The sequence below is a fragment of the Sorex araneus genome, chromosome 1 (assembly GCF_027595985.1).
Source record: "Sorex araneus isolate mSorAra2 chromosome 1, mSorAra2.pri, whole genome shotgun sequence".
Taxonomy (NCBI): Eukaryota; Metazoa; Chordata; class Mammalia; order Eulipotyphla; family Soricidae; genus Sorex; species Sorex araneus.
Genome location: NC_073302.1, coordinates 4,687,422 through 4,744,630, shown reverse-complemented (window position 1 = coordinate 4,744,630; position 57,209 = coordinate 4,687,422). Strand labels below are relative to the sequence as shown.

The following is a 57,209-nucleotide window of genomic DNA, read 5'->3' as shown; positions in this document are numbered from 1 at the left end:
CAAAGCTGAAAGATGTGTCTTGCATGCGGCTGACCCCGGTTCCATTCCCAGGGCCATGGGACCCCTGGACACTACCCGGGGTCACCCCTGAGCAGAGCCAGGAATACACCTTGAGTGACACCCAGGGTCTCCCACACACACAAGGAAAGAGTAATTTGTGGAACATAATATCAGGCTGAGTTTCTTCAACTTTATTTTGTTTGGGGGGCCCACCCATCAGTGCTCTGGGTTACTCCCGGCACTGTGCTCAGGGATCACTACTGGTGGGGTTCAGGCGACCGTACAGGGGACTGAACCCAGGTTGGCCACATGCAAGGCAGGCACCCTGCCCGCTGGGCTGTCACTCCAGCCCCAAGGGAACACTGTCACCCAACGGGCCTTAAGGCCTGAGATCCCACATTTCTGGCAAACTCCAAGTCCTGGGCTGACAATGGGGACCCAGATGTCAGGATCAGCCACAAGAGCCCGATCCTGGGGGAGTGAAACGAAACCCAGCACACATAGAAGGAGGAAGAGCTAAAGCAACTGTCCCAAAGGGGTGGGGAGCCCTGGGCGGGAGGAGGGGCCGAGCCTCCAGGGCCTGCTGCCCGCCCTGGGTCCGCGCTGTCTCACTGCTGTCCTGAGGAGAGCCCAGGGTGGGCCCGTCCTGCCAGGAGGCTCCGTCTCGGCTTGCCCCGGCTTCCAGTGGCCAGGACCGGGCCGGCCGGGCAGCTGCTCGGAACATGTACACGGTGCCAGGAATCAAATCTGAAGGCGTCATGCCTCCAAAGCAGCCCATGTGGGACCGAGAGCTCTCCCGGACCTGGACTCACGCTCTGGGCCTCGCGGTGCCTCTTCCCATCGGACCAGGCCTCAGGCCGCTTGTTCTTGCTCTCGTCCACGTGAGAATCCAGGGCCAGGGCATGGCCGGGAGGGCCAGGGCACGGGCATCACAGGCGGGACCTCGGGGTCTCAGGCCAGAACGACATGGTTCCCTGTGCACTGCCAGGAGTGGCCCCCAAACCCGGACCAAAGAAGAACTACGCACCTGACAGGCTCCAGTCTGCGGACTACTGCTCACCAGCCGCCCCCCGGGACCCCCACACCGTCGCCCACGCTGCACGGATGCACAGATCCCCCTCCCCTTTTCCCGAGCCCCATGGCAAGTACGGAGGTTTCTTCAATGCAGAGGTGGATGACTAGTGCGGGGACCCCGGTGTCTCTTTCTCTGTGTGACGGGGATAGCAGTGTTGACGGAGACCCTGGATCCCAAGCTACAAGTTGTTCCACTACCAGGATGCCCTGGCGCACAGCCCAAGCAGCTCTCCCAGGAGGCTTCGGTGTTTGCTGTTCCTGTGGCCTGGGAGGGGGGGTCACCCCTCCCCCGCCCGGAGCCTTGCAGCTGCCCTCTCCTCCTCCCCATTCAGCTCTCCTGCTGAAGTCATCTCTCTCCAGACCCTCTGTCCTCCTCCTAGGCTTCAGAGCACTTTGAATTTTTTTTTTTTATTTATTTGGTTTTGGGGCCGCGCCTGATGATGCCCAGGGCTTACTCCCGGCTCTGCACTCAGGAGTTACTCCTGGCGGTGCTCAGGGATCCAGATGGGATGTGGGGGGCTGATCCCTGGGTACCACAGGCAAGGCCAGCACCCTCCCTGCTGCTCTGTCTCTCCAGTGCCTTCAAGGCACCTTTTAGCCCCTCTTAGCTTTCCCTCCTCAGTTCCTGTTTATCTCTTACTTCCTGCTGAGAATAAACCACTTTGCTTTCACTGGCTCATCAATTTGGTTTTATTTCTTTATTATGTATTTTTTTGGGGGTGGTTTGAGCCACACCTGGCAGTGGCCAGGAATTCCTCTTGGCTCTACACTCAGGAGTCACTCTTGGCAGTGTGCTTAGGGGACCATATGGGATGCTGGGGATTTAATCTAGGTCGGCTGCGTGCAAGGCAAGCGCCTTAGTCACTGTACTAACTCCCCAGCCCCCGTATTTTGTTTCTTGGGCTACACCAGATGGGGTGCCCAGGACTTACTCCTGGCGGAGCTTGGGGGGCCACATAGGGTGCCAGGGATGGAACTCTGGTCAGCCGGGGCGCAAGGCAAGCGCCTTAGCCTCTGTACTCACTCCAGCAAGGGAGTGAGACCTGCCCACGGCTGGCTCACTGTGGGTGGTACAGGCAGTGAGTCTCGCTCCTGGCAGCTGTGGATGCACCTTTCTCCTTCTGGAAGCGGGGACACGGAGGCCCAGCCACAGGAAGGGGCATTTAGAAGCGACGCCTTGTGAATCTAGAGTAGGAGGCACGAGGCCCAGGGGAGCTCCAGGTCAGGAGACTGTGACCTTGACTGAGCGCGTGTCGTGGCGTTCCCAGCCTCAGTTTCCCCATCCGTAAGATGGAGCGCTGCAGCCCTGGCCGCGATCGATCGAAGGGGGCCTGGAAGCAGGGCGAGATTCGTCCGTCCGTCTCCAGGAACCGACTCCTGTCGGCGCACGCACCATCCCTGCTCCCCCGCCCCCTCCCGCGCCCCGAAAGCCGCAGCAGGAGAAAACTACCGTGCCCAGGGTGCCCGGGCGCGCGTGCGCACGGCGGCGGCTCCGCGGCGCGGCGGGCGCCCTCTGGCGGCGGCGGGGCGCGGCGCGCGCGGCGCGGCGAGGGGCGGGAGGCGGCGGCAGTCGGAGCGCGCGGCTGCGGCGGCGGAGCCCGAGCCCCGAGCCCGAGCGGCGGCCGCATCGCAGCCCGCGGGGCCCGCCGCAGCCATGGGCAACCGGGGCATGGAGGACCTCATCCCGCTGGTCAACCGGCTGCAGGACGCCTTCTCGGCCATCGGGCAGAACGCGGACCTCGACCTGCCGCAGATCGCCGTGGTGGGCGGCCAGAGCGCCGGCAAGAGCTCGGTGCTGGAGAATTTCGTGGGCAGGTAGGAGCGGCGCGCCCGGGGGCGCGGACCCCCCACCCCCAGCCCGGCGACCCCCGCGCCTCCGCCCCCGGCCCCGACGGCGCTGCGGCGGCCCCGCAGCCCCCCGCGCGGCGCCCGCCGACGGCGCGCCCCCCGCCTCCAGCCCGCGGCCGGCGACCCTGCCCCCGCCCCGGGAGCCCCGCGGGGGTTGCAGTGCCCCCGCCCCCACCCGCGTCCCGCCGCCGGCCACTGCATCACGCCCCCTCCTCCGCCCCATCCTTGCGGGGCGACGGCGCCTCGCCCTGGCAGGGGGGCTCGCCCCCTCCCTCGACACGGGCCCGAGGGGTCCCCGGGAGCGGGCGGCACCCGGTGCGCCCCCACCCCCCCCACGCCCGATGCTAGGTCTCAGGGAGGACGCGCCTCTTCCCGGGGGCCGGAGGGCGGCGGGCCCCGGGGCCCCTGCGCGCGGACCTGGGCGCAGCCCCGTCTCGCACACCTCTGCAGCGCGGCCCCATCCGTGCGCAGCGGCGCGGGGGGAGGCGCTGCGGGCGGCGGGGGGGGGGGCGCCCGCCCGAGCGCTTCCCGGCGCTGGCCCCGGCGGGGGGCCCGGGGGACTGTCAATGTCGCGCTCCCCTTGGCCCGGAGGGGCCGCGGGAAGGTGAAGGGCCCCGGGCAGGGCCGGGAAGCCGCGACGCTGCGGGTCCGGGCGCGCGGAGCCATTTGCAGGACCTAATCCCCTGCCCGCTGATCCCCCCGGGCTCGGGGGGCCGGGGGCAGGGCGGGGCGGGGGGCGCGCGCGCGAGGGACCCGGGCCCGGGCGTGCTGCCGTGGGGGTCTGCACCCCCAGGGCTCCCCAGCGTAGAGGTGGGCAGCGAGATGGCTCCGTGGGCGCCGGGGAGAGGCTGGCTCTCCCGGGCTGGGGGCGGGAGGGGGCTGGGCGGGCTGCCAGAGGAGGCTGAGCACTGCCACTGCCCCCACCCCGGACTCCCTCCCCCGCGCCTTCCTCAGGAACCCGAGTTTTCCTTCAGTGACCTTCACGGTTCAGGGAACGCAGTTCCGGGCACCCCCGCCCCCCACCCTAGGGACATGGTTCTGGGGGAGACACTCCCGCACCCCCTGGCCAGCCCTCTCTGATCCTCCTGTCCCCCATCTCTGCCAGGGACAGTTGACCTCAGCGCTGGTTCCTGCCTCCCGGTTGACCCCTGGGGGCCCAGTGCCAGCCCCGGAGGGAGGAGTCTCCCCCCCCCCAGCCATGTTTCTGTGGGGGTGGCTCAGCCCATCTGGTCAGCAGAGGGGAAGGCGGCTGTCTTTGGGGGACCGGCTCACACCAGCACCCCCTCCTGCTCACGTGACCCCTGTGGCTCCAGAGACACCCCAGCAAGGGGCGAGCAGATGGGCCTTTCCACTGGTCCCTTCGTTCCGGCAAGGGCGGGGGGGGGGCAGTGTGGGAGACAGATGGGGGGGCACTTCCTGGGGTGCCAAGCAGAGGGGGCCAGGCTGAGTGCACGGGTGGGGGAGCAGAAAGAGGAGCCCCCAGTTCTTCCCACCTGCCCCACACCCGGGGCCCATCCTGCGGCCGAGGACTTGGAGTCCCGGGTCAGATGCTCCATCCAAGGTCACGGCACCCAGAGGAGGTGTCTGTGCCCTCCTGAGCGCCTGTTCCCCATCTCCACCCTGCGCCACCTCCCGGAGTCTGGGCACTGCGGCCAGCCATAGGGTGGGGCTGTTGTGAGGAGGGGGCTCCGTTCCCCCCCCCCCCCCCCCCCCCCCGGCTGTGGCCCGGTACAGGGACAGCTGCCACCTGCCTTCCCAGGAGCAGGCGGGGCTGGAGAAGTCACTCTGTAAACATGAGAACAGGAAGTGCCGCCACCATCAGGCTGGGTGTGGGGGCCGTGAGTGCGGGGCTGGCCTCCGCCATCCCACCTCCTTGGAGAGCACTGTCCGGGCTCTCGGGGGCCGCCCAGCCGCCACCAGCTCCTGCTGCGGCCGGTGGAACCGTGCCGTGCCCTGAGGACTCTGACCGGCGGCCTCGGTACCCGCTGACCTTCAGCTGGGCCCTGAGCAAGGGGGCACGGGGGCCCCCCTTGGCAGAGCCAGGGAGGAGGGGCGGATGGAGCTAGGAAGTCAGGAGGCTAGAGCTGGGGCACAGGTGGGAAACTGAGGCCCGGCCCCCTCCTCCCCAGCCAGCCCTGCCTGCCGTCTCCTGGGCCCCGACCTGTCTGCCTGGGGCTGGGTCCCCAGGCCCGTGAGCATAGTAACAGCCTCTGCCCCTCGGGGCCTCCCCGGAGGCAGCCCCTGGGGAGAGGAAGCGGAAAATGCATCCACACCCTGGCTGGGCTCCCGGGGCCCTGGGGAGCCCCAATATCAGCTCCACGGTGGAGGCGGCCCAGGAGGACCTGGTGAGGCGGTTCTGGGTGTCTGTCCAGTCTTCGTCCTTCGTCACCCGCCCCGGAGAGCTGAGCTCCGCCCTCAGGAGTCTCCAAGTGGGCAGGACCAAGGCGTGGCACCCTGGCTGGGACGTCGGGGTACCAAGCATGCCTCCTCCTACCCGGGTACAGAGAGGGAGGGGGGCTCTTTCTGTGCACCCAGAGCTCAGAGGGTTGTGGTGAGATGGCATCGGAGAAGGGAGGGTTGAGAAACCACGTGACTGGCGGGCAAAGGCCTTCAAGGTCCAGAGAGCATATGCCAAGGCCCTGGGGCAGTAAAGACTCCACGTTTGGAGACCAGAAAGGAGTTGCCATCGTCAGAAAGGTTGGGGGGCTGTCTGAGAGCCTCCAGCCAGGGGAGGGGTACAGCACGTTTTCAGTATCATCAGAAGGTGTTTTCTATGATGGGGGCCACACCTGGCAATATCCAGTCTCTGCTTCCGGGCCGAAGAGATAGTGAGACAGGTAGAGCAGGTAGGCAGGTAGAGCCACTGACCAGGAGTGACCCCTGAGCACAGAGCTGGGAGTACACCCTGAGCACGGCTGGATGAGGTACAAAACACAAAACAAACAGGGGTTACTCCCAGCAGGATGCTCCGGGCCTGCCCCTCCTGCAGGCAGCCCACCTGCCCCGTCTCCAGCTGCGCCCCCAGCCCTTGTCTGGAGCTACGAAGGGGGGCCGGGTCCTGAGCTGATTCCAGCACGTGGGGCACTGAGGGAGGGCGGCAGGGGTGCAGCTGGGGGAGGCGGGAGCGGGGATGGGCCTGAGCTTTAGCCATGGGGAGGAGGAACGAGTGAGGGTCGGGTGTGTTGCCTTTATGGTTTGGGGGCCACACCCGGCAGCACTCAGGGCTGACTCCTGGCTCTCTGCTCAGGGATCACTCCTGACGGGGCTCTGGGGACCCGAGGGGATGTTGAGGATCGAACCCGGGTTGGCTGTGAGCAAGGCAGATGCCAGTGGGTGGGGCGGAGCTGTGAGCAGGAAGGTCAGGGAGGAGAAACGGGGAAGTGGCCCAGGTAGGGACCCGGCGGAAGACCCGGAGGGCAGATTGGACCCCGCGGCGGAAGGGTCGAGGGAAGGGCCGGCCTGGGCACCCCAGGTTCTGCCGCAGGTTCTTGGGGCCTCGGGCTACATGCCACCCTGCCCCACCCCCCTTGCTGAGCACCCCAGCTGCTGCTCGCTGGTGTGCCCCGATGCCCAGGCCCTCGGACAGATGGGCAGGACCCCACCCCGGCTCCTCTTGGTTCCTGGGGAGCCAGTGGGGATGAGGCCGAGGGACCTGAAAACGGGCTCTAGAACCTGTCCCGGGTTGGTGCACCCTTGGGTGCGTGGAGACGCTTCCCCGCACCCCTGCATCCTCGGCACTTCCTGTTCTGCTCCGTAAAACCAGCTGGATTCAAAAGCTGGTTTTTGAATCCCGCTGGTTTGAAAACTAGCTCTCCCCGGGCTGGAGAGCTAGTCCAGGGGGTGCGGCCCTTCTTTTTTTTTTTTGCTTTTTGGGTCACACCTGGCGATGCACAGGGGTTACTCCTGGCTCTGCACTCAGGAATTACCCCTGGCCGTGCTCAGGGGACCATATGGGATGCTGTGATTTGAACCCGGGTCGGCTGCGTGCAAGGCAAACGCCCTACCCGCTGTGCTATCTCTCCAGCCTCGGGGTGCAGCCCTTCTGACCCGGGTTCGATCCCTGGTGTCAGGTATAGCCCTGGAGCCCTGCCAGGGTGACCTCTGAGCGCAGGGCCAGGAGTCAGCCGTGAGCACGGCCGGGTGTGACCCAAAAACCCAAATAAATAAATAATAAGTGAATTTTATGTTGGTTTGGTTTTGATCCGAAACCAAATCCTGGCTGTGCTCAGGGCTGACTCCTGGCTCTGTGCTCAGGGATCACTCCCGGTGGGCTCCGATAACCATAGGGGGCCCAGGATCAAACCCAGGTCAGTTGTGTGCAAGGCAAATGCCCTCCCTGCTGGACTATCTCTCTGGTCCCTAAATATGTGTATATATATATATATATATACATATACATATATATATATATATGTATTGCTTTTTGGGTCACACCCGGTGATGCACAGGGGTTACTCCTGGCTCTGCACTCAGGAATCACCCCTGGTGGTGCTCAGGGGATCATATGGGATGCTGGGAATTGAACCCGGGTCGGCCGTGTGCAAGGCAAACGCCCTCCCCGCTGTGCTATTGCTCCAGCCCCAAAATATGTATATTTTTAAAGCTTCATATCATGACCACACTTTTATTATTATTTTTTTGAGAGGCATAAAATGAGCGCGGATGCGCGGCAGGCTGTGTTTCCATCTGTGAAGTGGGGCTAAGTGTGTCCCCTTTCTCAGGGGTGCTGGTGACCCTGCTTGGGGGCAGAGGACGGGCCCGTGCAGTGCTGGCTGAGGGCGGGGCCTGAAAACAGAGGGGTCTTCCCCATGCCCGGTGTTGGGGGGTCCTGCCTCCTCCCCCCGAGAGTCTCCCAGGGCCGACAGCCCCTCGCCACAGCCAAGCTCTGAGTCCCCTCTGCACCCCTCGGGGCCCTGCTCCCAGATCTGGAGGGGTCCGGGAGTCCCGAGGGAGACCGGTGCTGGCCGGGTCCGGGGACGGCCGAGGGCACCACAGCCACTGGCGCCCCGGGTGCTGGTCCCAGCCCTGCTGGGGGGGCTTCCCCCTCCCCCGCCCAGGACTCACAGAAGTCGCCCCCAAAAGCTCTTTTGTCGACCGGAAGCACCCCCCAGCAGGTGGCATTTGGGGGAGACGAGAGGCCGGGCCCCCCAGCAAAGGCCGCGGGCGGAAGAGGCTGGGACCCCGCGAGGGTGAGTGGCCGAGAAGCCAGGCGGGTCCCAGGGGCCCCGTGGCACCCCCCGAACCGCCCCCGGCACACAGCGCCTGTGCCCCCCACCACCTCCTGCCCGTGCCCAGCTGTGTCTGCTCCAGCACCCAGCCCCGCCCACCGGGTGGCCCCGCAGGGCTGGGAATGAAAGGTGACCCCGGTGGATTTCACCCGATCCAGGCTCTGGCGCCAGGCAGGGCGGGGGTCAGAGGGTCGGAATCGGAATCTAGGGGACAGGGCAGGACAGGGGTGCGGGGCAGGACCCGCGTGCTCAGCCCACCTGTGAACAGAGCCCCCCCTCAACCCCTATCTGCAAGTGCAGAAAGGACCCCCTCAACCCCACCCTCCCAGCGGCCAGGGAGCAAGGTTGGAGAGGGGCTTCCACACGCCCCCCTGCCCCCCCACCATCCTGTGCATCCCGGCCCGGGTCAGCGCCAACCACTGTCTTCCCGGAACCAGTCGGAGAAAGCAGCTTCTTTCCTCCTAGGATCCTGGGTCCTGAAAGGCCTCAGAGAGGGCAGGGAGCCTGCCTGGAGCTGCACAGTATGCTCAGCAGGGGGACGAAGGCAGCAGTGCTCTCTGCGGTCTCCCCGGGGCCCCCCAGCCCCTTCACCCACTCGAGTTCCCGACTGCCCCCTGCTCTTCCCTCGCCGTCCTGCTCCGGGGACCGGAAACAGCCCCGGCCGCAGGGGGTAAAAGGGGCTCCTGGCCTTGGCAGGTGCCAGAGGGACCCTGTTCTGCGTGTATTTGGTGGGGGGCGTGCACAGCTGCCGCCTCTGCTTGGGGAACCCTCCGGCGGTGCTGGGGGTCCCTGTGTGTGCAGGGGTGAGGCAGGCGCGTCCACGCTCATCCCCCCTCTGCCTCAGTCCTCAGGCCCTGGGGTCTGCACACGCTCTGCCGCCGCCCCCCTGCCCCATAGCCCGCCCCCCTTCCTTCTTGTCTGTTTGCTTTGGGGGCCTGGCCTGGCTGAGCTCAGGGGTCACTCCTGGGACCCCCCCGGGGGCTGTGTGCAAGGCCAACTCCCTACCCGCAGCCCTGTCGCCGGGCCCCGTCCCGAGAACCACCTTACCCCGCTGCTTCCCAGGGGCCTCGGTGCCGGGAAAAACTGGGCCGTGTGCACGCATGCCCCGCTCCCTGGGGGGCCCTCCAGGCACCGCTCTCCCCCCTCACCGCACGTCCTCCAAGTTCTCCAAGTCTCCCTCAGCTGACACCCCCTCCGGGAGGCCCTCTCTGACCACCCTGCCCACCCCCTTGAGCTGACCCAGCACAGGTGGGTGGGACTGTCAGGCTACAGAGGGGCCAGGCCAGGCTTATTCCTGGGTCAGTGGGGGCAGCTGGCCTCGGCCTGGACAGGGAGGTCACCACGGGTGTGAGCACTTGCCCCTCGGACCGTCCCAACCAGACTCTCTGGCACACACAGGGCGCCTGGCACCCGAGAGCACATGGGCACCCCGGCTGCCACCAGTGGGCCAGCAGGCCTCCAGGGAACGGCTGGCCTGAGCGTCCTTTACAGATGGGGAAACTGAGGTTTGGGGCTGGGGAATAATTTAGGGGCGGTGATGAGGTTCCTTTCAAGCTGCTGGAGATCAGAAATAAGGGGCTGGGGCCGGAGAGGCGGCACTAGGGCCAAGGCGCTGCCTCTGTGAGGCCCACCTGGCTTTGACCCCGGCACCACACAGGGGCCCCAGGGCCGCCAGGAGAGATCCCTGAGCACCAAGGCAGGAGGAAGCCCTGAGCACTGGCGAGTGTGAGCCAGAGACAGGGAAGGAAAGGAGGGAGGGAAGGAGGGAGGGAGGGAGGGAAGGAGAAAAGGAGGGAAAGAGAGAAGGAAGGAGGGAGGCAGAGAAGGAGGGAGGAAAGGAAGGAGGAAGGGGGCAGAGAAGGAAGGAGGGAGGGAAGGAAGGAGGGAGGGAGGGAAGGAGGGAAGGAAGGAGGGAGGCAGAGAAGGAGGGAGGAAAGGAAGGAGGAAGGGGGGCAGAGAGGGAAGGAGGGAGGGAAGGAGGGCGGAGGGAGGGCGGGGGCAGAGGCAGGAGGGCAGCCTGGCCTTGCGTGGGGGGGCTCCCGGTCCATCCAGCCCCCGGCCCCTCTCCGAGAGGCTCCCACAACAGGGTTTTTGAGACAGGAAGAAATCAGAGTCCTATGTTCTGCTCTGAGCGGTTTGGGGTGGCCCTGTGTGCAGTGAGTGGCCGCTGAGACCAGGAGCACCAGGCGGGAGTCCACGTGGCGGGTCTCTGAGCTCATCAGCCTCCTCCTTCCCCCTCCCTCCTCCTCCCTTAGTCCTCCCTCCCTCCCTCCCCCTTCCACCTTCTTTCCCTCCTCCCTCCCTCCTCCCTTCCTCCTCCCTCCCTTCCCTCCTCCTCCCTCCCCTTCCTCCTCCCTCCCTTCCCTCCTCCTCCCTCCCCTTCTTCCTCCCTCCCTTCCTGCTTTCTCCCCTCCTTCCTCCCTCCCTTCTTTCCTGCTCTCCTTTTCTTCCTTCCTGCCTTCCTCCTTCACACCCTTTTCTCCTCCCTCCTTCCTTCCCTCCCTTCCTCAAGCCTCTCTCCCGCTTCCTTCCTCTCCCTTCCTTCCAACCCCCTTTTCCCTCCTTCCTACATCCTGACTCCCTTCCTCCTCCCTCCCCTCTCCTGCCCTCCCCTTCCCCCCCACTTCCTTCCCCCTCCCTCCCTCTGTTGTGATTTTTGGGGGGTTTGAGAAGGGGCTTCACCTGGCAGTACTGCTGGCAGCCCAGGGTGTACTGCTCAGGGATCACTCCTGGCAGGGGCCCAAGCCCGGGTGGGCGGCGTGCATACCCCCTCCCCCCCCCCCCCCGTCCCGTCGCTTGGGGGCCCCAGATGCAGCTTTCTTAGCTGGCTTCACTGAGGTCTAATTTACATGCTGAAAAATTACCCATTTTTAGTGCCTGATTCAAGGATTTTTAGTGTATTTACAGAATTGTGCAACCACCATCACATCTAATTTTAGAGTTCTCCGTCACAACCCCCCTGCCAAACCTCGTGACCATGCAGATTTCAAAGCCCCCGGCACAGGCCCTGGCCATGCCGGGCAGCCGAGACGGTGACCACAGTGCAGTGTTGACGGTGCTGGCCCCCAGCGATGGGGCACGGTGGTTTTTCTTTTTTAATATTTTGTGCTTTTTTTTTTTTTGGTGATTTTGGGTCCACCCAGCAGTGCTCAGGGCTTCCTCCTGGCTCTGCACTCAGAATCTCTCCTGGTGGGGCTCGGGGGCCCTACGGGATGCCAGGGATCAAACCTGGCTTGGCTGCGTGGCTAGGCACGTGCCTACCCACTGTACTACCTTTCCGGCCCCTCATGTATTTTCTGATTTTTTTTTTTCTTTCCAGGAAAAAAAGGAAGAATGCGTGATTTGTTGGTTGTTTGGTTTGTGGGCCGTGTCCGGCGTTGCTCAGGGGTTACTCCTGGCTCTGTGCTCAGGCCAGGTCAGCCATACAGCCACAAAGGCCTCAGCCCCCGCACTGTCTCCAGCCCGAACGTGTGATTTTTCTTTTTATTTTTTTGTTTATTTCTTTGGGGGTTTGGGCCTCCCCTGCAGTGCTCAGGAGCTACCTCTGGCTTTGTGCTCAAGGATCACGCCTTGCAGTGCTCAGGGGACCATAATCAGTGCTGGGACTTGATCCTGGCTGTATCAGCCACAGCCCTGCCAGGGAAGCCCTTCATCTCTGCACTCCCCGGCCCCAAGTACGCGATTTTCCCGAGAAGGAGCACCCAGGAGAGGATGGGAAGGAGGAGTGGGCCCGGGGCTTGGGAGGGGGAGAGGGGCGGGAGCAGGGGCCACGCCCAGAGCTGCTGGACACCGGCTTGCACCGCCGCTGCCGCCTGCCCATTTGGTGTGCCTCAGTTTCCCCGCCTGCACAGTGAGGGGGACGTTGGGAAGTGAGTCCTGGTTTACGTGGGGTGCGTCCCAAGACGGAAGCCCCGCCGGTTCCCAGAAACACCAGGGCAGGGCACAGCCAGCGTGGCCCCGGAGTGTCCCAGCCCCAGCTGGACGTTCACGGGCGGGGTGCCCGGGCCACGCCCCGTCCTCCCGGCCCGGGAACAGAGGGGGTCTTGTTGCTGGCAGGAGCCTCACCTCCTCCCGCTGTATTTCTTGGCCTGACCCCTCTCGTGCCACACCCTGCTCCTGGCTCAGAGGCCCTCTGCCCACTGACCCTGGCGTCCTGGCAGGGCCCGCCCAGCTCCCCCGCCCGCGCCTCCGGCCAGCCCCCAGGAGACAGGCCTCGCCAGACCCTCCCGCTGCATCACTTGATGACCCCGCTCCCAGAGTCCAGCCCCTGTTCCGAACTTGCTTACCAAGTCCCCGGGATCAGCCACGGAGCTGCCTTTCCCCCGTGCAGGCCGCCCCAACCCATTTTCCTGATGTGGAAACCGAGGTGCCGCAAGGTGGGGTCCTTGGCCCACTGTCCTGCACACCCACATGACTCTGACCGTCGCAGCTGGTCCTGCGTCTCTGACCTCACTGCGGGGCGCGGTGAACTTTACTTTTTGTGTTTTGTGTGTGTTTTTTTGGAGGGGCAGGGGGCAGGTCACACCCAGTGATGCTCAGGGGACACTCCTGGCTCTGCGCAGGAATTACTCTGGGCAGTGTTTGCGGACCCTGTGGGGCGCTGGGGATGGAACCCGGGTTGGGCGCGTGGCCAGGCCAAGGCCCACCTCACTGTGTCACTGCAGCTTCACAAGGATGGTGGCCACTGGGGACCCGCACCCAGCTGCCCCTTCCTGGCCTCGTGCCCCCTTGCCCTCAGCTCCTCTCTCTCCGAGGGGGGACCGTGCCGAGGGGGTCGCCTGAGAGGTCTTGCCCTGTGCTCGGGCTTGGAGATGCCTCTGCAGCTGTTAAATGAGGGGCGTCTCCTGGTGGTCGAGGTGGGCCCGGCCGGTCTTGGCGGGCCTCTGTTCCGTTGTCTCAGCTCACACGGGGCTGGACGCGGGGTGCGGGGGTTCCAGAACATTCCCCGGTGGGGAGAGCCCGGGGCGCCTGGGCAGGCTGTGGACACGGGCAGGGGAAGTGTTGCGACTCACACTCCGAGGCTTGCCCTGCGCCAGGCCCCGGGAGCAGGTGGGCACCAGGACTCCAGAGCCCGGAAGTAGGACCCCCGGGCACTCCGCCATCTATGCCGGCAGGGGTGGGGGCGCAGCCTGGGGATGCTGCCTCCCCCCACACAATGCTGTGCCTCCCTCCGCCCCCGTCACTGCCCTGCTGTCCGCTGTCCTGTCCCCGCTCCCGGCAGACACCGTGCAACCACAGGGGTCACTGCTTTGGTCCTGGTCACTTTGTCCTTGTTGGGGTTCACAGTCCCGAGAGCCGAGTCCGTGCCATGGGGGCCTAGCTGGGACGTGGGCGTCACGTCCAGGAGGGGCTTCTTGGTGGCGACTGTGTACCGGGCAGGGCTGGGTTCCTCCTGGCTAAGGATGCAGAGAGCCCCCCACCCCACCCACGCAGCCCCGTGTCCCCCTACACGTGGTGTGTGTCCCACGTAGAGCTGCCCATTTACAGCTGAGCCGGAGGCCCAAGGACCCCAGACTGGGCCACTGTGGCAGGATTCGAACCCAGGGCCTTGGGAGAGCACTGGCGGGGAGCACTGGCGCCTCACTGCTAAGCCAGGGATCCTGAGATGTGAAGGGGGGCCCGTGCGATGCAGACGCACCCGCCAGGGTTCTAACGCTTCATGATCACGACGCAGCCTTGGCGCAGGCTGCCCTGCCAGGGAATGCCCACGCGGCTCGTGTCCCGGAGCCCTGGCCGTGGCAGACACGGGGCCTCCCCACCGGGCACTGCCCCCAAATGCAGCGCAGGCCCCGGCGAGGGTGGCCTGGGGTGGCGCCCCATCCTCTGAGCCCCGTCCTGGGGCCACTGGGTTTTGGAGCTTCGGGGGTGGAGGGGGCTGTGATCAGGGCCCAGTCGGCGGAGCCCCCGCCCCCTCGAGCGCCCCTTCCAGCCGGGTGCATGGAAGAGGCCTCAGGGAAGTGCTCGGAGAGGGTCCGTGCCTCTGCGTGGGGGGGCTCTCTGCGGGGAGCCCCGGTCCCTCCTGCTGTTTCCACGGCAACGCGCAGTTGCCATGGTATTGCCGGGTGAGGAGCTGGGTGGGAAGCAGGTGGACCCCAGGTGCCCACGCCCACCCCAGTTTCTGGGAGAGCAGATGGCCCCATCTCCCCAGCCTTGGGGGATCCCCACAATGAGGAGGTCACCCCCGAAGGAGCCGCCGCCGGTGAGCCAAGGATGGGAGAGAGGGAGGCGCCCCTCTGCCCCCCGTTAGCACCTCCCACGCGAGCTGCCTCTCACGCTGCATTGCATTATCTGTTTACTCTCCGGCTCCGCGGGGTGGGGGACCCGCTGAGTCATCACCTCCATCCCCTGGGCCCGGCGCTGGGCCTGGCACACAGCAGCTGCTCCCCAACGTCTTCCAGACTCTGCTGCCGTGTTGCATAAAGCGCCGAGTCTGGGGGCAGGGAGCCGACCCGGGTTCGAGTCCCAGCACCCCTTGGGGTCCCTGGAGCCCCACCAGGAATGATTTCTGACTGCAGAGCCAGGAGTAAGCCCCGAGCACTGTCAGGTGTGGCCCCGTGGGTCCCAGCTGGGCCTGACGCCAGGGCCCACAGACACGCGGTGTGGAAGACCTGGGGCGAGGCAGCTGGCCTCTGAGCCCCCGCGGCTGCGAGCACTGTTTGGAGGATTTGAGCACACAGCCGCGGTGTCTGGAGGACCCAGCTCGTGCCAAGCCTGCTGCTGGCTCGTGGGGCACAGTGACGGGCAGGGATGCCAGGCTGCTGTGCAGACACGCAGTCCTGCAAAAATGAAATGTGCTGGCTTGGCACCCAGAAGGCAAGAAAACCTGCCTCCCTCTTCCTTCCCCAGGACGGTGGCTGGCTGCGCCCCCTAGAGGCAGGGCTGGGTAAGGACAGCCGCCGGGTGGGGCTTCCCCCAGGTTGCAGGAACCACTGGACCTGGGTCAGGCCATGGTCCTGGGGCCCACAGCGCAGCGCAGGAGGTTCCGTGAGCGAGTCCGGCTCCCGGCAGGGGCAGCAGGCCCACGCTCGGGCGGGCGGCAGCCTGGAGGCGGCTGAGATATCCTGTCTGTGCTTCTCCACGGAGGAGGGATCCGTGTGGACCTCCAGCCGCCCTCACATCTCACGCCAGCTGCCCCCGCAGCCTGGGCCCTCAGCAGCCCTCCCCCCACTTCCTGCCGGCCTGGGTGGGGCGCAGGGCTCGGAGATGAGAAGAGCTGACGGGGCAGAGAGAATTGGCACCCACCCGCGAGTTAGCAGAGGGCTGGAGGCAGCTCGGAGGGCGGGAGTATGTGCTAAGCAGGAGGCCCGGGTTCGATCCTGAGTACCAGATGGTCTCCTGAGCACCACTGGGAGAGACCCCTGAGCACCGAGCCAGGAGTAGCCCCTGAGAATCACCAGGGCGGCCCCAAAATAAAGCTACACACACACACACACACACACACACACACACACACAAAGAGAGCCAGAGGACCACTGAGATGACAGTGGCGTGAGCTGACATCTACATTATAAGCACCTGGTTTGGGGGCCAGGAGTGATTTTGGGAATCCCTCCGTGAGGTGCTTTAAAGACGGGATCTGCAGGGTGCTGAAGAGCAGAGTCCATCAGTTCTGGGCCCAGGCTAGAAGCTGACTAGGTACCCAGAGCCTCAGTCTTTCCATCCGTCAAATGGGAATAGCCCAGCCCCCACTTCCTAGGGCTCTTGCGTGGTTCCTAGATTGCCCCCAGGAGGAGCCTGGAACGCCGGGGCACTTAGAAAGCCTGAGTTCTTTTCCTTGCCCTTCTGCCACCGCCACTCACCCCAGTTCCCGCATCTGCAGACTCAGATGTGGCCCCAGGAAGGGGAAGTGAAATTCGTCTTTCCCCACCGCGGAAGGGAAGGACGTGCGGCTTGCTGGCTCTCTGGGATCTGCTCTTGGACGCTGGACCTTGTGCTTCAGTCTTTCCGGGCCTGAGTGGCAGTGGTGGGGACGGGGCAGGGCCTTCCTGTTGGCTCAGAACCAGCCCAGGTGTCATGGCACAGCGGTCTGGGCACTGCTGGCTGTTCGCTCGGAGACCCAGGGGACACGGGGCCCCCTCACCTTGTCAGGCTGCCACCTGCCAGAGAATCTGAAGCCCTTGGACTAAGATGTGTCGGGATGTTGGGGGGAGCTTCGAGGCCGCCCAGAGCAGGTCAGGGCCCCGGGACAGAGGGACAGAGAGAGCATCTTCAGACCTTGAACCTCCCGTCCCCTGTGTCTCTCTCAGGGACTTCCTGCCCCGTGGATCTGGCATCGTCACCCGACGGCCCCTGGTCTTGCAGCTGGTTAATTCTACCACAGGTACGTGCTGTCCCCCCTGTGGCCCGGCCTGGCAGCTGCCCCCTACCCCTAGGAAAGGGCCATATCCCCTACACTGGCTTGCCCTAACACCTGGCTCTCAGTTCCCCGCCTGGAGAGTGGGATTAAACTGCATCCCGGCTGAGTCAAAGAGAGTGTACAGGGGTTAAGGTGTTTGCCTTGCACATGGCCGACCAGGGTTTGATTCCCAGCATATGGTCCTCCGAGTACTGCCAGGAGTAATTACTGAGCGCAGAACCAGGAATAAAGGAATACCCCCTAAGCAATACTAGAGTGGCCCCAAACCAAATATATATATATATATATATATATAAAATTAGTAACTGCATCGTGGAAAAGCACATGCATTGCATGCAGGAGATGCAGATTTGATCACCAGCACCACATGGTCCCCCCACTAGGAGCAACCCCAAAGCACTGAGCTAGTAGCAGCTCCCGAGCATTACTGAGTGTGGTCCCCAAACCCCCCAAAAGCAAAGAAATAAGAAGAAATTGTGGGTGGGAGGGAGAACTCAACAGGAAGGTTGTAAAATGTAAACTGGAGGTGCTGGAAGGATGGTTCAGATGTCAGGAGCCCCAGGCGCCCAGCATGCATGGTCTCCCACGCAGCGCGGAATTGGTCATAACCCCCCTCCAAAACAGAAGTAAACCAAGAAAGCTTAACAGAAAACTTTAAGAAAGCTTAAAGCCTTGTTCTGGGGAGGGCCCCTCGTGGGGTGTGTGTGTGTGGGGGGGGCTTCTGGGCTTTCGTGGGGTGTGTGTATGTGTGGCTGGGGGCTTCCCAGTGAGACCACTTTCCTGCATTTTGGGGAGCAGAATATGCTGAATTCCTGCACTGCAAGGGGAAGAAATTTACCGACTTTGAGGAGGTGCGCCTGGAAATCGAGGCTGAAACCGACCGGGTCACCGGCACCAACAAGGGCATCTCTCCGGTACCCATCAACCTTCGCGTCTACTCACCCCATGGTAAGGCCCGGTCCCGCCCGCTCTGTGAGGGGCCCCCTGCCTTGGCCCCACCCCCCTCTGGTACCTCCTCCCGGGCTCCACCCTCGCAGCCTGGCCGCATCCAATCCTAAGCCTCGCCTGTGCGACTCCGCCCACCTCCAGCCCCGCCCTGGGGCTCCGCCTCCTGTAGACTCCGCTCTGCTGCCTACCTGCGGCTGCGCACAAGCCCCACCCTGAGAGCCTGTTTACCTCTGGCCACGCCTCTGATGGGCCACTGGAGCCCCGCGGCTCACGCTGTGCCCTCCTGCAGACCCTGTCTAAGCATCCCCTTGACCTTAGAACGCCTCCCATGTTCTCTTCGTCCTGCCCAGTGCTGAACTTGACCTTGGTGGACCTGCCTGGAATGACCAAGGTCCCAGTGGGAGACCAACCTCCGGACATCGAGTTTCAGATCCGGGACATGCTGATGCAGTTCGTCACCAAGGAGAACTGCCTCATCCTGGCCGTGTCCCCGGCCAACTCCGACCTGGCCAACTCTGATGCCCTCAAGATCGCCAAAGAGGTGGACCCCCAGGGTGGGTATCCAGGGGACCGACACACAAGGCTCTGGAGGTATATTCTCAGCATAGGGGATCCTCCCAAGGGTCGAAGTGAATATTGGGGCATTTGATTTACGCCTTAATTATTAGCATTTTACTTAACTCTTTAAAGGTCATTTTGCATGACCTCTAAGGGGAATAGGGGGCTGGAGAGAGAAAGTACAGTGGGTAGGGCTCTTACCTTGCATGCGGGCGACCCGAATTCAATCCCGGCATCTCCTGGTTTCCCGAGCACCGCCAGGAGTAATCCCTGAGCAGAGCCAAAGCACAGCTGGATGTGGACCCAAAATTAAAAAAAAAAACAAAAACAAAAAAACGGGATGGGGGACAGATAGGAGGGTGGGAGTGCATGGGGTCGCCTGTGAAGGCTGATGCCGAGGTAAATAGCTCTACCCTGCTGCCCGCCAGGCCAGCGCACCATTGGGGTCATCACCAAGCTGGACCTGATGGACGAGGGCACCGACGCCCGCGACGTGCTGGAGAACAAGCTGCTCCCTCTGCGCAGAGGTACATAGACCCCGACCCCGCCCGGCCCCGCCCCTTCCAGCTGCTGGGCCTGACCCTGACCCCATCCGCAGGCTACATCGGGGTGGTGAACCGGAGTCAGAAGGACATCGACGGCAAGAAGGACATCACGGCGGCCTTGGCGGCCGAGCGCAAGTTCTTCCTCTCACACCCGTCCTACCGCCACCTGGCGGACCGCATGGGCACCCCCTACCTGCAGAAGGTGCTCAATCAGGTAGGGGCTCCCTGGAGCAGGAGGCCTGGGCAAGGCAGCAGGACAGAATCCTTGCCGGGCATTTGGTGCGGGTGAGCAGCAAGGTCAGCGTTCCCCTGGTGCCACCAGCAAGCAGCGCCTGGGCCCAGGCCTAGAGCTTTGCTCACCTGCTTGTGTCCTGGTCCTGGAGGGTCGGCAGGGGATGAAGGACGGGGGTGGTTCTGACACGGGCTTGGGCAGGACTGGGGAGGCCTGAACCGAAAACCTTATTTCCTTTCGAACCAAGGTCAGGCTGATGGGAGGTGGGGGATTGCAGGGACTTCCCCAAACATTCCTTAATTAAAATGGACAGAACTGAGGTGCACCCATGCACATGTGTGTGCGTGTGCATGCATGTGTGTGGAGTTGGACAGAGCCGGCGAGGAGAGCAGTGTGGGGCAAGGGTAGGCCTGGGGCCCTCGCGTCCAACCCGTTGTCATTCACCCCTGAGCCTCCCTCCAGCTCAGAGTCTCAGTTCCTGCATTAAGGACAGTGGTGACAAGATGGTCTGTGAGGCCAGAGCAATAGTACAGCAGGGAGGGCATTTGTCTTGCATGTGCTGGACCCGGTTTAATCCCTGGCATCCCATATGGTCCCCCGTGTACTGCCAGGAGTAATTCCTGAGTGCAGAGCCAGGAACAAATAACCCCTGAGCATCCCTGAGAGAGACTCAAAAATTAGGAGCTTTAGGGGCCAGAGCAATAGCACAGCGGGTAGGGCGTTTGCCTTGCATGCGGCTGACCCGGGTTCAATCCCTGGCATCCTGTATGGTCCCCCAGCACCGCCAGGAGTAACCCCTGAGCATCGCTTGGGTGTGACCCAAAAAGAAAAAAAAATGTAGAAGCTAAAGAAAAAAAACCCTCTTGTGGAATCATAGTGCCCGGCAAGCTACCGAGAGTATCGAGCCCACGTGTCAGAGCCTGGCAAGCTACCGGTGTCATATTGGATATGCCAAAAACAATAACAATAAGTCTCACAGTCAGACTTTACTGGTGCCCGCTCGAGCAAATCGATGAGCAACGGGATGACAGTGACAGTGACAGTGGAATTATAATGCAGATTCAGGGAGATGCTCGTGTGAGGAGGACCCTACCTAAGTGAGCCTCATAATTAAGAGAATTTCATTTTGGATTGGGGTGGGGGGATCAAACCCGGGGGTGCTTAGGACACCTAATAGTGCCAGGGAGCAAACTTGCGGCACCTGCATGCGAAGTGTGTGCCCGGCCTTTGAACATCTCCCCAGCCCAGTCTGAGAATTCCATAAGGGAGCTCTTCCGCCGGGTGTGAGGGGCTGAGCCTCCAGGCTTCCCTGCCCCCCACTCACTTAGCTTGACCTTCATAGGGCTGAAAAGCGAAGCCAAATGTCATGTAATATCAGAATAGAAATTTTGATTTCTGGGGCTGGTTAGATGGCTCAAAGGGGCACGCAGTTTCCAGACCTGGCACCGCTCGGTCCCTGAGCACTCCCAGCAGGAGCCCCAGGCACTGAGCTCAAGCCCCTGGATATTAGCAGGTGTGGCCTAAATCCTCCCACCCCCCAAAAAAGAAATAAGGAAAAAAATCTCCATTTCTTGCTTCCAGGAAAAATTAGTTACTTACTCATTCATTCGCTCAGTAACCCTCCCTCAAGCCTCTGCTGTCTCAGCCAATTTCTGTCCAGGGGGCAGGGACATGGGCCTATGGGCCTGTGCTTTTTTTTGTGGGGAGTCACACCCGGAGATGCGCTGGGGTTACTCCTGGCTCTGAACTCAGGAATCACTCCTGGCGGTGCTCAGGGGATCATATGGGATGCTGGAGATCGAGCCTGGGTCGACTGAGTGCAAGGGAAGTGCCCTCTTCCCCCTGTCCTATGGCTGTGACCCTGCCTGTGGCCTGTGGCTTTTTATTTTATTTTATTTTTGCTTTTTGGGTCACACCCAGCGATGCACAGGGGTTACTCCTGGCTTATGCACTCAGGAATTACTCCTGGCAGTGCTCGGGGGACCATATGGGATGCTGGGAGTCGAAACTGGGTCAGCTGCGTGCAAGGCAAAATGCCCTCCCCGCTGTGCTATCACTCCAGCACCCCTACTTTTTTTTTTGGCTTTTTTGGTCACCCGACAATGCTTAGGGGTTACTCCTGCCTCTGTACTCAGGAATTACTTCAGGCAATGCTCTGGGGACAATATGGGATGCCGGGGATCGAACCCGGATCAACCAGCCTTGCACAAGGCAAACACCCTCCCCGCTGTACTATCGCACCAGCTCTGCCTGTGGCTTTTTAACCCTTGTCTCACCTACTCCCAGCAACTGACCAATCACATCCGGGACACCCTGCCGGGCCTGCGCAACAAGCTACAGAGCCAGCTGCTGTCCATCGAGAAGGAGGTGGACGAGTACAAGAACTTCCGCCCCGACGACCCCAGCCGCAAGACCAAGGCCCTGCTGCAGTGAGGCCCTCCCGCCCGCCCCAGCTCCGAGGCGCTGCCCCTGCGCCCCCCTGCGCCCCCCCCCCCCCGCCCAGGGCTGCTGCACAGTCCATCACACGCATTCCCCGCCCTGCGCTCTCCCCCCAGGATGGTCCAGCAGTTCGCAGTGGACTTCGAGAAGCGCATCGAGGGCTCCGGGGACCAGATCGACACCTATGAGCTGTCGGGGGGAGCCCGCATCAACCGGATCTTCCACGAACGTTTCCCCTTCGAGCTGGTCAAGGTAGGAGGGGCCCATGGGGGCAGAGGGCAGGGGTAGAGCGCCCCACCGGCTAATATCCAGGGCCTCTTCCCGGCTTAGGGCCTGGGATGGAACCTGGGTTCCAACTAACCGACCACAGAAATCAAGATTTCTTTTTTTCTTTTGTTTTTTTTGCTTTTTGGGTCACACCCAGCAATGCACAGGGGTCACTCCTGGCTCATGCACTCAGTAATCACCCCTGGCGGTGCTCAGGGGACCATATGGGATGCTGGGACTTGAACCCATATCGGCCGCGTGCAAGGCAAACGCCCTACCCGCTGTGCTATCACTCCAGACCCTGAAATCAAGATTTCTAGTTTGAGATTAATCGAGGAATCATGAAAGCTGACCTCCTGGTGCTTCATAGCCCTGGTTTCTTGGCCTCCTGGGGGGTCCCCTTCCACCCCCGGCCCACCCCCTCCTCTCCCCCACAGATGGAGTTTGACGAGAAGGAGCTCCGGAGAGAGATCAGCTATGCCATCAAGAACATCCATGGCATTAGGCATGTATTGGGGCCGGGGAGGGGTCTGCACTGCAGAAGGTGGGGCGGGGGGGCCCTAGCGCAGGGGCTCAGGGAGGGAAGGAACTCCCCTCTGGCATGACCCAAGCCCTACTCCCCAGCCCGCGCCACCCCACCTTTCTGCCTCTCTGGATTGGCTGGGGGGCAGGTGGGGGCCGGAGCCAGCTGGGCACCTGCCACCTACTGCCCTCCAGCAAGACCAGCGGGGCAGAACCCAGGACGCAGGGGGGCAGGGCCTTGGCCCTCCTGCCCTTCCCCAGGCCTTGGCCTTGGCCCTCCTGCCCTTCCCCAGGCAAGCAGTGCCCCCCACTCCTAGCCCAGGGATGCGGGGACCTGGGGATGGGTCTGCATGGGGGTGAGGGGCCTGGCACTCACCCCTCCAGACCCTCCCAGAGCCCCATTCTCCCGCCTTCCGCCAGCCACGCAAACCTGGGTGTGGGAGATAGATGGTTCTGAGGCGCCCACCCCTCAAATTTGAATATCCACAGTGGGCTTCTCAGCCAAAGTTACTCCCCCCGGCGGCCCTTCCGTGCTGGGCACGGAGGTGTCTGAAAAGCTTGATTTTTCCCAGGGGTTCAGTCACCAGGCATGGTGGGTACAGTCACTGCATTGACCAGGACACGGGGAGCTGAGTCTCTCGTGGTCTTAAATGCCGGAGTCCCAGGGAGCTCAGGGAGAAGCAGGGTGGGGGTCTCAGCTCCCGGAGTTGGTGTGTGTGTGACAGCCGGGGCTTGAACCAGCTCTGTATCGCCCCGAGCACTACCGGCGGGGGCCCCTGGGGCCTCGGCCACCCCCAGCGCTGACAGTTGAAACTCCCCACAGCTAACTAGAGAGAGAGAGAGAGAGACAGGGAGAAAGACAGAGACACAGAGAGACAAGAAATCAGCTTGGCGGTTTTCAAACCATTTCCAGTCAGATGCTTGACAGAACCCCAGGCCAGCCTGATCCCGCCCTCCCCCCTCCCTCCCCCCAAACCCCGCCCCCCCTGTGGCGAGCAGAGGTGCCAGGGTCCCCGCCCATTTCAGACTGGGACCTGCGAGGCCAGAGTCGGGCAGTGGGAGGCCGTGGGCAGAGCGGGGGTGGCAGGGGCCCTGGCCTGGCTGTCGGCCTAGCCGGCCGCTGACGCTGCGCCCTTCTCCCGCTCGGGGCGTTCAGAACCGGGCTCTTCACCCCAGACATGGCCTTTGAGACCATTGTGAAAAAGCAGGTGAAGAAGATCCGAGAACCGTGTCTCAAGTGTGTGGACATGGTTATCTCGGAGCTAATCAGCACCGTTAGACAGTGCACCAAGAAGGTAACCCGCCGCCCGCCCGCACCGCTGCCAGCGCCCCTCCCCGCACCTCCCCGGTAGCATGTCCAGGCCGCAGCGGGGTGGGGGGGCTCACCCCTTTGCCCCCAGGCCCAGGCGGACCCCGGGGTTAGCGGCAGGAGGACAGCTCAGGGACGAGCGGCCTCGAGGGGGCCCAGGGGTTCATTCTTGGGGGTTCCAGGCAGGGGGATGCGGGGCCTTCTCGGGGGCCGCTCTGGGGGCTGGAGAGCACAGGACGCACGTCCCGCGGGCTCCCTGCCTCCCCCCTGTCCTCCACCCTCCCCACCTCACCCCCCCACTCAGGACCCCCCACCATGCTTCCACCCACATCTGGGCTTCCAGCGGCTGCACCCGAGCCTCCCACCCTGGGGCGAGGGGCGGGGGGCGCCCATTTTCCTCCCCCCGAAGCGATGGGCCCACGGTGGGTACAGCTAGCAGACGGCAGAGCTGTGCCTCGAAACCAAGGCTTTGGACTCCCAAGTCCAGTGCTCGTTTGAGTCCACTCCCCAGCCTCCTTCCCTGCCTCCCTTCACTGCTGCCTTGGCTCCCTCCGTCTCTCACCACCTCCACTCTTCCTGTCTTTCCTCTTCTCTCTCTCTGTCTTTCCCAGCCTAGCCCCTCCAGACCCCTCTGGGAGAGAGGCGTAGGACCCCCCACCTGAGGAGGACAGGGAGGGCGGGGGGTGGGCAGGGAGCTGGAGTGTGGAGGGCAGGCAGCGGCACTGAGACTCCAGGAGGCAGCATCTGCGTCCGCCTCGCAAATGAGGCCCCTGGAGTTGTGCAATGCACAGCCGGACCCCCTGGAGTTGTGCAGTGCACAGCCTAGACCCCTGGAGTTGTGCAGTGCACAGCCAGGCCTCCTGGAGTTGTGCAGTGCACAGCCAGGCCTCCTGGAGTTGTGCAGTGCACAGCCGCCCCCCTGGAGTTGTGCAGTGCACAGCCAGGCCCCCCGGAGTTGTGCAGTGCACAGCCTGGATACCCTGGAGTTGTGCAGTGCACAGCCGGGCCCCCTGGAGTTGTGCAGTGCACAGCTTGGACACTCTGGAGTTGTGTAGTGCATAGCTGGGCCTCCTGGAGTTGTGCAGTGCATAGCTGGGCCTCCTGGAGTTGTGCAGTGCACAGCCTGGACACCCTGGAGTTGTGCAGTGCACAGCCTGGACATCCTGGAGTTGTGTAGTGCACAGCTGGGCCTCCTGGAGTTGTGCAGTGCACAGCTAGGCCCCCTGGAGTTGTGCAGTGCACAGCCCGGGCTGCTGGAGGGAGTGGGTAGGGAGTCAGGAGGAAGCAATGCAGGAGGCGGGAGAACCTAGACTTGAACACCTGGTGGGGTGGGGGTGGGGCCCCGGAGAGGGGAGCGCAGGCCCGGGGCTCAGGGCACTTGAGTGGGCGGAGGGTCTGAAGCCAGGGAGGGGGCTGGCGTGGCGCAGGGCCTGTTCCCTGGCAGCGGCCCCACCCGGACCCCCCTGGGGGTGCCCGGCGCCCGGGAGGCGGCGCGGAGGGAGGGCCTGGCTCACGCTCACGTGTCTTCTGTTCTCTCTCTCTCTGTGTCGGTGTCTCTCTCTTCCCCCATGCCCGCGCCATCCTCTGCCCCGCCTCTGCCCCCGCTTGGCTCCTCCCCCGGCCCCGCCCGCCCCGCGGCTGCTCCTCTCACCCCCCCCTCCCCGCCACCCCCGGGTGCAGGACGGGCCTCTTCACACCTGACCTCGCTTTTGAAGCCACAGTGAAAAAGCAGGTGCAGAAGCTCAGAGAGCCCAGTATCAAGTGTGTGGATATGGTGGTCAGTGAGCTCACGACCACCGTCAGAAAGTGTAGCGGAAAGGTACGCGGGGGGCGCTGGGCCGGCCCTTCCCCACGGCCTCCCGCGGCGCAGCCGGGCCCCGGCCACGCGAGCCCGCGTGACGTCCCACCCGGGCGTCCTGGGCTGCCCCTTTGCCCTTGTCAGAATGACAGCGGGGCGTGAGGACGGCCCCAAGCACTGGGCTCCAACGCCAGCCGGGCCCTGGTCTTGCCCGTGTGGCCCCAAGACGGGGGTACCAGCCGCGCTTTACGGACGAGAAAGCGGAGACCCGTGGGGGCCCGAGGAGTGGTAGGACAGCGGGTCAAGTGCTTGCTGCGCCCACAGTCCACTCCGGGTCAATCCCTGGCACCGCTGGGGCCCCTGAGCACCCCCAGGAGTGATCCCTGAGCACGAGGCCAAGTGTGAGCCCTGGCATCGCGGGGTATAGCGTCTTCTCTCCCCACACACACAAATCCAGCAGCAGCAACGACACAAGACGGAGTGTCAGAAAGAAAAGGCGAAGTGGGGGTCAGACCTAGGGGGACCAAGGAGTGGGGTCTGGGACCAGGGCAGCCAGAGGGGGAGCTGTCCCAGCTTCTCAAGACAGTTTGCCTAAAAGCATCCTGGGATAACTCGCCTTGCAGTGCTCCCTGTGAGTCAGCAGCCACCTCTGAGTCATCTGTGAGCTTTTGTTTTTAAAAATTTATTTATTTTTGGTGTTTGGGAGTCACACTCGGCGATGCTCAAGGGTTCCTCCTGGCTCTGCACTCAGGAATCACTCCTGGCGGTGCTCAGGGGACCCGATGGGATGCCGGGGATTGAACCTGGGACGGTCGGCCGCGTGCAAGGCAAACGCCCTCCTACTGTGCTGTTGGCCCATCTGTGAGGCTTCAGGTGTCTTTCCTATTTGCCTACTTTGGGGCATTTTGAGGACTTTTAGCCAGATTGTGAAGGCAGCTCTTCCCAGGGGGAGAATCTGAGAATCTTTTTCTTGGGCTGGGGGAATATTTCTAGAACGTAAGTCAACCGGAATCTAGGGGGGAGGGCCAGGAACCCAGCCTCAGGAAGATCCAAGATCTTTCTCTTTCTTTTTCTTTTTCCTTCTTTCTTTCTTTCTTTCTTTCTTTCTTTCTTTCTTTCTTTCTTTCTTTCTTTCTTTCTTTCTTTCTTTCTTTCTTTCTTTCTTTCTTTCTTCATTTTTTTTCTTTTTGGGTCACGCCCAGCGATGCTCGGTTCCTACTTGCTCTGCACTCAGGATTGAACCCAGGTTGACCACATCAAGGCAAACGCCCTTCCCGATGGGCTGTTGCTCCGGCCCCAGGACGCTCCTTCTGGAGCAAGGCATAGCTTCAAACAAGTGTCCTGGGTTTGTGGCTTATCCCTATAGGTGGCCCCTTGCACCCAGTCACCCCGTCTCTTTCCCACCTGTGTGCCTCGGGGGATGGATTTGAGCCACGGGGCATCCAGTATCCCCCCAGAGCCTGTTCCAGGTGGATTAAAAGCTGGCTAGACGCAGAGCTCCGTGTAGCACCCTTGACTTCTGAGCCCTGGTCCCTGTTGCACCGTGACCCTTGACGATTGCAGTCTCCCTCTGGTCAAACTTAGACGTGAAGGAGGCGTTTTGTTCGGAGGCCACACCCGGCCATGCCCAGGGCTCACTCCTGGCTCTGTGCTCATGTATCACTCCTGGCAGTGCTCAGAGGACCATCTGGGATGCCGGGAATTGAACCTGGGTCGGCGTGTGCAAGGCAGACACCCTCCCCGCTGCACTGTCACTCCAGCCCCAGAGGAGTTTGTTTAAAGCTACCTTAAACCCATTTACAAAAAAAAAAAAAAAAAGATTTTTTTTTTTTTTGCTTTTTGGGTCACACCCAGCAATGCACAGGGGTCCCTCCTGGCTCATGCACTCAGGAATCACTCCTGGCGGTGCTCAGGGGACCATATGGGATGCTGGGATTTGAACCCGGATCGGCCGTGTGCAAGGCAAACACCCTACCCACTGTGCTATCGCTCCAGCCCCAAAAGACCAGAGTTTTAGAGCTCCATTTTTTTCTTCCCCATGAGAAAGATCACACAGTTCTGGTTTGAAATTGGGAAATGCCGGGACCAGGGTGAAAAGAAGGCAGCCCCCACTGTCCGCAGAGGTCCACAACCCAGCGAGATTTCTGTGCGTCTCCTGCAAGATGCTTCCTATAATGGTTGACGTGGGTTTTCTTCTGACCATCCAGGGTTAGTCTAAAGACAGTCACCCCACAAGGCCAGCGGCCAGAGAGAGTGCAGAGGCTGAGGGACTCACACAGGCAGATTCCAGATTTGTCCCTGACGGTGTGTACGGTCACTGAGCCAAGAGCCAGGGGCAGCCTCAGCACCAACAGTTCTGAGACCTTCCCCCTCCCCTCCTAAAACAAAATACCAGACAAACAGCAGGGCCAGGGGAGATAGGCAGGGCACATGCGTAGCCTGTGAGGGGCTGAGTTTGACCCCCAACACCACATATTCCCACTGAGAACTGCCTGAAGAGGCTGTGGCCACCCCAGCCCGCACTGCTGGGCCCGACGGCTGTTCAGATACCCAGAGGAAATGCACAGGGAGGGGCCAGAGCAATAGTACAGCAGGGAGGGCACTTGCCTTGCATGCGGCCGACCCCGGTACCATCCCCGACATCCCCTATGGGCCCCTGAGCACCACCCGGAGTGATCCCTGAGCTCAGAGCCAGGAATAACCTCTGAGGATGTGTGGCCCCCCAACAAAAACAGCCCAGAAAGCAAAGCTGCTGCCACCCCACCCCCCAGAGGGGCGGACAGCTCAGAGCACCCCGCCCCTAATCCGCCACAAGCATCCGCCACGTTAAATGCACGGAGTCAAGATTTTTCACTGAGCAGGTCAGAGGAATCTGTATGTGGCCCTCGGAGAGACGCCCTCGTGGGGCAGGGCAGAGCCCGCCGGGTTCGGGTCCACACCTGATGCCTCATGCCCGGCCCCTCTTCGCCTCCTGAGCACTACGGGCTCTGCACCTCGAACACCACACCGCAGGGCCGATGGGCACATTGGTGGCTCTTTAATTGAACCGCCGGCACGTTCTGACTGACTCTTATGGGGAGAGGCCCGCGGGCACTGCCCAGGAGCCCAGACCATGTCCTTGAACGGGTACAATCTACTTCTGGTAGGGACGCCCAGCATCCTGCTGCTGTCTCGGCGGTTTCAAGCTTTTCCTCTCGGGAGTGCACTGCAGGGACCGGCCCGGTGTGGATGCTGTGCTCACCTTGTTGTTCGTTGTGGCGGGGAGCACTCCGGCTGGTGCTTGCAGCACCCACGCGGTGCCAGGGACCGAATCCAGGGCTCCCACATGCAGAGCCTGCCTTGGATTCCTCCTATTTTCAACCAAGGGAAAAATTTCTATAGTTGCCTAACCAGTGGATAGCAGCATTCACTATTTTTTTTTTTTACTTAAAGGAAAGTGTAATTTATTTTATTTTGGGGGCCACAGCCAGCACTGCTTAGGGGCATTTCCCGACTCTGTCCTAAGGAGTGGCCCCTGGCAGTGCTCTCCTGGGACACCTTATGTGACGCCAAGGATTGGTGTAATGCAAGGCAAGCGCTTTCATCCCTGTGCAACCTCTCTAGCACGGCAGTCACAACTTAGATAACTTCTCAGCTTTGCTCTTAAAGAGGTTTTCACCAGGGCCAGAGAGTGGGGAGGGCATTTGCCTTGCACGCAGCTAACCTGGATTCGATCTCCGGCATCCCATATGGTTCCCTGAGCACCACCAGGAGTGATTCCTGTGTGCAGAGCCAGGAGGAACCTCTGAGCATCGCCCTCTGCGGGTGTGGCCTCAAAACCAAACAAAACCCTCAAAAAGGAGGTTCTCGCTAATTTATTCTCCCCGTCTTTCTCTCCCCTCCACACACACTGCTAATAGATTAACACCAGCTTCTTTCTCTTAAAAGATGGTTTTGGAGGCCAGAGTGATAGTACAGCGGGTAGGGAATTTATTTGCCTTGCGACTGACCCGTTTGATCCCCAGCCTTCCGTATGGTTCCCAGGCCTCACCAGGAGTGACCCCTGAACTCAGAGCCCTGCCTGAGTGCTGCCTGGTAGCCCAATCCTCCTCCCCCCAAAAAACCCCAACATTTTGAGGGAGCATTATGCAGTGGTCTATAGAAACATTTAACGATCGCATCCTAATCTGGGGAATAGACCTATTAGGGCTGACCTCACCATGTTCCAATTAGTAAACATTCCAGCTGTTTCCAGTTTTTCCAGGATGCTAAATCTTCTACGATAAATCACCGGTCCGCCTAAACGTCTCGGTGAACATCTATAATTTTGTGTTTCCTAATTTAGGATTGTTCCCTCAGGATAGTTCCTGGGGACTGATTCCTAGAGACAGACGTTCACCCGCCGTGCTCGGCCGGAGAGGGGGCTCGGGGGGCTGGGGCACAGCTTTTACGTGGGGAGACCCAAGTTCAACTCCAGGCACTGCTTAGTCCCTTGAGCACCTGTAGGAGTGAGGGCCGAGCAGAGTTGCAGACTGTACCCCCAAGTGTGCCCCCAAAGCCAGGGCAAGGCACACACGTTTTAATTTGCATGGCCTGCCACGGTATTTTGTGTGGAAAAGGCAGGTTTTAGAAACAAACATACAGTATTGCTGCAGATGTAGAGGGAATAGGAGTTTCCACAGGCAGCACCAAGTTGCTGATCAGAGCCGGAGAGGTAGGACGGTGGGGCGGGCGCTGGCCTTGCCGACGGCCAACCTAAGCTCAGTTCCTGGCCCCCCATCTGCTCCCTGAACCTCACCAGGAGTGATCCCTGATCACAGAGCCAAGAGTAAGCCCTGAGCACCGCTGGATGTGACCCAAAAAAACAATCAAAAATGAAATTGCTGATCACTATTTTAAGAGAGGACAAGGGACAGAGCAGCTTTTCCATTTTACCGCCTTCAGTGGTGTTCACGTTGTTTTGTCTTTTGGGCTTGGGGGCCACATCCAGCCGTGCTCATGAACTATTCCCGGTTCTGTGTTCAAGGGCGACTGCTGCTGGTTCTCAGGGTACTGCCTGTGGGACCGGGGATCGAACTCAGGCAGCTGCTGGCCTAGTCTCGTGCTAAAGTGCCTTCCCTGCCCTGCGCTATCTCTCTGACCTCCCTGCTCAGATTCCTAGGGGCAGGAAAACTATCAACAAAAACTTTTAAACACAAGCTTTGCGATTATTTGGGGGGAAAGGAGTCAGAGCAGTTGTACAGTGGGTAGGGCATTTGCTTGCACGTGGGCAACCCTGATTTGATCCTCAGTATCCCCCTCCCCGCGCCCCGCGCCCCCCAGCCCACCAGAAAGCTATTCCTGAGTGCAGAGCCAGAAATAACTCCTGAAAAACTCTGGGTGTGGCCCCCCATTATTAGTACGAAGAATCTTGATTTAGTTTAAGAATTTTTTTTTTTCTTCACATAGTCAAATGCACCCACTTTTGTCTTTCTTTCTTTTTTTTTTTTCCTCAAATGATCTAAGCTCAGCGCGCCCAGGGTCACTGCAGGGCTGGGTGGGCAGGGTGCGAGGCCAGGGCCCTCCCCCAGTGCTGTCTCTCTCTGCCCCCGGCTGGACTCGTTTCCCCTCCAAATGAAACCCGGAGCTCAGACTTGACCATGGACCTACCGGGGGGAAGGCTCTGCTCAGACCCCATTTTACCCAGGGAGACACCGAGGCACAGAGAAGGCACCGAGAGGTGCAGGGCTGGCTTTGAACCCTGAGTCACTTGGCACCCGGGCCCCTGTCCCTGACCACCAGCGGAGGTGCTGTGGGCCCCGCCAAAGTCTGGGAGAGAAAAGTTCCACTTGGAAAACTGGCTAGCAGTCTGGGAAGCGTTCCGAGGCCGCCGGAATGGAAAAAGATGCTCCAAGGGACGGAGCGGCTCAGAGGGCCCGAGGCAGCCCTGTGGGCGGGACACGTGGCCGCCTGGCTGTGGTCAGCACCAGGCGCTCGGCCCTGGAGGCACTGGTCATGCTCTTCCGCAGACCCCTCCCCGCCCTCCCTGCGCCACCCCACCCCTTCCTCTGGGAGGGAGCACTCGGGGCCCCCTCAGGGAAGGCCTGTGGCGTGACTCAGCTCCCATCTCTGCCCTGACTCGGAGATGGTGCCCCCCCCTCCAGCTTCCAGGGGCCACTGCCTGCCCCACCCCTCGCACCCCCACCCGTGCTGCGACTGCCCCTTCCCCAGTGCCCCCCCCACCTCCCCGCTGCTCGGCCCCATCAGCCACACCCCTGCGGAGCCAGGGGCCGGAATGTGGCATCTTTCACAACCTCCTCCCCCGGGCTGGCTTCCAGGCCTCCTCTTCCTTCCCCCTCTTCCTGCTCTGTCTCCTGGGCCTCCGTCTCCCCTCGCTCCCCTGCCCGGGAGCCAGGAAGCTCTCCTCCCACAGAGGGGCGCCCCCCACCCCCCTCCCCCTGCATCACCTGCCTGGGCCCCACGTGGCCATCCAGTGGGGAGCTTGGGCCAGCAGGACAGAGGGGTGGGGTCCCCGTCCTGGGGGGCAGAGGGGCCGGCCAACACATCCATCCTTCATTCTCTCATCCCTCTGCATCTGCCCTCAGGCCAGTGGTCACCTAGCTGGACAGCAGAGGGCCCGGGTGGGTGCAGAGAGAGACTCCCAAACCACTCTGGGGGTGGCAGGACAGGCTTCCCGGAGGAGGTGACATCCCATGGAGTCTGAGAGCACTTGGGCCTTATGGGCGGGGCCGAGGGCAAGGTGCAGGTCTGGCGGGGTCTCCGCCGAGGCCTCAGCGGGTATCAGCCGGGCGCCTTGCTCAGCCCCTTTCCCGGGAGGTGGGCCGCCTGCTGGAAGCCGGGCAGACACGCCCAGAGTGGACCCAGAGGGGAGCAGCCCTGGGTGGGGTCTCCCGAGTGGGCTCTCCCCAGGCCCCGCGGGCACTGCTCATGCTGCTGGCGCCCCCACTCCGCATGCCCCCCCTGCATGCTCCCGCGTGGCCCCCGCACGCCCCCGTGTGATGCTGGTCTGCTCAGACTAGGAGCATTGCCTGTGTCGGGCCCACTCGGGGTGCCGGTCTCCCCAAGCCTCGAGAAGGCGGCGGGAGGTGGGGGGGCGGGGGGGCGGGAATCTGTTTCCAAGACGGCGGCCGGGAGCCGAGGGGGTGCCTGGGCCCGTCTGCCCAGGGGGCCTGCCCGCCCCCATGCCCTGGTGCCCAGGGAGGCCGGGGAAGAGCCCTGGCACCAGCGAGACCCTGAGTGCTGTCGGGAACCCGCATGGGGGCAGGGGGGTCTCTGTGGCATGGTGCCCGCAGCCCCCGGGGCTCGTGGGTCCCCCTCTCTCGGGCCTTTGTGTGCTCCCCACTCCGTGCCTGGACCCCTGGACCTTGGTGGGCGCGGGTGCTCCCCGCCCACGGCCCCCCGTGTACCTGGTTCTCTCGCCTCCCGCCTCCCCCAGCTCCAGCAGTACCCCCGGCTGCGGGAGGAGATGGAGCGCATCGTGACCACCCACATCCGGGAGCGCGAGGGGCGCACCAAGGAGCAGGTGAGCCCGGAGCCCGGCCTGCCTGCTGTGCCTCAGTCTCCCTCCCTCCCTCTCCCTCTCTTTCTCTCTCCTCTCTCTATGTCTCTCTGTGTCTCTGTTTCTCTCTCCCTCTCCCCCTCCTCTCTCTCCCCCCCTCCCCTCCCGTGCCCCACCTCTCCCCTTGGAGTAGATCCGGAAGCCCCCAGCTAGAGCGGAGCCTGTCCCCTAGCCCTGCACAGACGGTTCCCCACACCATTGCCAAGAAATTGTCCTCATACTTCTTTAATTTTTCCCTCTTTGCTCTGCCGGGGGCGACGGCCCCAGGGTTTCGGCCAGCAAAAGGTGTCTGTGCCACCAACACACCACGCCCCCGTCCTTGGGGTGGAATAGCAGGCCACGAGCCATCAGAGTGTTTGCTCTGAGAAGTTTGCTCAGAGATTACGCGTGTCTATTTCACTTCTTCCTGGCCATGGGCTTTTCCACTCGCTTCTCTTTTACGAGCCATCCTATATCCATGTGTGTCCTCTGTGTGTGTGTGTGTGTGTGTGTGTGTGTGTGTGTTTGCTCTCTTGAACAGAGAGTTAGCACAGCAAGCTAATTCTCAGAGTGTGTTGCTTCATGTTGAATGATGAGAAAATGATGTGGGTTCCCGTGTCCACCCAGAGTGTAGGACCACGTCCACCTTCCCGCACTCAGGCCCACATGAGTCCCTAGCAGTGTCCATTCGTGATCCGATGTGTTCGGGAGGGGCCTCCTCGCCCTGCTGGCCCTTCTCTACTCAGGAGGCTGAGTCCAGGGATGCGGTGAACAGTCCCGGTCTCTTCTCCGACCACGTGACTCACGTTTCTCGCCCGTGCCCGGGCCCTTTGGTCCAGACTCTCTGTGTGGGGGCTCCGGGGTCCTGGGTTTGCTGCTTGCGAATTTGGATCTGGGTCGCAAGTGTGTTTCTCCCAGCACTTCCTGGGGTTGAAACCGGGTGGTGTCTCTCCCCCGCCTGCCCCCCCCACCCCGTGTCCGGAAGGTCATGCTGCTCATCGACATCGAGCTGGCCTACATGAACACCAACCACGAGGACTTCATCGGCTTTGCCAAGTGAGTGTTCCCGGGACGGAGACGCGAGGCGTGCCCGTGTGCGTGTGTGTGGGTGCGTGTGTCCAGGCGGGGACACGTGTGCTTGGCGTGTGTGTCCGTGCATGCGGAACTCCCTATGCGGTGAGGTGGAGCTGACGGGTTCTGAGACGCTGCCGCCTCTCCCTGTCAGTGCTCAGCAGAGGAGCAGCCAGATGAGCAAGAAGAAGGCTTCAGGGAACCAGGTGAGTGAGCCCCGTGCCCAGGCCGGGATGGAGGGTGCTGGATGGACCCCAGGCTCTGAGAGCCCCTTCTCCGAGGGCAAGGCACCCACGGCCACGGGGGCCAGGGAGCCACCAGCTGCTGGCCACCAGCCTCCCACGCTGCCTCAGTAACCCTTTCTCCTCTCTCCCAATGCTTCTCGTGGTTGCTATGGTTACCTCTTTGCAGGATGAGATTCTGGTAAGTACCAGGACCGGGGCTCTTGGCCTGTACAGTGGGAGGGGCGGAGGGCCTTGTTTGTCCCGGGGCTGTGCAGGGGGGCAGGAGGGCACCCTTGAGCTGAGCCGCTTGCACACGCCAGCCTATGGGTATCCACACATGCTCTGCGGTGAGCGGCAAGGTCACACTGCCCAGTCCTGCCATTCATGCGCATGAGCTGAGCATTTACTTCCGGCAAAAATGGACTCTGTGGACAGGGGCTGGGGTGTGTAGAAAATGCCTGGCAGGGGCCTGGCACGGAGTAGGGACGGACAGATGAGGGGGGCAGTGGAATGGATGGATGGGTGGGTAGGTGGGCAGACGGATGGGTGGGCGGGTGGATGGGTGGGGAAGTGGGAGGGTGGGTACTCGGATGGATGAGTGGATTCATTGGTGGGGGTTGGGTAGATGGCACGATGGTAGGTAGATGGGTGGTGAGCAGGTGGAGGGATAGATGGATGGGGGGTGGGCAGCTGGGTGAAGGGGTGTGTGGATGAAGCGCTGGTCAACAGATGGGTGTTTGGGTAGGCAAATTGGTGGATGTATTGATGAATTAGTAGGTGGACGGATGGACCGGTGAATGTTGGACGGATGGTTTTATGGGTGGATGGCAAAGACGCGTTGCTGAGCCACCACCAGCTGCTGCCGAGTTGAGGGGAGGGCGGCATGTTGGGACCTCTTCCTCCCCCTTCCCGCCGAGCCGTCTCTCGTCAGGAACATTCTCCGCCCCTGTTTCACACCTGAGCTTCTCCAAGGGCTGTGGTTTCTTTGAGAGAATCTGGTAACTGGGTATTTGTGTGATTTGGGCCTTCGCATCTGGTCCCTTCCCACCCCCCACGTGGGAAAGGTCTGGGTCTGTCTCATTCATCGGAAAATCTTCAGCCCCAGCCTCGTGCCTGGTGCTCAGAAAGTGCTCGGTCGAAGGAGTTGATGAGTGTAATAATGAGTGTAAGACCCCCCCCCCCTCCAGGCGGGTCTTAGAGGGAGTGGGAGGGGAGTCGAGAGGAAGGGGGCGGGGTGAGGGGAAGCCCTGGGTGTAGGGGCTCTGGAGCAAGGAGGAGGGTGGAGCTTGGGGTGCAGGGACGCAGGGTGGCGAGGTCGGCTGGTGCTGCCCTGGGACCCGGAGTCTCAGAGAATGAGCCTGGACTTCACGTCAGAGACGGAGCTGTCAGTGTGGGCGGCCCGGAGCCCAGCCTCTTCCGGAACGACCCCAAGGGAAGAGTCAGGCCTGAGCACCATCAGGTGTGCCCCCTGCTCTCAGAACAAAACAAAGGAGCTGGAGAAAGAGTGTGGCTGTGGGCCACTTGCCTTGCGTATGGTCAACCTGGGTTTGATCCTGGCACCCCATAGGCTCCCCTGAGCACCACCAAGAGTTAACCCTGAGTGCAGGGCCAGGAGTAACCCCTGAGCATCGCCAGGTGTAACCCTTCAAAAAAAAAAAAAAAACAAGCAACAAGACCCAGAGAGGTCCTCACAGAACCAGGAGGAACAGGCAGGACCCCCGGCGCTGGCTCTCAGGGCTGGGGATGGGTCTGGGGAAGTAAGGAGGCACCAGGATCCAGGCGGGCGCTAACGCCTCTGAAGGAAGCTGGTGCCAGCGCTAGGGGCTCTTCTTTTTTTTTTTTTTTCGGGTCACATCCGGCGATGCTCAGGAGTCACTCCTGGCTTTGTGCTCAGGAATTACTCCAGGCGGTGCTTGGGGGACCCTATGGGATGCTGGGAATCGAACCCGGATCGACCGTGTGCAAGGCAAACACCCTCCCCGCTGTGTTGTCGCTCCAGTCCCCAGGGGCTCTTCTGCCACCCCAGTCTGGGGGCTTATCCAGGGGTCCGCTCTAGGGGGTGGTCTGCTCTGCATGCTCAGAGAAGCAGGAGAGGTCAGGGCCCGTGAGGGAGCGGAAGCGCGCCCCCATTATCTCAGTCTGGCCCCTGCCAGGGTCTGGGCAGCAGCTCTGCCTGGGAGTGACAGCCACACACCTGTCCTGCACGGAGCCTATGGCTCAGGACAACCTGCTGTGGGTGGAGCCTGTGTGTCTGGAGTGCCCTTCTGGGGCGGGGCCTACGGTGCCGCATATGCCCTCCCTGGGCGGGGCCTATTTCAGGATTGCCCTCCTTAGGCGGAGCCTGTGAGCCTGGCCGTGCTCTGCTGGGAAGAAATCTCTGATACCCCTTGGGATGGGGGTTGGCGGGGCGGGGCGGGGGGCGGGGCGAGCATTTCCTGGTTAGCCCGCAGCCCTGTCGGGACCAGGGCGTAAAGACTGAGCCCACTCTGAGTCCCCTGTCCTGCCACAGGGCTTCCTCATCACTTAAGGTCGCCAAGGCCTGCAGGGTGTTGGGCCTTGCATGGAACAAGAAAACTCACCAGTAACAGGCGCTAGAGATAAGCACGCGCACACGCTCAGAGACACACTCACACACGCGCGCACACACACACGTGCACGGGTTCATTTGAAACCACATTCACTGTTAGAAAGAAGAGTGGGGATGGGGGTCCTGACTTTTGTTGGGCGTCAGGGAGGGCCTGGGACTGTAGCTTCTGGACTGGCCTCTGAGGTGGGGCGAGGGTCATCAGGCAGAAGCCACCGCAGCCCGGGACAGAGTCCCTGAGGTCAGGAAGAACTGACCCTCAGCGTGCCCCAAAGGCCCCCTCAGCTCAGCTGGACCTTTCCAGGGATGGGGGGGGGTCTCGTCACCTCTGCGGGCCACCAGCGTCGCTGGCCTCAGTGACAGCCCCCAGGGGCCTCCCTCCCTCTGCCCCGGGCACCTTGCCTGAGACTGTACTCGGAGACCGCACGGAGAGCTGGGTGGCGGGGTGCCTCCCCGGGCCTCACGCCCCCGCGGCCGTGCCTGCCCCCTGCACACTGACCCCCGCCGTCCCCCTGCAGGTCATCCGGAAGGGTTGGCTGACCATCAACAACATCGGCATCATGAAGGGTGGCTCCAAAGAGTACTGGTTCGTGCTGACAGCTGAGAACCTGTCCTGGTACAAAGACGACGAGGTGAGTCAGAGCCGGGGCTCTGAGGGGCAGTGGCCAGGGCAGGTGTGGTCCTCCTGTGGCCCTAGAGCGGACCGGACCGTCCCGTCAGGCCTGGGATGCTGGATGGGAGTTGGGTGCCAGCATACGGGGCCTCACCCAGGCTGGAAGGAGATGCTGGCTGGGGTGGGGGGGGGTCGGGCAGGGGGCTTGGAGAGGGTGGCAGGGGTTGGGGCGCCCTTCCCTGACCCCGCCAGCCAAGCAGCCTCCCACTCTTCCCCTCGGGGTGCACCGCCTCCTCCCTCCCCCCGAGCCCTGACACATGCAGGAGTCCCCGTGCCAGACACCCCGTTAACCCCTGCACCCCAGTTGCCCAGGCCCCAGCTGGCCCAGGGAAACAGCCTTCGGGCCAGGAGTGCTGGGGTTCAGAGGCCCCACCCAAAGACCCCCCCCAATCCCCGCCCCCAGGGGCGCCTGCTCCACTGCCACCAGGCCAGGTCCTCCCCGCTGCGGGTCCCCTTTAAGAATGTGTCTGTGGCTTGCACATCTGGATTCCAGAGGTGACCAGAGAACAGGGAGGACTGGGGGCTGGGGGCTCGTGGTAATGAACTCCAGCTGGCGGGGGGGCTGCAGGGAGGGACCCGCCTCATGCCCCAGGGGCCTTGTGGGGCGTCTTCCAGGGGGGGACCGGGGCTGGGGGGGCTTTGCTTTGGGGCTTCAAGCCCCTTCCTAGATCCCTGCCCCCCTGCTAGTCGCCCTGGACAGGGCCCCCCCACCTTGGGCGGGGACCTCTGTCGTCACCGGCGGGGGCGCCAAACCATCTGGACCTCATTACCCCAACCCCGGCCTCTCCCGCGCTGGGGCCCCTCGCAGGGCGGGGGAGTGTGAGGTGGCGTGGGCGCGCACGCCGGTGGGGGTGTCGCTTCCTGCTCCCCAGACAGCCCCCTGGGCACGGGGCGCCGCCCTCCTTCTGGGGCTCCTGGGCTGTGGGGCCCCTGCACAAGGGCGGGGGGGGCTGGTGTCGGGGACCCGCGGATCTGAGAGGGTCCCCATGCCGTCAGACCATGGAGGCTCTTCGGAGCTTTGTGGAGTGTCTGAGTTCAGGGGCGTGGGGGGCTGGGGGAGGGGGGCGGTTTCCGTGCCGGCTGGCCCTAGGTGTGTTTGGAGCCCCCAGGCCTGTGGGTGTGGGGGGCTATGGTGGTGGGGAGGCGCGTGTACCTCTGCTCTCGGGCCTGAGGGGAGACGCATGATGTGATTTGGGGCTGGGGGCTGCGGGAGGGCTGGCGCCCGGCCGGGGGGCACACCCGTGTGCTGTCTCCGGTGTGGAGGTGGGGGCTGTCCTTGTTGGAGTGAGTGAATTCCCACATGGCCCCGCTAGGGACACCGGGCGGGCGATCTGTCCTCCTTCCCCCCCACCCCCACCCGCTGCCCCCACCTCTCCAGCCCTCTGCGCTTTGGGGAAGGGACCCAGGCCGGCAGCCGCCCTCAGCCCCAGCCCTCGGGACCCTCCCCCGCCCTCCCAGTCCTCCGCAGCCCCCATCAGCCATCCCGCACGGTGGCACCTCTGTCCCCCCCCCCGTGCCCCCCCCCGCCTGGCACCCCCCACCCCACCCCACCCCACCCCACCCCAGCTCCAGGCTCCGTGGGGGCCGCCGGCGGGTCGGTGGCTCTGCGGCGCTGGCGAGGGTCTCACCCAGCCCAGCCTAACCAATGTGCAGACTACTGTACAATTCGGGATCCTGAACAGATAGTCTAAACACTGGGCAGGCGGAGTGGAGGTGTCGCTGGCGATCCGGGCGGCGGTGCTGCGGGCCCCCCCGCTCCTGGAGATCCGAGCCCCCCGGCCCCAGCCCCAGCCCCGGCCCCGGCCAGCCCCAGGGTCCCCGCCGCCCCATCCGGACGGACGGCCCGTGGTCCCCTCTGTGCTCCCGGCTCCCCTTCTGCCTCTTGACGTGGCAGGGGTGAGCGGGCTCCTCGGCCGGGAGGGAGGGGCCTGGGGAGGGGGCCGGCCGCGGAGGCCGCCCCTGCCCGGTCCAGCCCCCGCGCAGCCGCTCCAACGCTTCCAGATGTTCTCAGCGGCCCCATCCAACTTCCTCCCTCCTCCCTCCACCCCTCCCCGCGCTCCCAGGGGATCCCCGCCACCCCCCACCATAAAGAGGGCTTTATGTGGCCAGCCCAGCCGGAGGGGGGGGGCACAAAGGGAGGTGAGCAGGGTGAGAAACGGGGTCCTTCTCCGACCAGCTTCCCAGCCTGAGACCCCGGGTCAGCCTTGTCCCGGCTGTGAATGCCTGAGATCCAGGTGGACGCCAGCACCCCCCCCACGCCCCCCGCCCTGCCGGGTCTGTGACTCTGGGTGGACCCTCCCCACCTCCTCCCAGATCCCTTCGGGCACTCTCGCCCATCACAGACACGCAGCCCTCGTCCTGGGCCAGCACCCACGCCCCGGCTCAGTCAAGCCACACAGACGGTCACAGCTGCCACACACATCGACAAAAGCCACACGTCCACACTGACGCGCTCAGACACACACCCAGACACCGAGATACACAGGGAAACCCAGAGACGCCTAAACACACACACACACACACACACACACACACACACAGATACACACAGAGACATTTGCATTTATACACAGACATACAGAAACACACCAACACACACACGCAGACACGCAGACAGAGGCAGCCCGGACTCCAGGAGCACATGCAAGTGGCGCTGGGCCGGCCTGTGTCCGCCGGCATGCAGGCACGCACACATGTACCCGGACTCACCGTCTCCAGGCCTGTGCTGTGCGCCTGATTGCTAACACATGGGTGGCTGCCTGGGGGCGCGGGGCGGGGGGGGGGGTGCTGTGGGCTGAACCAGCCCTTTGAAGCTGCTGGGGCCCGTTCCCCCCCTCTTCCCTTCTCTGCCTTCAGGAAATGAAGTCAGAGGCTTATCCAGAGCAGCCAGGCTGGGGGGCGAGCGCGGCTGGGAGCGCGGGGTCCCCGGTGGGGGCTGGCCCGGCTCCCGGGCTGGCGTGGGTGGGGCGGAGGGGCTGCTCTCAGCCTTTCCACTCGGGGCGCCCGGGCGTGTCTGCAGAGGTGCAGGGGACGGTTGGCTGGCGTGGGCGGCCAGGGGCCCCCTGGCGGGTCCGGGGTACTAACGATACTCGGTGGGGTGCCCCCCTGACGGTGCTCCTGCCCCCCCCAGGAGAAGGAGAAGAAATACATGCTGTCTGTGGACAACCTGAAGCTGCGGGACGTGGAGAAGGGCTTCATGTCCAGCAAGCACATCTTTGCCCTCTTCAATACGGAGCAGAGGTGCCCGGCCCGCCAGCCCCCCTGGGCGGAGACGGGGTGGGGGGGCAGAGACTCGGAAAGGGGAACCCGACCCCACCCCACCGGCACTTCCAAATCCACCTCCTGGCCCCCTTTCCCCTGCCCCCCTCTCCCCTCCTGTCCCTCCTCGGTGGGTGGGAGTCTCTGGTGAGCCCCCTGCCACGTGGTCCTGCGCTGAGGAGCGCCTGGAACCTTCCACCCACACGTGTCACTGCTGGGTTCACGGAACCCTCCTAGTTGACCCCGGCAGGCAGGAACGGTGATTGATGAAGCTTCCAGATGGGGAAACTGAAACTAGGGTCAGAGAGACCTAGGGCTGCGCCCCGGTGCCAGGAGCCCGGCCTGTGTCAGCCCCGAGCCCCCCGAGGGGCCTGGGCTTCACCCCTCTCCCGTCTGCAGGAACGTCTATAAGGATTACCGGCAGCTGGAGCTGGCCTGCGAGACCCAGGAGGAGGTGGATAGCTGGAAGGCCTCCTTCCTGAGGGCTGGCGTGTACCCCGAGCGCGTGGGGGTGAGTCGAGGAGCTCGGGGCAGTAGGGGCGGGGGGTGGGGGGTGTCCTGGAGCCTGAGGATGTGAGGCGGACGCTTGCCTTCCCCCACTGTGGTCTGGCCCCATCCCAGGCACCCCCAGGGAGAAGCAGGGTGGGCCCGGGGGGCACCTTCCTCGGGCTCACTGCCTCCTGCTGTGGCTCCCCACCCTTCGTGGGCTCAGGACTAGAGGGAGCACCCAGGGAGCACCCCTGCCTGCCCCAGGACCAAACCTCCCCCCTTCTTCTCGGGGACAGGTAGCTCAATCCCCTTGAGTGCCCAGACATGATTCTTGTGTGCCTGGCGTCAGGTTGGGTCACACCAAGCGATGCTCAGGGGTTACTCCTGGCTCTGCACTCAGGAATCACTCCTGGCGGTGCTTGAGGGGGACCCTGTGGGATGCTGGGGATCGAACCCGGGTTGACCATGTGCAAGGCAAGCGCCCTGCCCGCTGCGCTCTCGCTCCAGCCCGACTGGGCATTCTTGCACCATCTCCTTGCTCTGTCTGAGGCAGTGGCTGGAGTCGGGGCTCCGTGCCCTGGGTTCACTCACTCCCTCTCTCTGTCTCTCTGTGTGTTTCTGCTTCGGCCCTGCTCGCCGGCGGTGGCGATGTTGCTGCGGTGACCCCGCTGGCCTGGTGTGGGCCCTCCAGGACAAGGAGAAAGTAAGTGCCCCCTCCCCCCGCCAGCCAGTGCCTGCCTGGCACCAGCCCTGTCCCTTCAGCATGCAGGATGGGGTCGAGGGGTGCCGTCCCTCATGGAGGGACTCTCAGGAGCCAAGTCAGGCTCTAGAGGGGGAGTCGGCTACCCCGAGAGGCACGGGGCCGGGGGTGGGGGGGACAGAGCCTGGGGGCACGTGCAGAAGTGGGGGGCCTGGCGGGGGCCAGGCGGCAGCTGCTCTGCGTCTCAGTGCCCCAGGCCCCCCGGGGAGGGGCTGAGACCTGATGTCCTTCCTGTCCTGACACCAGGCGAGCGGCGAGACGGAGGAGAATGGCTCCGACAGCTTCATGCACTCCATGGACCCGCAGCTGGAGCGGCAGGTGGAGACCATCCGCAACCTGGTGGACTCCTACATGGCCATCGTCAACAAGACCGTGCGGGACCTCATGCCCAAGACCATCATGCACCTCATGATCAACAACGTGCGTGTCCACCACTGCGCCGGGGCAGCCGTCTGGGGTCACCCGGGCCGTTGTCTAAGCGCTAGAGACAATGCAGGGAGGCGGGGCCAGGACTCGCGTTTCCGCAGGTGGTTCCCCCAAGCACCACCAGGGGTCACTCCTGAGCACAGAACCAGAAATAGCTCCCCCCCCAGAAAGAAATGTAACAAGAGCTCCATATATTCTTTTACCAGCCAAGAGGTTATTTGTTTTATTTATTTAATTGAATCACAGTGAGATACACAGTTACAAAGTTGTTCGTAGGGTTTCAGTCCTACAGTGTTCCAGCACTGTTCCTTCACCAGTGTACATTTCCCAGCACCAATGTCCTGGTTTCCCTCCCACCCTTTCCCCGCCTCCTGCCTGCCTCTATGGCAGACACTTTCTTCTCTCTCTCTCTCTCTCTCTCTCTCTCTCTCTCTCTCTCTCTCTCTCTCTCTCTCTCTCTCTCTCTCTCTCTCCCCCTCCCTCCCTCTCTTTCTCCCTTTCTCTCCCTCTCTCCCCCCCCTTTACTAGCCAAGAGGTTTGTAAAAGAGCAAGATTACTTTTGGTCCCTTCTGGAATTTAATATTTGTTCAAAATATTCTTTCACATGTAATTTATCCTAAATATAATTAAGCGGGAGAGACTGGAGAGATAGTATAGTGGATACGGCACATGCCTTGCACACATCCTAGCCGAGTTTGATCACTAGATATGCCATATGGTCCTCTGAGCCCACCAAGAGTGATCTCTAAGCACAGAGCCAGGAGTAAGGCTTGAGCACAGTCAAGTATGGCCCCAATATCAAAATAATAATGATAATATTATTAATAATGACTAAGGAGATTATTAAAAAAAAGATGATTTCTTTTTCTTTTTTTTTTTCTCATGCTGATTTCTAACTCAGATCATTTTTAACTGAAAATGCACTACCTGTATTTAGATTTCAGGATGTTTTAGAGTTGAAAAGGGAGACACACGTGCCTTAGTTGTTCCAAACATGTTTCAGTGTTTTCCAAAAGGGAACAGGAATCTGCACCCTTTGAGAATTCCTGGGCATGTTTTGAAATATCCCTTCTCAGAGAACCACTAATCCAGAATTTAGTGAAAAACTACTCTCCTTGGGGAGTTAAGAACTGGATTTGCATCCAGGTTTGGCAAATTTATTACATGACTTTTTCCCTTTTATTGAGGGGCCACATCAGTAATTCTTGGGGCTACTCCTGACATAGTGCTTGGTGAATCACATGATGCCAGAGATGGAACCCAGGGCTTCCATGTGCAAAACATGAGCTCTGAGCTTCTGCGCCCTCACCTGTAAGATACTGATCACAATAGGATTGAAGAGCAAATGAAGGGATTGGAGCAATAGCACAGCGGGTAGGGCGTTTGCCTTGCACGTGGCCGACCCAGGTTCAATTCCCAGAGTCCCGTATGGTCCCCTGAGCACCGCCAGGGGTAATTCCTGAGTGTAGAGCCAGGAGTAACCCCTGTGCATCGCCGGGTGTGACCCAAAAAGCAAAAAAAAAAAAAATGAAGAGCAAATGAATATGAAGTGTGTTTGGCCCTTACTAGCTGCCAAACATGTTTGTCAAACAGATAGAGGAGAACCAGGCTTCCAGTATAAAATCCTCAACGTTCCTCCATGAATATCTCAGAGATGGGCTTCTTCATACCTGGAACTTTTCCTTTTTTGTTTGGCTTGGTTTGGGGGTCCACACCCAGGGGTGTTAAGGGGATACTCTTGGCTCTGGGCTAAGGAGTGATCCTGGTGGTACTGAGGGGAATATTTCCTACCAAAGATCAAACCTGGACCTCTGGCCTGCAATGCCGGCTTACTGACCCTTTGAACAGCCTCTTCCACTCAACACCTGGGATTTTTAGGGAGTTTCTGTTTGTCTGCTTTGTTTTTGATGCCACACCCAGTGGTGAGCAGGACTTATTCCTAGCTCTGTGCTCAGGGATCATGCTTGGCAATGCTTAGGTATCCCTAAGTGCCCAGGTTGGCCGCATGCAAGGCTAGCATCTACCCACTGTGCTATCTTTCGCCTTGTTTAAAGGAGAGTATCAACCCAATCGTGAGGCTGGAAAGATAGTACATGCAATCCCCTGAGTACCACCAGGGGTCACTCCTGAGCACAGAGCCAGGAAAAGCCCCTGAACTGTGCTGGCCCCAAAACCAAGCAAAGGAAAAAGAGTATTAACTCACCCCCTATAACACACAGACCCACCCGCCACCTGTGCTCTCACTTCTAGGGCACCCAGAAAATGTGTAACTCTCACCTTGCTTGTTTGGGTCCAGTGAGGCATGCAAGCCCTTGAAAAGAGTGAAACAAGCTTTTTTACATACAAGGAATTTAAAAACGGGGGGAGCAAGTATCCTGGTTGTATGAAAGGCCCCGGGTGTCCTCCCAGCCTGTGTATGGCCTTGCCACAGGTCACGTTTCCTCTCTGAACCTCTGTGTCCCCAGCTGAGTGAAGGGTAAGGGGGGAGCCAGAGCATGTCCCATCTTAGGGATCAGCCCCAGCCCCGCGGCCAGCGCGCAGCGAGGACTGCAGGGCGCAGGTCCCAGCCTCACGCCCTCCCGTTCTCGCCTGCAGACCAAGGAGTTCATCTTCTCCGAGCTGCTGGCCAACCTGTACTCGTGCGGGGACCAGAACACCCTGATGGAGGAGTCGGCCGAGCAGGCGCAGCGGCGCGACGAGATGCTGCGCATGTACCACGCCCTGAAGGAGGCGCTCAGCATCATCGGGGACATCAACACGACCACCGTCAGCACGCCCATGCCCCCGCCCGTGGACGACTCCTGGCTGCAGGTGCAGAGCGTACCGGCCGGACGCAGGTACCAGGGCCGGCCCCCACGGCCCCTTTCAAAGCCCCCCAACCCGGGGCCCGCGGGGGGAGGACCGGGACCGGGCAGTGGCGCGCCCGCGTCGCCGGGGCGGCTCCCACCTGGAGCGAGGGGCGGGGCTTAGAGAGGGGCGGGGCTTCGCGGGGCGGGGCTTGCCGTGGGGCGCCGGGGGCGGGGCTTGCGCGCGGGGCCGCGGCGGCGCCTGCTGGGGGCGGGGCCTCCGGCGGGGGCGGGGCCGCTCATCCCTCTCCCCGCCCTGTGTGCTTGTCCGTCTCTGCAGCAGGTCGCCCACGTCCAGCCCCACGCCGCAGCGCAGAGCCCCCGCCGTGCCCCCAGCCCGGCCCGGATCCCGGGGCCCTGCTCCTGGGCCTCCGCCTGCTGGGTCCGCCCTGGGGGGGGCGCCCCCCGTGCCCTCCAGGCCGGGGGCTTCCCCTGACCCCTTCGGCCCTCCCCCCCAGGTGCCCTCGCGCCCCAACCGCGCCCCGCCCGGGGTCCCCAGGTGAGTAGGGGCCGAGTGCGGCCGGGAAAGCCCCGGAGGGAGGTGGGGCCGGATCCCGGAGCCGCGGTCCCGGCCCTCCCCGCCCCCAGGGCCTCCCAGGGGGAGCTGGAGCCGACGGAGGTGTGAGCGCGGGCTGGCGGAGCCTGCCCCCGGGGAGCGCTGAGTCCTGGTCGTTCCTGGGGAGGGGCCCGTGGGGCCCAGCCCCCCTTCTTCCCAGCCTTTTGCATGGCTCTCTCCTCTCTCTCCGCTCTCTCCTTGGCATTCCTCTTCCTCCTGCCCTGCCCCTCCTGACTTCTCTCTCCCGGCCCCGGAGCCTACCCAGGTCGAGGAGCCAAGAGCCCCTCCGCAGCTGGAGGCTCCCCTGGTGCCCGACGCTCCCCAGGAGCACGTGTGTGAGATGTGTGTGGACCACGTGGGGTGTGTGAGCGGCGTTTGTGGGGCGTGCGCAGGTGTGTCAGTGCCCGGCGGCCCCCAGGCCTGGGGAGAAGGCAGAGAAGCTGGGAGCTGTGGGTAAACAGAGGACTTTCTCGTGCCCTGCTCTGGTCAGGACCCACCTGGTAGGTGTGAGCAGCAGGAACCGGCACAGCCCACCCCATTTCCTGGAGTTTCTAGCAAAAAAAAAAAAATTGTGTTGGGCCAGAGTCATAGCTGAGCTGGCAGGGCTCTGGCCTTGCATGTGGCCCACCCGGCTTCGATCCCCGCCCGAGCCCCGCCGGGAGTAATTCCTGAGTGCAAGAGTCAGAAGTGAGCCCCGAGCACCACTAGGTACGAGCCCTCCTGAGGCTTTGCTTGCCCACGACCCTCCGACCCAGACTCACTTCCCACATGTCACGGAAGTGTCTGCTCAGCCTGCTCTGTCCCCGCCTGGCGGAGTTTCTGTGGAATAGTGAGCCCCTAGCCTGGATTTTGCCTTCCAGGTGGCTGGAGGGTAGGGCCCGGGGTCTCACCTCGAGGCGGGGTTAGTTTATGGGGACCTGATGGCCCTTGCAGAAGTGGGGGTCAGGTGGCAAGGTCCCGAGCTCCGCCTGGTTCTGAGCCACCCCGGACCATGTTCCTTCCGGGGCTGAAACCCGAGGCTCACACACGGGTCCTTCTCTTAGGGCGGGTGGGGCGGAGGGGGTCCGTGGCTGTAGGGACACCGCTGTCGCCCCCGTGTGGCTGCAGGAGCACTTGGCTGACAGGCAGCCGGAATCTGGATCCCTTCCATGTGCCACGCCGATGCTAAAGTGGGACACGTGGGAGCTGTGACCCCGTTTCTGACCCTCTCACCCAGGACACGGGGCTGTGGGTCAGGCTGGCGGCCAGTGCGGGGAGGAGCGAGAGGGTCCTGGGCGGAGGCGCGTGGTCACCGAGGCCCACGGGTGGCGTGGGGCAGCTTGAGGGAGCTGCTGGCCAGAGCCAGGGAGCCGCGAGAGTGAGGAAGAATAAGAAAAGGCTGGGGCTGGAGTGATAGTACAGCGGGGAGGGTATTTGCCTTGCACACGGCCAACCCGGGTTCGAATCCCAGCATCCCATATGGTCCCCCGAGCACCGCCAGGAGTAATTCTTGAGTGCAGAGCCAGGAGTAACCCCTGTGCATCGCTGGGTATGACCCAAAAAGCAAAAAAAAAAAAAAAAAAAAGAAAGAATAAGGAAAGGTTGCCCAGACCAGGGACGGGGCCAGCTGGAGACCCTTCCAGTCTGCGGGCGGGCAAGTCCCAGGGGCCCCTAGGGCGCCACAGGAGGCCCACGGGACCCTCTGCAGGCACAGCCTGCCCCTTCGGAGCCAGCAGACGTGGCCCCCGACCCCCCCACCCCAGCACACACCCATGCAGGGAGCTGGTGCAGACGCCCGCGTGCGGGTGAGCTTCTGTGTCGTGACTCGGCTTCCGTCCCGTCGGCTGCATGGCCCAGGCCCTGCTGCACGTGCCGCGGCCCGTGAGGCTGCCGGGGAGGCAGATGCCTGTCGTCCGTCCGTGGGCCTGTGTGTCAGCGTGTGCATGCGGGGCCCCGGGCCCCCCCCCCAGCATGTGTGTGTGTGCACGCCCGGTGTGCGTGTGTGCGTGGCGCCCCCTGCAGGCCTGGCCCGTGCGTGCGTGCGTGTGAACTGCCATGTTGATTTCGTGCTGTCTTTCAGAATCACTGTCAGTGACCCTTGAGGAGCAGCCGCCACGGTAGGTCCCCGCCCCCGCCCGCTGCATGAGCGGTGTTGTCTGCCCCCGCTGCACCAGCTCCGCCCCTGCAGCCCCACTTATTCTGTCCTCTCTCTGTCCTCGCTGCCAGCTGGCTCTTCCAACCTCCCTCCTCGGAGCGCCTCGGGACTCAGTGCCACCGCCCGACACCTCCAGGGCTGGGCACAGGCTCCGCACCCCGGGCTGGCAGGGCTGGCAGGCGCCGGAGCCCCAGGAGGGCTCTGGGTTCGGGTGTGGGGGCCGGGGACACGGCTGGACTCGGGCAGCTAGAAATTCGGGGACTTCCTCCTGGGGACTCACACTCACTCTCCAGTCTGAGTGGGCTTCCCGTCCGGGGGCTCCCGGGACTGGCATCGCCAGAGCGTGGCGGGCAGCGCCCACCGGAGGAGGCTGTGGCTGGGCAGCCCTGAGGGGCCGGCATCCCCCTGCAGGGGTGCTCCTGGGGTGCCAGGGTGATGGCACCTTTCAGCCAAGCAGACGCGGGTCTGCCCAGTGGCTCTGTGCTGCCCCCTGCTGGCCAGCCCCGCGCCCAGCAAGCCCCCCGCCGCTCCCAGCACTGATTCCCCCCTTCTGCTTCCCCCAGCAGGAAGGGCCCAGCCTCACCTACGCGACCAGCGGTCCCCCGACCTGCCGAGGCTCCCCTCTTAGACTTATAAGCCCGGGGCCCCTGGCGTCCTGCTGCTGGCCCTCCGGCCCGCCCCACCTCCTCAGGGTGCCTTCCGAGGACGCCCGGGCTTCCTGCCCAGTCTGAGGGGGTCTCCGGTGGCCCCCGTCTCTCCAGCCCTCTTTCTAGACGTGCCCCCCTCGTGGTTCAGACAGTATTCGCTCTCTCCCCCGACTCGACCCAGCAGAAGTGGGGCTCACTGCGCCTTCCTCTCCGAGGCCGGAGGGGTTGAAAGCCGGAAGCGGGGAGGGGAGAAGAGGGGGTGCAGGGGGAGCAGAGCGTGTCTGAGGCCGGGGTGCCCTGCCTGGCAGTGTGAGAGGCCAGTGTGCGTGGCAGAGGGAGGGCGCCCCAGCCCCTGCCCCTCCCCCACTGGGGCCCCCAGCAATCCCCTCCCAGAGTCCTTACCCACCCTTCCTGCCTCTTCTTCCTCTCCTCCGTCCTCCTGCGTTCCTGCCGGGCCTTACCAGCTCTCCCTGTCCTCTCTCTCCCCTTTTCTCTCTGCTTTCTCTCCAACTGCCAGCCGATCGGGGCAGGCAAGTCCATCCCGTCCTGAGAGCCCCCGGGCCCCCTTCGACCTCTAACCAGACCCTCCTGTTCCTCGGAGACTTCCCTTTCCAAGCCTGCCTGGACCGCTGTTCCCTGACTCCGCAGCGACAGCCCAGCCCCGAGGCCCCGCCCCTTCCTCTGTGACGTAGTCCATCGTAGTGGTGAGCTGGCACACCCAGGCGTGACGTTGGTGAAGCTCGTGCCCCCTCTGTGGTATTGCTCCCGGCCTGTTCTAGAAATCCCTCCAATACGCGCACACACGTATCTATGGCCGCTCAGCCTCGCCACGCTGCCCGACCACAAGGGACCCTACAACCCCGACATCGCCCACCCCACAGTGTGCCACCCTGATGAGCCCCCCACACCCCCGGCCCTGGGGACAGCAGCCCCCTCTGCTGCTCGGGCAGCTGTCCAGGTCTCTGACCTCGCTCCGTCTTGCTATCTCGTGGCTGAGAATAAAATCCATTTCTGAACGATGGGAAACAAACGTGTCTGCAGGTTCGTGTTGTCTGGGGCGCCCAGGGGGCAGAGAAGGGCTCAACATGGGGCCCAGGGGAGTTTGGACTCTTTTTTGGCTTAGGTCACACCCAGCAATGCTCAGGGGTGACTCCTGGTTCTGCGATCAGGAATCACTCTTGACGGTGCTCGGGGGACCCTATGGGGAGATGGGGAGCCGGAATGGAGCCCAGGTTGTCTGCCTGAAGGCAAAGGCCCTCCCGGCTGTGCTGCCCCTCTGGGTTCAGGGCTGGGGGACCCTGCAGCTTCCCTGGCCTCAGGCGTGAATGCTGACCTGGCCACTAGGGGGCAGGACAAGCTGGGGACGGGTGGGCTACAGAGTGGGGGACAGCGGGCACAGGCAGCAGAGGGGCTGGGAATGCAACATCTGGGGGGCTGCCCACCTGCTCCCCCTCCCTCCTGGGGCCCATCCCGTTTCCGGGACTGACCGGCCAGCCCCGCCCAGCCCAGTGACACACACAGGCCGGGTATGGACCCACATCCGTTTATTTCAATCCCAGTGCAAACAGGACAGTGAATCTCGGGGACAGCAGACCCATCCCCTCCCCCTTCCTCTGTCCCCTGCCACCAATAAATTAGTCCCCACCCCCAAGTGGGGCCTAGAACCCGGCACTCTGCCAGTTCCAGCCCAGCCCTGGGGTGCCTTCCCCAGCCTGAGTATGTGCCCCGGGGGGCTCCCAGCTCAGATTTCCGTGGCCTGGGGAGCCCATACCCTAACATCTGAGTGTGGCCCAGTTTTGATCTAGGTCAAGGGGGGCATGTTTACCCCCAAGGTGCCTTTTTGGGGGCTGACACCCCCGAACACCTAAGGCAGTGACCCCTCCACATCCTCCTCTGAGCAACTCACTGAGCTTCTGCCTGGTCAGATACTTGCTTGTTGGGTTTGGGGGTCTCGGGGCCCCTCCCAGCTTTGTGCTCAGGAGCCCATGTGGTCCAGGGAAGGACTCGGACCCCTGCCAGCAGCCGACACCGTCACCAAGCCGCTTCTCGGGCCCCCAGGACATCTTAAGTAAAAACTGTGGGAGACGTCTTAAGCCTCAGAGCTGACACGCCGGATACTGGCATGGTTTTGCGATGCTTTTTTTTTTTTTTTTTTTTTTGGTTTTTGGGTCACACCCGGTGACACACAAGGGTTACTCCTGGCTCATGCACTCAGGAATTACTCCTGATGGTGCTCGGGGGACCCTATGGGATGCTGGGAATCAAACCCGAGTAGGCCGCGTGCAAGGCAAACGCCCTCCCCGCTGTGCTATCGCTCCAGCCCCCTCGCGATGCTTTTTAAGTCCTTTCAGTATCTGTTCTCTGAAGCGGTTGCTGAAAAGTCACTCGTGCCTCATAAGGAAGCAGAGACCCCAGCCTCTAGACGGGAAGGCCATTTCCTCTCTCTGGAAGATCAAGACTCTCCCCCCAAGTTTCTCTTGGTGATTGCACCTGACTCATGGATCCCCCTTCAAAAAAAAAAATATCGCCAAGTGGTGCCTTTCGTTCTGGAACTGTCAGTGGGCACAGCGCTGGCACCTGCTTGAACTGAGTGGCGGCTTTTCCCGACACCAGAGCTGTCTTCTGCCCTGCTAAACGCAGGGTGCTCTGAGTGTATGACCGACGGAGAAATCCTGCAGTTTTACCTGCTAATGCTGTGTGTATGTTGGAAAATAAATTTTGGATGTTTTATTTCTCCCCTCAAAAAAAGAAAAACTGGGGGAGAAGTTTCCTGCCCCTCCCCCAGGGGCTGCCCGCTGCCGGCCTGTACCCCGGCCTCCCCATCGGCTAACATTTCAGTGGGGAAAAGGGGCACTTTCCGCTCTGGTCTTTTCCTCAAACCTAGTTCTGGGGGATCATTTCCGTGCCCTTCTCTTCTGGCCTGGTGTGACGGGCGGGCATTTCTGCTGTGGGAAAACCCAGGCCTGGCAGGGCGCTTCCCCTAGGTCAGGATGGAGTCTGTGTAGATCAGAGATTGGGGACCCAGGGATGGGAGTCCCCTCATTCCCACGCAGCCTCTGCCCCTCGGCCAGTCTGCGGCCGCTGAGACGCCCCGAGACCCCCGCTCGGCTTTCACGCCGGCCCCGGCCGCTCATTCCAAGTCACCCTCGGCCCGGCCCGGGACTTACTCAGACAGGAGCCCGGCGATCTCCCGCTCCAGCGCGTCCCTCTCCGCCCGCAGCCTCTCCACGTCCAGGCACAGGGAGCCCCGGCTGCCGACACCCGCCTGGGCCGCCTGCGGTGAGGGCCGCTGAGAGCCCCCCGCGTTAGCCACAATCCAGAACCTTCCAGCTGTCCAAGAGCCACCCCGCCCCTCCCCGCCCCTAGGACGGCACTGCCCAGCCCCCCGGGAGGCCGCTGTGCTGATGACACCCTGGCAGGCGGCCCTGCCCGTCCTCCTCTTCCCGCCTGGCCTGGGCCCGGGGGCCTGCCGGCGTGCCCAGAGCCGTCCTGGTGGGGCTGGGGGAACTCACGGGGGGGCCGGGCACAGGCAGGGGGGGCGGCACCTTCCCCGCCGGGCTCTGAAGCCGAGAGGGGCCAGACTGGTGGGCTGGAGCTGTGGAGCCTGAATCGGACCCGGGGCCCCATGCAGGTCGCAGCCCCGCGTCCTCTCAGAGCCACCCCCCCCCCCAGGAAGCCCAGGCCGGGCCCCGCGCCCCTCCTGCAGGAAATGGGCTGGAGCGGCGTCCCGCATGCCCAGGAAGAAGCGGGGCCCCGGGGCCAGCGCCAGGGCTGCCCCCTCGGCCCTCGGGGAACACAGTGCCGCACCCCAGTCCAGACCCCAGTGACTCTGCCTCCCCAGGAGGCGCCCTCAGCTCACCCGTTGTCGGGACGAGCTCCCAGGCTGAGTGCAGGCCTCGCATGCTGGACACCAGGGCCCACCCCTGGCACCCATGGGAACCACCGGCCCCCCTGAGCACCAAACCAGGAGTAGCCCCGGAGTACTGCTGGGTGTGGCCCCTGAACCAAAATAAGATGAAGATAAATAACAAAACTAAAGACAAAGGGAAGACCTCCCTGATGAACCATCTTTCACGGTCACTCACGGAACACTCTCTCTCCGGTGTTCTGGGTGACTCCACCACGAGCACAGGCACAGTTCACTGTTCTTACCGGCTTCATTCTTTCCTTTCTTGTTATTTTGGGCTGCTCCTGGCAATGCTCAAGGATCCTCGTGGGACTAGGAGGAAAGACTAGAGGGGTCAACCGCGTGTAAGGACTCTGACTTTATTTTTTTCTTTTAACACAGGGGTTCCTCCTGGCTCTTCATTCAGGAATTACTCCTGGCAGTGCTCGGGGGGGCCGTATGAGATACTGAGGACTGAAACTGGGTTGGCCGCGTGCAAGGCAAACGCTCTACCTGCTGTGCTATCGCTCCAGCCACCTCTTTTGGCCACCACACTGGGTGGTGTTCAGGGCTTACTTTTGGCTTTGCACTCTGGGGTCACCTCCGGGGTCACTCCTGGCTGGGCTCAGGGAACCCTCCATAGTATCAGGCACTGAACAGGGGTCAGCACCCCTGCACACTCTCTCCAGTCCCCATTCATGACAAGTCTGAAAGCATCTGGAAGTGGAAGCTCGGGGTGGCATGGGCTGTCTTAAAGGGTAACTGGACTGCTCCAGGAGAGAAGTGAGGCTCCTTTTTTTTTTTTCTGTTATTTTTTTGCTTTTGAGTCATACCCGGCGATGCACAGGGGTTACTCCTGGCTCTGCACTCAGGAATTACTCCTGGTGCTCGGGGGACCATATGGGATGCCGGGGATCGAACCCGGGTCGGCTGCATGCAAGGCAAACTCCCTACCCGCTGTGCTATTGCTCCAGCCCCGCGAGGCTTCTTTAGGAAGTTCAGCTCTAGAGAAAGAAGAGGCAGCAGCTTGGAAGGGGCCGGAGGGAAAGTACTGCTTAGGCCAGAGCCATACAGAGCAGGATGAGCACTTGTCTTTCTGTCTGATACCTGGCACCCCAAGAATTCTCCTGAGCCTCATCAGGAGTGATTCCCTGTCCACAGAGCCAGGAATACGTTAAAACAAACAAACAAACAAAAAACACAGGTCAGCTTTTCCCAAAGTACTGTAAGTCAGGAGAAATCCTGGTCTTGGAGCCATGAGATAGATTTCCCTGTTAGCTAAAGGACTGAGGAAGGGGGTTGGGGGAGGGGAGAGAGCAGACCCTCCCTTTGACTCTGAGTGAGCAGAGACTGTCCACTTGGAGAGCCTGGAGTGGCTGGATCCCGTCCAGGACTCAGCTGCTGTTCTGAAGTTCGGTGAGCATGAGTGAGAGAAGTGGAATGGTGGAGATATGGCTTCCCTGCCGAGTAAGGTGTAGTGGTCTGGGGCGGACCTTCTCAGGTCAGAGTGGGTGGGGACAAGTCCACTCACTCGGATCAGAAGGCCACGTGGACACTTCCAGAAAGGCCTGGGTGAGTTCTGGAGAGGAAAGAGAAAAAGCAGAGAGCAGGGGCTGGAGCAATAGCACAGCAGGGAGGGCGTTTACCTTGCACACGGCCAACCCGGGTTCAATTCCCAGCATCCCATATGGTCCCCTGAGCACCGCCAGGAGTAATTCCTGAGTGCAGAGCCAGGAGCAACCCCTGTGCATCGCTGGGTGTGACCCCCAACCCCCCAAAAAGAAAAAAAAAGCGGAGAGGAGCACGTGTGAAGACACAGCTGCAGTTCATTGGCCACAGGTCTGGGAAATCTGCTTTTTTTAATTTTAAGCAAAGTGGGATGGGGGCGGCCACACCCTGAGATACTCAAGGGTTACTCCTGGCCCTGCACTCAAAATTACCCGTGGCGGTGCTCACGTGACCATATGGGATGCTGGGGATCAAACCTGAGTTGGCCGCCTGCAAAGCAAGTCCCTCCCTGCTGTACTGTCGCTTTGATCCCCAGGCAATCTGCTCTTGATGAAGGTCTGGGGACATGCCTGGTGGTGCCCAGGAGGTACTCTCAGGCTTGGCTCTGAAGAGCAGACGGTTCTGGAGAACGAACCGCCTTCTCAGGCCCCGAGGAAGGAGCCCCCTGGATCTGATCTCTGGGTATAAGAAAGTCATGGGCCGAGCTATGGAGAGTCTGGAAAGGGTCCATGCGTGGAGGGATTGCTTTCCCGCTTACCCCTGGGGCCGTGGCGTACGAAGTCCCCGACCTGGGGGTTTGTGCAGTACCAGAGAGTCCAGGATGGGGATAGGGTGGGTCCCTGAGGCCAACCAGGAAATTGTCATTAAAAGCCAGCAGTGGGGGGCTGGAGTGATAGCACAGCGGGTAGGGCGTTTGCCTTGCACGCGGCCAACCCGGGTTCGAGTCCCAGCATCCCATATGGTCCCCTGAGCACCGCCAGGGGTGATTCCTGAGTGCAGAGCCAGGAGTAACCCTTGTGCATTGCCAGGTGTGACCCAAAAAGAAAAAAAAAAAAAAAAAAAAAAAAAGCCAGCAGTGGGGGCCGGGGTGATAGCACAGTGGGGAGGGCCTTTGCCTTGAACACGGCTGACCTGAGTTTGCTCCCGGATCCGCCCCCCCCACCACCACCACCTCCAGGAGTGATTCCTGAGTGCAGAGCCAGGGGGAAAACTCCTGAGCGTCGCAGGTGCGGCCCAAAAACAGTAACAAAAAGCCAGAAGCGGAAGCGGAAGCTGAGTGCCTGCAAACAGCTAGTCCCCGCCCACCACCCCGTCCGGCCCTGTTGGCGCCCAGATCCTAATTTCTCACTGACCAATGGGGTTGGAGGCTGAGGACCACGCCCACGCGCCCAGCCTATACCGGTGTCAGGTGTCAGGCCCCGCCCAGCACCAACGAGTCTCTTGGCGCTTATAAAGGGCGCGGGACCCCCCCCTTCTCCTGGTACCTTCTAGAAGGAACTCGTTTGTGATGGAGCCGACCTCTCAGACACCCCAAAAGCCTGAGCTGACCCCTCAGCCCCCCGCCCCGCACGTGAGCTTGGAAGAGAGGAAGCAAAAGCAGCTTGCGTCCGCCCGGAAGATGGTAAGGGCCGGGGGGCGCGGGGCGCCGGGCCAGCGCGCAGCCCCTCGGCCCTTTCGAGCCCGGCCCGCCCCGGCTCGACTCCGGCGCTCCCCTCGCGCGCCCAGACCCCCACCTGCCGCCGGAGCCCGACGTCCGTCCGTCCGGGACGCCCAGACCTGGGGGCCGTGGGGGCGCGGGGCAGCAAGTGCCCGGGAGGGGGCGGAGTCAGGGTCCCCGCGGACCCGGCCGCGTGCCCGAGCCCGTCCGAGCCCTCAGGGACCAAGGCGGCCAGCCCCGAGGGGGCCACCCCGCTTCCGGCCTCTGGGTCCCCCAACTTCCAGTTCGGAAGGGACCGTGGGCTCCAGAGGGAGGCCGTGGCCCTTCCCTGGACTGGAGAGTGCCCGCAGCCTTGCAGGCGTCTCCGTGTGACTTTTGTTTTGGGACCCCACCCAGGAGTGCTCAGGGAGCACTCCTGGGAGGCTCCTGAGATCCTTCGGGGTCGATGCCCCAAATCTGGAGGGGTCAACCAGGCGGCCTTTGTGTGTGTGAGTTTCAGATTAGCCCAGGCGGTGCTCGGGGCTTGCTCCTGGCTCTGGTCTCCTGGTGGGACTAGTCGGGGGACCGTTTGGGGCGCCCAGGATCAAGCCCGGGTGGGCTGCGTGCAAGGCCTTACCTGCTGTACTATCTAGCACCCCGGCCCCATCTGCCCAACCCCCATAACACTCTCTCCGGCTAGGGTGACAGTTTGTTTTTCTCCCATGGTCTCCCGGCACTTTCCACGTTCATCTGATTTTTCGCCCTCGTATACATACCCCGCGGGCCCAGTCGGGGCTCTCTGGAGTGAGTTTGTGGGACAGATCCCCGGTGATGAGTGTCAGAGCAGGCTCTCTGTCCCCAGAGTAACGCCCCCCTCCCCACACAAACACACGAACTGACAGAACAAAATTAAGTGAGGTCTTAATGCTGTCGGTGGGCCCCACCGGTGACTTATGTGAAGCGGGGAGGAGAAACACAGTCACTTTCTCCCCATCCGCCTCTGCCACCCGGGACCCAGGGTCACTGGGTTCTTGGCCCGCCTCGCAGAAAGAAATTTCAGGAGTGGATCAGCAGTGAAGTAAAACAGATTTTATTTGGAGGTTTTGAGGAGAAGTAGGAAGAGAAAGTGGAGAGAATTGGAGTAACGTGCTTGAGAGAGAACCCGGGCTCCTCCAAGGGCGAGAGAGCCCTGCACACACCCAGCATTAGACAGGAAGGCATGAAAGTCCACCTCTCAGGAGGGGAGATGCGGGCGACACCTGTGCTCGGCCACGTGGGTGCCAGCAGCACCTGGGCTCGGGCAGCGCTTGCCCTTCCTTTGTCCAAGGTGGCCTTTATAGGGGTTCTCCAACCTGCCCCCACGTGGGGCTTCTACCTAGGTAAAAGTCCCTCGCTAAGGAGGCTACCTAGGGAAGTTGGGAGTGGCGATGGTCTTTGAAATTCCTTTCCTGGCCTCTTGTTTCTGCCAGAGCTTCTCGGGGTCTGTTGCTGTAGAGAGGTGAGTCTTATCAGGTCTTAGATGCTGTTTTTTCTTGTTTTCTACAAGGGGGGCCTTGCCATTGCCTTGGGAGGGGCCTTCCCAATCCTGCCGACATCATTAAGACCTCTGTTGGCAGGCTGGCCCTGAGAGGAGGCCTTAGACGGTAGCCAGGCTGGGGGTGAGGGTTGGCCTCCTGGGGTGTCCTCTGCTGTGTTGAGGTTCCTGACGGCCGCTGGGAGCATCTGTCGAAGAAGAGGCAGGTTCTAACCAAGGTGGGACCCCCCATCTCCAGGACTTAACAAGCTGTCTTCTCTGCTTTGACCACCTCTGGCCTGACCCCTGACAGCTGCTGATCTGAGGAAACCCCCCATCATTTGGAGTTAGAAATGG

General features: G+C 62.3%; 2 protein-coding genes across 19 annotated transcripts; one reads left to right on the top strand and one right to left on the bottom strand.

Annotated features, from left to right (window-relative positions):
• Positions 1-2,605: 2,605 nt before the first annotated feature.
• Positions 2,606-49,338, top strand: DNM1 (dynamin 1). Of its 18 annotated transcripts, none has more exons than XR_008631249.1 (23): positions 2,606-2,889; positions 16,397-16,470; positions 17,305-17,454; positions 17,805-18,008; positions 18,441-18,539; positions 18,611-18,771; positions 21,076-21,218; positions 21,345-21,480; positions 21,933-22,000; positions 25,007-25,145; positions 32,539-32,625; positions 33,626-33,696; positions 33,866-33,917; positions 34,123-34,134; positions 37,038-37,151; positions 40,323-40,432; positions 40,850-40,961; positions 41,631-41,642; positions 41,946-42,119; positions 44,721-44,936; positions 45,255-45,470; positions 47,587-47,623; positions 48,826-49,338. XR_008631249.1 is itself a non-coding variant. In XM_055145635.1 (23 exons), exons 1-22 carry the CDS (start codon positions 2,729-2,731, stop codon positions 47,606-47,608), a joined length of 2,559 nt encoding a protein of 852 aa, XP_055001610.1. In that variant the 5' UTR covers positions 2,606-2,728; the 3' UTR covers positions 47,609-47,623; positions 48,826-49,338. The 18 variants fall into 18 exon arrangements, 15 of the variants coding, with proteins under 15 accessions (XP_055001610.1, XP_055001588.1, XP_055001612.1 ...); XR_008631247.1 differs by having other exon boundaries at positions 45,252-45,470; XM_055145635.1 differs by having other exon boundaries at positions 44,721-44,962.
• LOC129406785 (uncharacterized) lies at positions 23,320-25,000 on the bottom strand. The gene is made up of 2 exons (XM_055145656.1): positions 24,425-25,000; positions 23,320-24,394 (listed from the first exon to the last, which is right to left on the bottom strand). Exons 1-2 carry the CDS (start codon positions 24,486-24,488, stop codon positions 23,490-23,492), a joined length of 969 nt encoding a protein of 322 aa, XP_055001631.1. The 5' UTR covers positions 24,489-25,000; the 3' UTR covers positions 23,320-23,489.
• Positions 49,339-57,209: the final 7,871 nt, after the last annotated feature.

Bases quoted from the DNA above. Each gene is read 5' to 3' on its own strand.
- DNM1 (XM_055145558.1), top strand. From the start codon at position 2,729: ATGGGCAACCGGGGCATGGAGGACCTCATCCCGCTGGTCAACCGGCTG. The intron at 18,540-18,610 runs GTACATAGACCC...CCCCATCCGCAG, and splicing joins GCTGCTCCCTCTGCGCAGAG to GCTACATCGGGGTGGTGAAC. The intron at 21,481-21,932 runs GTAGGAGGGGCC...TCTCCCCCACAG, and splicing joins TCCCCTTCGAGCTGGTCAAG to ATGGAGTTTGACGAGAAGGA.
- LOC129406785 (XM_055145656.1), bottom strand. From the start codon at position 24,488: ATGTCCAGGCTGTGCACTGCACAACTCCAGGGTGTCCAGGCTGTGCAC. The intron at 24,395-24,424 runs GCCCAGCTATGC...CAACTCCAGGAG, and splicing joins GCACTGCACAACTCCAGGAG to GCCCAGCTATGCACTACACA.